The sequence below is a fragment of the Taudactylus pleione genome, unplaced genomic scaffold (assembly GCF_031769625.1).
Source record: "Taudactylus pleione unplaced genomic scaffold, aTauple2 ptg000090l, whole genome shotgun sequence".
Lineage (NCBI taxonomy): Eukaryota > Metazoa > Chordata > Amphibia > Anura > Myobatrachidae > Taudactylus > Taudactylus pleione.
Window position 1 is genome coordinate 2,827,882 of NW_028284492.1, and position 72,089 is coordinate 2,899,970.

The 72,089-nt window shown below is 44.1% G+C and overlaps 1 long non-coding RNA gene across 1 annotated transcript; it reads left to right on the forward strand.

The window, feature by feature from the left end:
- Positions 1–40,383: 40,383 nt before the first annotated feature.
- LOC148527222 (uncharacterized) lies at positions 40,384–47,768 on the forward strand. Its single transcript, XR_015878051.1, has 3 exons — positions 40,384–40,582; positions 45,400–45,521; positions 47,422–47,768. It is a non-coding gene; the product is annotated as an uncharacterized LOC148527222 (long non-coding RNA).
- The last annotated feature ends 24,321 nt before the right edge of the window (positions 47,769–72,089 follow it).

The following is a 72,089-nucleotide window of genomic DNA, read 5'->3' on the forward strand; positions in this document are numbered from 1 at the left end:
ATTGGCTGGCAGCAGGGGCATGTGATGCAGCCTGCCTAGATTAGTGCCTTGTTGAACTTGAACCCAGGTCCCTGACGTTACACTGCTGCTGGAGCCTGGAGGGGCTGGCTGGGGAGTGAGGACTCGGAGGCAGACTGTCAGTCAGTGTGGGTGCAGCACTCTGGCTCTGCAGACAGTTACTTACACACTGTCTGTCAGACTGTCTCTCAGTTCTGATGCGGTCGCCGGGCGGACACCGCCTTGCGGTCTGGCGGGTCACCTACAGTCTCAATCATGTGACTGTGGTTGCTGCCGCCCGACCCGAGTAGTCTGTGGAGTGGAGGGAGGACAACATTAGTGCAGCGGGCGCAGCTGGCAGTGGCTTCACAAGTGCCGCGGGCCGGCCGCCGGACGGACATGTGATGGATGGTGCGGGATGTTCGACCTACAGGGGCAGCCTGTTTGTGACTGGCTGCCGCTTGCTGGCGCAGCCGGATGGACATAGTGCGGTGGCCCGTCCGGGTTTACTAATGCAGGCGCCGCTCTAATATGCTGCTGTCATTCACTGTCACTGACAACTATAGGGCGCCCTCTAGTGGGCGGCGCCCATAGGCAGATACCTAATGTTGCCTTATGGTAGCGCCGGCCCTGTGTTCAAAGACATATCGCGTCAGCTGTGCTGCACAGCCGATAGCAGATATATCTGGACATCATGCTGTGTGTACTTGCTGCAGGGTGTGTACACTTGCTGCAGAGGCCACATGAAAGGGGGGCTTGACGCGACCCCTGGCCAGATGGCAGTGATGGTTGATCAATGTGTATGAACAACCATCATCTGCTGATATATCTTTCTGGTCTGTAGCCAGCTTTAGACTAATACATTAGACCGAAAAAAGGTTCCTTATTGCCATGATATGCGGTGACAAGGATTCTTAATTCTCAGGGACTGGGCACATTTTATTATGTATAATATTTTTATTAGGATTTTTGCAAAGCAAGTATATCAAGACCAGTATACAGTTGCAGCAAATAAGCAATTCACAAGTAACAACTATTTTGGTTGTGAAAGTATACAATAAATAATGTTACTGTTAGCATTAGTAAACGTATATGTTTTGATGGAATGTAGTCAGCATCCCATAGTGCAGGATGCCGACAGTCTAAATACCCGACCGCCGGCATCCCAAAGGTAAGTATCGGGAGTTAGGGGAGGGTTAGGTTTAGGGTTAGGCATTAAGGGTGAGGGTAAGGTTTAGGGTGCAGGGAGGGGGAATGTAAGTTTAGGCATTGGGGAGAGAGGGTTAGGGGTAAGGGTTAGTGTTAGGGAGCTTACCTTCTACTGTCAGGATTCTGACTGTCGAGATGCCGTTGTTGGTATTCTGACCAGTGGCATCCCGACCGCCGGGATCCCATACCCAACCCGTTTTGATAACAGTCCCGGGTCATAACAGTAAATAACAAATAGAGCTGCATATTTGTGTCCATTATTCCACATTCATTGGTCAAAGGGAAAAACCAAAGGGAGGGTTGAGGAAAAGGGCAACATATTAGGTAAGATAAGAAGGAAGAGGGAAAAAAGGTGAGGGGGGGGGTTAAAATTTGAACATCTAGGATCCAAGTCTGTGCCATTGTGAGATGCGAGATAAAACAAATAGGTAAACAACATCTAGCAAGATCCTATACATATATGCAATATCATATTTCATATCATATCATATTCAACTTCAAAAACGAAAGCTATGGGCAATAATACTCAAAGAGAGTATAGTAGTCTCTTATGTAGATACCAGTCTGTAAATTCCAAAATCAAAAAATAATTGGGATTGAACGTTCACATCCAACCTATCAATGTATGGGCCCCATTTATGATAAAACTAAGGGCCTGATTCAGAGCCGGACGCAAATGGCTGCTCGTTCGCTCCGAGCGATGTTTGCCCAACTGCGCATGCGTACGGATCGTAATACGCATGCGCGAACCAGTCAGTGCGGCTGAAATTCATGTGCTCGCAAAATAGCGAATGCCTGCTATTTTGAGTGACAGAATGAGGCGTATGTTGGTGGTAACAGGGGAAGGTGCTTGAAAACGGGGAGTGGAGGTCAGAACGCAGGCGTGCTTAAAGGTCAAAACGGGCGTTTTAAGGGTGTGCATAATTAATACAGCAGCGTCATTGACCACCTCACTGGGTTATTTTATAGCCAGAACTGCTCGCAAAATTGTGGTAGCAAAAACCAACCACAAGAATAGCGAGCAGTTCATACCCTGGTCGATGTACTCGATTAATCTAATAAATAGCGGACATGACGTAGGATGCGAGCGGCCAGGGGGCGTATTTTTTAAAAAAACGACCGCAAGTTTTGCTCGCTCGTTCAGACCTAGAGGCGTGAACAGACTGCAAACAGCGAACAGTTCATTTGAATAGCCACCCCTATTTTCCGGACGAGCGAGTGCTAATTGCGTCCGGCTCTGAATCAGGCCCTAAGTCAGAACACCATGTTCAATGTCAGGTAATGTTGAGTCCTATGAAAATACAATAGTTTAAGTAGCATTTGTGTAACTGCGGTGAGAGTAGGCGAGGATCGAGAGATCCAATGTTTTAGGATACCCTTTTTTGCAACAGTGACCAAATTTTATTTTTAATAAATATGCCCCTAGGTCTTGTATCCAGTGGTGCTCACAGTACTCAGAAATATTCTCTATATTTACAATTAATTTTGTTGTAATTGATGCTCTGTATCAATATTTGAGAAAGGATTGTATAAAGAACAGGAAGTCATAAAACAAAAGATTATTTAAACAATACAATATATTTATATCCATCAAATAATTCCCAGCGCCAGGTATCAGACTCTGCAAGATAACCACAACTAACAGATGGCCCTGGGTGGTTCAGTTACAGCAGTAAGAAAATTGATGCCAAGGGCATCACATGGTACTGCTAGTATAATTACATAAGGGCACCTCAGTCAATATATTTATGCTGGAATACTTTTTATATTTTGGCACAGTCTTAAGTATAGATCACTGTTCATATATCATGTTTTGGGGGGTGATGTATGAACCCTCCTAAATAGGACAAGTGGAAGTGTTGCCCATAGCAACCAATCAGCTAATATCATTGATCAAGAAATGACAGCTAGAAGCTGATTGGTGGGTATGGGGAACTCCTCAGCCCATCCTCTTTAAAAGATTTGATGCATGTCCCCCTTGGTGTTACTCCTCATAAAATCATGTCTTGCATTGCTAGTATAATCACAAGTGGAGACTCCAGCAATATGAACCTTGAATTGGGTCAATGCTGGTACAATTATATGTTGTGGCAACTGCAAGGTTAATCATAGCTGTTGGGGTCCTGCTAGTAACTAATTATTAGTGTGTGTTGTGTATAATGGATGGGCTGATAGCACTGTGATTATAGATCTGGATAGAAAAGTCTACTGACATTGTCTAGGGACCTGAACCCATTTGGTTTTTATCCAGCTCTTATTACAATTGAGTACACAAGTCCTTAAATCATAACTCATGATTTCTGTTGGAGCTAAAACCTCTAGAATCAGGACTCCCAGGGTACAATAAGAAAATGATACGGCATTATGCAGTAAACCATATGGTACAAAAATATACTTTAGATGACACGTGAAAAATGTCACCACTTAGGAGTTGAGTAAACTAATTTGTTTGATTTCATTTCAGAGTCTAAATAAGAGAAAAGTGCACCATGTGTATTTCCCTAGTACCGCGTATTAAAGTCCATCTGTGAAGATCCATAATGCCATATGTTTCACAGGAAGCAGAAGTCTTTGCATCTGTGCTCTACAATTGCTCTTCTTTCTCCCTGTACTGTAGGTTCACATTACTATCTGTCTTTTACATGTTCTCATAAACTTTTTATCATCTGTTTGTAAAGCGCCAAACAGAAGTTTCAATAGTGCTTCCATACATAGACAAAGTGTAGCTGGAATCTGCCTGATTCATGGTTCTGATTGTAAAAATACAAGTTATCAAATATATATTTTAGTATGTATTCCATCTGGCACAAATGATGTGGTGTTGGGTTCTCAATATTTCAGAATTTAGACTCAGATATCTGTTAGGACTTGCATTAGATGTTGAACTTCTGCAGTCAGATTTAGGCTAGCTAGGAAGAACGTTGTATCCATATTAGAGATGTGCTGTTTGGTTCTTCAGAAATCCGAATCCACCTGAATTTCGTGAATCAGAACAGATCCGAGTAGCAGTTCTGATCTCCTGAGGAGATCCGGATAAATACGAGTCGCGGTTCTGGTCTTCCCATGATTTGGAGTTCCGATTTTAAATCAGAATTTCGGGTTTGTATTGCGAAAATTACATGATTTTAGCTGTTAAAAACTTTTATCATTTAAAAAAAAATAAAAGCAGATCCAAGACCAAAACCTTAACACGAAGCTAAATACAGATCAAAAACCAAAACACGGGAGTCAGCGCACATCTCCAGTCCATATATAAAATTTGGCATACAGTAAGTTCTGAGTTAGCACATGGGGCAAATGTTAGGGCTCTAGGGTTATATGAAGGTTAGGACAGAGGTCAAGTACAATAATAGTGGAAATTATTGCCATAAATTCCTAAATAAAGAAAGATTATCTCTGGAGGAAACAAAACATCGTGGGCCTGATTTAGAGCCGGACGCTATTTGCGCTTGCTCGTTCAGAAAAAGGGGCCGGCTATTTAAATTGAGCGCTCGCTCTTTGCGGTCTGTTGACGCCTCTATGTCTGAGCGAGCAAACTAAACATGCGCTCGCTATTTTGTAAAGACGCCCCCTGGCCGCTCGCATCCTACATCATCTCCGCTATTTATTAGATTAATCGAGTACATCGAAAGGCGTCTGAACTGCTCGCAGTGCTTGTGGTTGGATTTTCCTACCGCAATCATGCGAACAGTTCAGGCTAAGAGACAACCAAGTGACGTGGTCGATGATGCTGCTTTGTTAATTATGCACACCCTTAAAACGCCCGTTTTGACCGTTTGGCACGCCTGCGTTCGGATCTCCACTCCCAGTTTTCAAGCACCTTCCCCTGTTACCACCCACAAACGCCTCATCCTGTCAACTCAAATTAGCAGGCACTCGCTATTTTGTGAGCGCTCGATTTCCGACCGCAATGACTGGTTGGCGCATGCGCATTACGACCCATACGCATGCGCAGTTGTGCGAACATCGCTCGGAGCGAACGAGCGGCCCTGAATCAGGCCCAGTATTCCCATGAAAGAACCTCATACCAAACTGAGAAGTATAGTGATAGAAATATCATGCTCTAGGTCTGCGTGTTTTGCCTGCGGAGCCGCAAATGTTCACAGACATTGAAAGAACACTAGATCCTGTCTAGTACAGGAAAATGCTAGGATAGTATTATGCTAATATTAGTAGTATTTGCAGGGTTATTTTTTATTTTTTTTTAGATAGGTTCAGGAACTGTGATCTCGCCCCCTTCCCCCATGCAATAGGCCCCCATATCTGCTGCCAGCGGCACCATCTTTTCAGAGATGTCTTTGGAACAATAGTAGATTTTCCCTGGCACCGTGCCAGACTTTGCTATCACCTGCGGTGGCACCAATTATTTGAAGACAGTACCTGCAAAATGGAGCCGCCACCAGCATGTATAGGAGGAGGGGCCCACTGCAGAGCACAGTGTGTCTATACTGGGTGCAGGGTATGCAGTGTGGAGCCCCCCTTCACACCCTGCTCCCATTATAGATACACCACTAATGACAAGGGCCCTCATTCAGAGCCGTACGCTCTGAGCAGAGCGCACGCTCTGAATGAGGGCCGCCCTCCATAATTATGGAGCGTCCTCCTGGACGCTCGTATAGCTGTGGGTCACCACCAGGGCTGCTATCAGAAATAGTGGGGCCCGGGACTGACTTTAATAGGCAGGGCCCCCGCCCCCTCCCTTCCCACATAATGCAGCCGCACACCTCTCCTTATGGCCCTATATAGCGATATGCAAAGTTGCACGCACTTTGAGATGCACATGCAGCATATGTGCCAATGATATGCCTCCAGATTTTATATATATATATATATATATATATATATATATATATATACATAGTGATATTATGGAACAGCACTAATTTAGCATTATATAGTAATTTCTAGATTAAAAGTGACATTTAATTTTACAGAAAAGCCAGGTTGGTTGCTCCAGTGTCTGCAAATAGCAGGCTATTACATTGGGGCCCATGTATGTTCAGTAGCAAGCTGCTGAAATGTGTTTGGTGCTACAGGTATTTGTTGCTCTGGCAAGATTTGAACAAAAGTTCTGCCAGTATGTAGGAAAGCAGGGACAGACCTGTACACTAAAGTGAAAACTGAAAAGGGGTGCTGGAACTGGAAGGGGTAATAGAGGGATTGCTGCACATGAGGAACATCTGTAAAACAGGCTGTTGTTAGATAGATATTGGTTCTAATAGGTCTATGTGAGTAATAAAGTTATGTTATGTTCTGTCTCTCCATCACTCTGATGTTTCCAGCCCCCTTCTGCCTATGAATCTTCTTACCCATCTTCTTCTGTGCCTGACTGCTGCTCCTCAGTTCATGCCGCGGCTCCTCCTTCAGTGGCGCCCGGTGACGTCATGACGTCACGCGCGCCAACTAAACTTTATTGTACATCGGCAATTCGGCAGAGGGCGAGGGGAGTCGGGGACAGTCAGCAGGGACGGAACCTGTTTGACAGCGTGCTCCTTTCACCACGAGGGTGTAGCAGTAGCGGCTCCGGCAGACGGGAGGATCCTTTAACATTAAAATAGAAGCCCCTTTCACTAGATCCTAAGTAGTGACGGCGGACGGGAGGTAGGAGCGGGCCGGGCCCCCCTTTTCTGTCGAAGTGACTGGGCCCAGGACAGTAGTCCCGACTGTCCCCCCCTGATGGCGGCCCTGGTCACCACCCACAGCCTATACGAGTGTGCAGGTTGATGGTCGCGATGGTCTTGACCATCGCGACCTTCGCCACTGCGAGGCGGAGCCTGCGGTTGAGTTTCTCAACCGCAAGGCCCGGAGTGATTTTGGCTCTATCAGAGCCAAAATCACTCCCACTGACATCACTAGTGATGACAGTGGGCCGGCTTCTGACGGTAGGCGTTCCCTTGGGAACGCCCCCGGCAGGGAGGCACGCCCCCGGCACACCCACCAAAAGGGGCGTGCTGTCAATCAACATCGACAGCACGCCCCCTTTGATCAGACACAACGAGCGAAGGAAAGTCCTTCGCTCGTCACGTCTGACGCATGCGCACGACGGAGCTCCCGCCGTCGTGCGCATGCGCAGTGCACAACATCGACCCACTTGCGAGCGGACAGCCGCTTGCGAGTGGGTCTGAATCAGGCCCAAGATTCTAAACACACAAGGAAATATGAAGAAACAATGATGGATACAAAGATGTACAGTTTGCTAGAGCCAAGTCAACGTTAGAGCTTTAGCCACATGAAATGTTGTGTTACGACTGGAATTGAGCAGTTTAAGCCTGAAATTGCAAAATATGAATGAGGTGAAACAGCTCTACAGTAAGCAATAGTGCCAAATTACTTCCAAAGAAGCGTATCTAACAAAAGGGTATAATATTTGGTTCAAGTTTTTAATGATAGGAGGTGGCAACAATTACTCACTGTGAGGTTTTGTATAGAGGAATGCTAGATTTATGTGTTCTGTGAAGATACAAAGGTAATTGTACACTTTAGCGCAACTCACCGTAGATCCTTCCACATTGTGTGCACAATGTGGAAGTTGTCTTTGTGATTGTGTAAGAGGGGTGCAGTGCGGTGCCTACTGCCGTGCAGGTGTACTCTCAAGGCTTACCTGGCATCGCGCCCTCTCACCTTCAGGGCATATAGTTAACAGGGTCCTGGCATGCCAAACTGGACAAGGACATGATGACCTAGGAGGAAGGAGACGATGTGAGTGCTGCCCTTCCTCAACGTCGACCGATACGCCCTACCGGACCGAGAACCATTTGAAACAGGGATTTGGGTTTTAAGTGAAGATCATCACTGGCATTTTTGGCCACAGATCCCGAGTTTCACCTACACGTACTCACACACAAGGCGAAGACTCGACCTTGCACCGGAGTGCAAGGTCCAATGTCCGCCCAGAAGGAAAGAAAGACAGGAAGAGACAAAGTGATAGTAAGAGACAGTACACTATGAATACCCTTAAATTGCTAGAGAGAAATAATCGCTGTCCAGACAATAATTGTGGTTCCAACACACAAAAAGTTCTTATTGCAATAAAAGAAAGTTACACGCTTTCATCTAGCACAATTAGTGCAAAGATAATTAAATACAGAATATACGATACAGCCCAATACATACGCATGCGCTCTGGTCGCAGTATACAGTCATCAGTCCAGAAGCCTGTGGTCATCCAAAGAGAATGGCTGTATACTAGAACCAGAATGCAAGCTATATACCCTCCCGGAACAAAGGAACTAGTTAACGGATTTCCATTGGGTCTGGCTACTGGACATTCTGGTACGATGCAGGTCATTGGACAGTTCATATAGCATCACTAGGGGTATGTCCCAGTTCCTCAGATGTTGCTTTGTGTGGTTTTCCCGCCGAAGAACTGGTTTAAACTTGCAAAAAAACACTTCATACAATTTCACATTCTAACCACTATTTTCATATAGTTCATATCTTGCGAAGGCATAATGCGATTTCCTTGTGGGTCGAACCGGAAATCTGCAAATAAACAATGGTTTAGAATGGTACCAAACATGATATGTATACTAGCTTATGTACCTTAAATATCGTATACCTTACATTTCACAACATAAGTATTTGCTAATAAAACCTCTAATATTTAGCTTTGAATGTGGAGGAACCTTTTTATAAGTTTTGGTATGTGTAAGTGTGAGAATATTGCGTATAGTCGCTAATATGCATGGTGCGTTTATGTGTAGAGTGCTTTGATAAACAGCGTAACTGTGCGATGCGTGTCTTATACATTTTATGTCTTATTTAATGTGCGTATGGGGTATGGTAGGACTTTTAACAATATGCGGTATCAATGTAGACGCACAACGCTAATAATCTAATAAAGCATCGTACTCAATGGTTTCATGCTGAAGACGCAAGCTGGTGTCGTCAGGGGTGACACAAAATGGTGTCGCCTGATATTAACTTAAGATCTGGTCTCAGCCAATCATCCGGCTTCGACAACACACACAGATGTTTTTCACCATGTCCACTCCTGTTCCTCATCTGCTCACTCGCCTACAGGTCCCTGTAAAGAGATAACCAAACACTATGTGTGTACAGTATACCACCAAGTTCTCCCAGGGTAGACAAAACGCGTTGGTTGTTTATGTAAAGAAGCCAGTACCAGAGAGTGGAAGGAGTATCTGTTTGACAGGCCCATCTGTCTACCTTGGGAGACCTTGGTGGTTTACTGCACAGGCTATTCTGAAGTCTAGGAAACTACACCCCACCCACATGGTACGAGGGTCATAGTCAAATGGCTGGCACTCCACATAAATGTAAAATAAATTACTTGCCTTGGTGCCTTGGTGTTCTTGATAAAAGTCATGTGAGACTGAAACGTTGAACAAGGCAGACACAGTTGTCAAGTTTGATTCTTTCATTTCATCAGACCTGTGAGTGCCGCTTTTCCCTTTCTACATATATATATATATATATATATATATATATATATATAGATATGGTCGATCAAAATATTTGGAATATTAAGCAATAATTAGCACTCACATTACTACATGGGAAGTAAGATACCTGTTTTTTTTACTGCATATCGAATAAAGAAATGGTTTTAAAAGAATTATAAATCTGTATTGGGGATATGAGTACACCCAGTTAAAACTGATTCCTTTTTCTCTTCTATGGATTTCCAAAGCCACTTTAGTCAAGGCTCAGGCCTACGGGCCTGCCTAACTGAGGGGCTCACCTAGTGGCCTGGGCCTAATGCCCAGGGCCACTTTATAAATTTAAGGTGGGCATGGGTGGGCACCTCACCTACTTACACAATTAGTGACCTGGGTCTAATACCCAGGTCACTCACACCTAGTTGGGTGAAATTACCCACTACAGGGCCTAATGCCCTGTACAGAGCCCGGGCCTAGTGCCCACCTAATCACCCACAAGCCTAATGAGTGATTGTGCCCACAGGCCTAGTGCTCGACAGCCCCAAAGCCACCTACCGGTATATTGGGAGAGGCTGCAGTGGGGAGCTTCGTTAGCTCTTTCACTTCCCACCACTGCAGCACTCTCCAATCCTCAACTTCTTTCTTCTGCTGCTGGCCCGTTGTTGCCAGTGGCGCCGCCTCCTCTTCTCTGCCTCCAGCCGCCACTGTTCATCTTCTTTATTGACAGTGGCATCTTCTGGCCTCTTCCATGGCAAACGTCATTGCTGCTGCAAACCAGTGTACAACGGCTGTGCAAAAATATGCAAATGTTGCAGAAGCCATTATTTGTATTGAGACACTCACTTGCAGCATCTCATGTCCACCACTTGGGTACAAGGACGCAAACATCTGATGCACATCGGTCAATTACTGCTAGGAGCACTGCACACTGGTGAGACCACTACTGGGGGACACTGCATAGAGAGGGATTACTACTAGGGGCACTGCTGCGGGGACTACTACTGGGGGCACTGCTGGGTGGGACTGCTGGGGTGGGACTACTACTGGGGGCACTGCTGGGGGGCTATTAATGGGGGCGTTACTGTGGGGGGACTACTACTGGAGGCATTTCTGGGGGGGACTACTACTGGAGGCATTGCTGGGGGGGCTACGACTGGGGGCACAGCACTGGTGGGACCACTACTGGGGGCATTGCACTGGTGGGACCACAACTGAGGGCACTGCATAGGTGGGGATTACTGCTGGAGGCACTGCATAGGTGAGGATTACTGGTGGGGGACTACTACTGGGGCATTGCTGGGGGAGGACTACTACTGGAGGCTCTGCTGGGAGGGACTACTACTGGGGGCACTGCTGGGGGGTTAGGACTGGGGGCACTATATAAGTGGGTCTACTACTGGGGGCATTATGTAAGGGGCACTGCATAGGGGGACCACCACCTGGGGCCCTGCATAGGGGGGGGGGGCGTCAGAAATTTTTTTGGCAGGGGGGAGCAAAATTTATAGTTACGCCACTGGGTCACGGCATGCCTGTGTTGAGCCGCCAATCCCCGTAATCGCTCACAAAGGTCAATCACTTTGCAAATAAATCCTCTCTGTGATCGCCGTCGCAAGATCATTGCGGCACAGAAGAAAAAACATCGGCCACTTGCGAAAACATCGGCTTTGAGCCCATCTCTGAATCAGGGGCCTTATTCAGCCTGAATCGCATGGATGCGTTCACATGCAGCCGGTCCATGTTTCTTCTCTGTGCATGTGTATGGATCACAGTGCGCATGTGCGAAACAGCCTCTGCGATCGGCAAACTTTGCAGTGTGCACGCAGTACAACAACACAATGATTGACATGCAGGGGCGTGCGTAATTAAGCCTCTGCAATTGTATATGTTGGCAGAGGTCTAGATGGCGACAGGAAGTTTAGCAGTTTGTGAGGTAGGGTCAGGTCAACCACAACTGTGCGAATGGTTCCGATGTTACTCGATGTTACCGATGTTTTCATTGGAAGTGGGTGGCTTTATACATTGATGGGCGTCTTGGTTTAGTGCTGCGATTGCATTCATTAGCATATTTTCGCAGCTAGCGGGTGCGTGCGAGCAGGCTGAATAAAGTCTCAGGGCCTCATTCAGAGGCGGTCGGAGGATGCAAGCGGTCGCTCAGAAACTGGGCGGCCACTTGCATCCTGACCGCCCACCTCTGTTGCGGTCGTTAGGCTGTGGGTTAACACCCACAGCTCTAACGACCGCTCCAGTGATGGTCGCGATGGTCAGAGACCATCGCGACCATCGGGGCTTACGACGAGACCCTAGGGTAGGGTCTCCCTTGTCGTAAGCCCCGGAGAGCTTCTGGCTCTGTCTGAGCCGGAAGCTCTCCACGGACATCACTAGTGATGTCAGTGGGGCCTCCCCCAAATGGCAGGCGTTCCCATAGGAACGCCTCCGTTTGGGCTGCCACCCCCCGGCCCGCCTTCCAAACGGGGCGAGCTGTCAATCAACATCGACAGCTCGCCCCCTTTGGATCGAGACCCGCTACGACCGGCGCTGTCGGTCGTAGCGGATCTCACGCATGCGCACGACGGCGCCGGCGCCGTCGTGCGCATGCTCTGTGGGGGGCCATCGACCCGGTCCGAGCACATCAGTGCTAATGACCGGTTCTGAATGACCCCCTCAGGCCCTAAGGAAAGAATCGAAATCAATGAAAAAGGTTGTATGTACCATCCTCTTGCTTACATTTTTTTCCCTTTTATAAATATTATAAATTCTGTACTATTCAGGTTGCCCCATACTTTCTACCAGAACAGGAACATGCTTTTAAATATGTGACTTGACCCTTTTGCATGGAATTGACTAAACAGGTAGAAAAAAATAGCTAAACAATTATTAAACATCCTTGAAAACATTGCAGGAAAAATACAGACCCTTTATTAAAAACTCAAACAGTTTCAAGGTAATATATTGTGCTAACATTTCAATGCTGAAGGAATCTCCAGAACAAAAACATTGCGAAGATTACGTCTTAGAAGCAATGTGTAAAGGCTGTACAAAAGACTAACTATAGTGCTCGATCACTCCTACATACAATATGACACTTGACTACATTAGATGGATACATGCATAGAAAAAACTTAAAAAACATTTTTTTCACATTGAGGGGAAGATTTATCAAATCTTGGAGAAAGGCATAGTGGAGAGAGATACAATACCAACCAATTAGCTTCTAGCTGTCATTTTACAGACTGTGCTAGAAATATGGCAGTTAGAAGCTGATTGGTTGGTACTTTATCTCTCTCCAAGATTTGGTTAATCTCCCCGGGAATCTTTATTTGTTAATTACGTACTGTACATAATTTGTAGGTTAAAAATAGACACACGTATATCAACTTTAACTTTTCATAAATTATAAACATATTGATTCACACTTCCAGTGTGTCAGCTGCCAAATTAGCATCATGGGGAAAAATCAATTCTTCCTGTCACCCAAAATCCTCTGGATCAATCACCACAATTATGTATTTTACTTATAGGAAATTGGCCTTTCACTGAGTTTCTGCTCACGGCCTATGGAGGTGCTGACAGAAATCAGCTACCATAATTGCATTGATGTGTACAGTTGGCACCTCTCACACTTACCTTTCTAATCCATTAGCTGCTTCCAGTTCCTCCTCTGTGTGCTGTTCTGCTCATCATTTCTTGCTCAGCGAGGAAGAAGATTATTGGGAATCTGCGCATGTGCAGAACGTGTCCTGCATGATCGCACGCAGCCCCTGCTATGCCTCTGCCTTACTGACAGAGGGCCTGATTCAGACCCGGTCGCAAGCGCTGTGAGCTCGCACCCGGGTCGATGGTGGGCCAGTGTGCACGCGCGGCATGCGCAAGCCCCAGAGCGAGTGCAAAAAGCGCTCGCTCTGGGACTCACTACAAAAGGGGCGGCTGTCGATGTTGATTGACAGCTCGATCCCTTTTGTAGGCGTGGCCGGGGGTGGCTTCACAAACGGAGGCGTTCCCATGTGAACGCCTGCCATTTGTGGGCGGCCTCAATGACATCACCAGTGAAGTCAGTGAGAGAGCTTCCGGCCGTGTTAGAGCCGAAAGCTCTCTGGGGATTGCGGCCACGAGACCCTACCACAAGGGTCTCGTCGCAAGCCCGATGGTCGCAATGGTCTTGACCATCATCTTGGCCACTCGCATAAGCTGTGGGTCGTAACCCACAGCAATGCGAGCGACCAAGAGGCCGCAACTTAAAAACCAAGCGTCCGCCCTGATTCAGAGCGAGCGCTCGCTTTTTGCGAGCGCCTCTGAATCAGTCCCAGAGAGAGGCATTTAAGGGGTGGTGTGGGGGTGGGAAAGGCCAGGGACTGCATCCATGGATGCAGTTTCAAGGCCTCGCAAACCGGCCAGCCTGCGTAAACTGAGGCTTACTCAGCTAGCAGGTGCCGTCCAACATCACGATAGTGATCCCAACCTGCAACCTCGACCGCAGTGGTGGGATGGCAAATGCAACTAGGGGTGTCATACACCTCCTGCTGCATTTGCATATTAGCTCAGACTGAATTGCTTGCATGCATTTTTGCAATTCCGTCCTAAGCTGTGGGCGAGATTCAGCAAGGAACGCAGTTGCTTATACGCATGCAATCAGTCGATTGTTGCATTCTGCACACGCATATGCATCGCAGTGCGCCTGCGTGAACTAGCCACTGCGATCAGGACTGCGATCGCACAAGATACGTAGACCCATGGCAGAGTGATTGTGGGTGGTGACAGGGGGGAGGTCGGGTGAACACAGGTGTGTTGGGACGGCATTGCATGGGCATGTATAAATTAGCCACTGCGATATCAGATGCCGCCTGAGGTATCATAGCGTGCGCAGAAGTAAGCAATTCCTGAGTGAGATCTGACCTGCCTTAACCGCTGATATTGGCAACTGCGTTGCGTGCGTATAAGCAGAATAGCGATCCGTAGTGAATCAGGCCCTGAATCACCCCCTTAGATCATGCTGCTGAGTTGGATGGAGATCGGACGCAATGGCTCCTGCATTGCATGCACAGAAAAATGTGTCACACGCATTGGTGGACTTTACCTAGAAGCAGCAGCACTGTACTGGCTACATTGGCAGCAGTAACTTCCCATGTGAAGCACTATCTGCTAATCACATACAGGACAGGGAGTCCCAAGGGGTGGTGTTTTCTCCTCCTGTGACTGTCAGTCCAGAACACGAATAATAGTGGGAAGCCACTCCCCTGTCTTGAACATTACAATTGAGCAAGGAAGTCGTCCTACACGCCAACGACACTAACATGACACGCCCACGAAACCGGACAGTTCCATGCCGTCCAGTTACCAGCCAGATAATTGTGGTCTGTCGACAAATGAATCAATCCGTACACACTAGCCATTTCTGTTCCTGTGCGTGTGCCTGATCCGGCACATGGTCAGTTTCTGATCTCTTTCTTTGGAGCATGTACAGTATGCTGACATCCGCAAGCCCCTTCCACTTTTCCACTTGCATCTGATTTACAATCAGTCCCATTTTCTCTACCACCAGCTAAAGTTTGTATTTATGTATTATTTGTTCCTGACAACTCTTAGATTGTAATCTCATTTGGTCAGGACCATCTTTACCTTCTGTTTTATGTCATTGTACGTTATATATTTGTATTTTAATCCATGCAATGTATAGCGCTACATATGTGTTTATTTATTTAAAATTATGGTTCTCATCTGCAAAGCTTTCTACAAAGATATACAGTGTTTTATTGTCTTTATTATATTCTATGTATACTACTCTGCACAAGCTCCCAGGTATGGCAATGACACTGAGATTTGCATCAGTACCTTGCAATGCACTCTCTTGTCCAATTTCACTAACCTTTAAACTTTCAAAGTGTTAAGTTCCTCAGTAAAGTCTATAAAATTCCCTAAGCAACCTTTATTATATTGCTTAGTACAGTAGGTACTTGACTGAAGGGCAACAAGCTCTAATCCTCCTCTGAAAAGTCTTTGTCCTAACAAACTGCATCCTGTCGATAGCCATTATTGATTTCCATTTTATCAACAAGTGCCTCCTTGGGTTCGCTAGAATAGATGTTGTACAGTTTGTTGATAGTAGAGATAAATTGCTCAAGCATGACACAAGCATTAACCATACCAATATGGGCAATTGTTTGTAATAAAATGAATGTAGGTCAGTTTAAATCTCCAATCCTCGCAGAAGTGTCCTCAAAGTCCAGCTGCGGAATCCCATAATTCAAATCACAAATCTACTACTGTACTTCAAATCTACTACCCAATTAAATACCCCAATCTCCTACTCAATCTAATACCCAAATCTACTACCTCAGTCTACTACCCCAATCTACCACCCAATCTACTATCCCAATCTGCTACCTCAGTCTACTAGCCCAATATACTACACAATCTACTATCCCAACCTACTATCTTAATCTACTACCTCAGTCAACTACCCCAATCTACTACCCAATCTAATACCCCATTCTACTACCCCAATCTACTAGTTTAATCTACTACCTCAGTCGACTAGTCCAATCTACCACCCAATTTACTATCCCAATTTGCTAGCCCAATCTACTACCCCAATCTACTACCCAATCTACTATCCCAATCTACTACCCCAGTCTACTACCCCAATCTACTACCCAATCTACTTTCCCTATCTACTACCCCAATCTACTACCCAATCTAATACCCCAATCTACTACCTCAGTCTACTAGCGCAATCTTCTACCCAATCCAATACCCCAATGTACTACCTCAGTCTACTATCCAATCTAATACCCCAATCTACTAGCAAATCTACAACCCAGGTGCAGTTACAGATGCAACGTGAAATTCCAGTGTTGTCATTTGACTTATAAGGACACTATTTGATATTGGTTATATGAGCCATATGAACAACTTTAGGATTTTATGGCCTTCATAATCATTTGTGATACTTGGAGTTAATTAGCTTGGTAGACTGGGGTCAGTGGTGCAGTGAGAAGGTGCAAAATTAGAGTCCACATGTAGCATTCCAGTTAAATAAACATAAGTGCTGCTTTACTTTCAGCATGTGAAATCAGGAAACAGAAAAATAATAAACAAACCTAACCCTTGTTTAGGGCACTAGCTCACTTCTTGAACCCTCTCTACAGAAGCAGCTACTCTGCACAAAAGTCTCTCACAGTCTCTGAGATTGGTGGTCCTTCCTGCCACATGCAGGACTGGACACTGGCCTCCTGGCCTGGTATAGCTTCCTTAGCTTGTTAGCTGCCACTTCTCACAGTCTGGTCTACTTCCTTGCAGGTACCATAGCTCAGTCCCAGAGTTTGATAGCCTTCCCTGTATCTCACAGGTCTAGGCTCAGGCCTCCTCTATACTGTAACACATTAATCATTGTGTGTATGTATGACTGCCTTCCATCGTAGTCAGGCAAAACCTACAGAACTCAGTCTATCTATAATCTGCTACCCTGCAGGACAGACTCTTTGACAAGCAGAGATATTGAAAATAGTCTGTACATTGTAATCAATTCAATCCATTTCCATCCACTCCAGTCTTCATTTACTGTTCAATAACGTGTTACCAAGGGGGTGTAGTTATAATCCCGACACCTGTCAGAATCCCAGTATAACCCATCAAGGGGATGTAGTAATAATCCAGAGACAGAGGATGCCGACACTTAGAATGTCGGCACTGGAATCCCGACACCTGTCAGAATCCTAGTGCTGGCATCCAGACCTAAGTACTGGGATTAGGGTTAGGCTCTAGGGGGAGCTTTAAGGTTAGGCACTGCGGGGGTTAGGTTTAGAATCCGGGGGGGTTAGGTTTAGGTAAATGGGGGGAGGGTTAGGTTTAGGCAGCAGGGAGGGAGGGTTGGGATACTGACCGACAGGTGTCGGTATCCTAACCTTGTCAAGATGCCGACGTCGGGAATCTAACCGCCGGGATCCCGAGCAACGGCATCCCATTACCAACATGTAATATTCACTGATACTTTAAATCCATTGTTAGTCTTACTGTGTCAGATCAGAGCAGATCATATATGGAAAAATGCCATATAGTTATCCATAAAACAAATAACAAATGGAATATATATTTGGGGCATACAGTAATTTCCAGTAAAACTCAGCATGTGTATTATTAGCATTTATTTTATATTTCTTTATATATTTGAAAACATTCTTACATGATGTTTAGTATCTGAATGATGTATTTCCAAGGCACTAAGGGTCAACTCACTGTCTCATTTCCTGGAATGCCAAGTATGAGTTGTCATCTTATCTAACAAGACATAGGTTACTCTGACCTTAGTAACTTATAATGACTAGTTACCCCATTTAACATGTGGCACCTTTCACAATAATAAGAGTGATATTTAGGTTTCAGAACTGCAGTTTTTCTATTTTAATTGCATATTGTTAAGAAGTTTTTATTAGAAATAAAGTTAATTACTTAATGACATTATAATGAGCTAATGGCTTCAATGGATACTTGCAAACAGACTTTTAATCATAGATGCTGCTTTTTTCTCTCTCTCATTTTTTTATACTTAAAAATTGTAGATTATAACTTTCCTCATCATTGTAGGTATCTAGAGAACACCTTGTCTGATTCTGGATCAAAAGCCGCCGTGTCCGTGTCTATTGGGGAATGCCCGTCTGCGTCTTTATGTAAATTCTGCTAACAAAGTCCTTCCCTGGTGTATACCCATGTGTCCGAATGTGCAGGATTGAGATGCCCACTGTCGGGGTCCGGAGATGCAGAAATACAGATTGGTGCGGCTTTAGAAGCATCATTGGTAGCGCAATCGAAAACTTGTACCAGCCCTATGGCAGATGCAGTTTCTATGCCAGAGACCGGCCATCTATGTGTACGGTTGATCGTCTGTGTATGCAGCCACTGTGTACACCCATGACACTCCTATAAAACGTCCATAAGATGGACCAATTGTGTGCATCCGCAAAGCCACCTCCCTGTCACTGCCCAGGAACGCCCAATACATTTTCAGTACAATTCTCTGTGAGGGTGTCTGAAATCTGGTACCTAACCCTAACCGTCAGGGTAGATGCCTAACCCTAACCATCCCTTCTAGTGCCTAACCCTAACCCTCCGGTAAGTGCCTAACCCTAACTCTCCCTCCTGGTTAGGGTTAGGCACCAGTAGGGAGGGTTAGGGTTAGGCACCAAGGGGAGGGTTAGAGTGAAGATTAGTGATAAAAAAACAAATGAAAATCACGTGTCAACCATTTTCATGTCGAACTTTTGACCACGTTAACAATTTCTACCTGTCAACTTTCTTACATGTCGACCTTTAGTGTGTTGACCTTTTTTCCCTGTCGACCTTTTGTCCCAGTCGGCCTACTGACTGTCTAACATCTGGGGCCAAATGTAATAGGGTGTGAGTGTACAGGCAAAAACCAACTCGCACCTTCTCACGATTTTTGAAGGTGCAAGTTGGTGCCGGTACTCGCAAATATAATAGCCTGTGAACATTTGAGCTCGAGGCTACAACTCTATGCAAATCTGTGTGAGTGTTTCCCTATGCAAACTCACACCTTTTAATGCGACTAGCATTAAAAGGTGCGAGTTATACAGAAGCCTTCACAGATCAGTGAGATCCATGAAGGCTTCTGTGTGTAAAAAAATAAGTATCTCTAACATTTCTATTTAAATATGACGTGCCCCCTCCCCCTGGAGCACAACCAGCCCCAGGCACTGTACAACCTGTGCTTGATTTTAAAATACAGGGGACAAAATGTGTAGGGGGCCCCTGTATTTAAAGAACAAGCACTGGGCTTTTCTAATAGCCTGTCCTGGTTCTAAAAATACAGGGGACAAAATGCGTAGGGATCCCCTGTATTTTAAGTACCAGCACAGGGCTTTTCTGATCCGGTCCTGGTTGAGGGAATACAGGGGACAAAATGAGTAAGGGTCCCCTGTAATTTCCATAAAAAGTACCAAACTTTTTCTAGCGGGGGGGGGGGGTAATGCCACAGCCAGGTAAGCCCTTTCACTGGATCCCCTGGCCACAGCATTACCCCTGACCACTAGTCAGCCAAGGCCGGGGATCCCTGGGGAGGTGGGGATAAATAAAGGGGTCCCCCTCTCCAGGGTGCCCCAGGTCTGGGCTGACTAGCGGTCAGTTTTACTATAGTTGCACCCTATTACATGAGTAAAAAACTTGCATTTTTTACAAATTCGCAATATATTACATTTGGCCCCTGGTGTCTATCTATACATTGTCAACCCTTTTACTGTCTATCTATAGTCCAGAACCCGACTCAGACTCAGGCCCAATTACTCTCCCACTTGGAATAATAATAAGAATAAAATACACTGAGAAGTGCCATCTTCAAATAAACTTTTCATGCCAGTCATGGAAATCCCAGGTGGCTTCTAAAACCCTTAATAATGTACAACCGAGGATGCATTATTCCTTATGATACACAAGTTTTCCTAATTAGCACAGCATTACATGATAAGTCATTATCAGCAACAACATCAGAAGTCAGTGTTTACATGTATATTATTTCCATGAGTTTATAAATGTATTAGCATTGCTAGTGTAGTACAGTATAGTGTAGTATATAGCCTGCTTTGCCACTCTCAGGGGAATTTCCGGGACACTCCCGAATTTTGGGGTAGTTCGCTCGGCTCCCTGGAGCATGCACAACCCTTCCACAGAGCCCCACTTCTCTGATGATGCATTTTGCTTTGAATAATGCGGTGCATGCTGACGAGATCCACAGCTCCACACCCCCTACACCCTGACCACCTGGACATAACTCTCCATGGACTTATCAGATTTCATCATTTCACACAAGGCAAATATGGTATATAATGATCACTTTGCAGAATATCATATACTAAAGAAGATGATAAACAGGGCAGAATATGCTGGAAGTGGATTAAACCACAAGGCTAGGGGCTGGCCTTTATGTCAGTCACACAGGATTAGCCAATAGGTGTTAGAGGATTGTACTTTGCTACAGTGGTAGATCCAGACCTGCCTGCTGGATCTTCTCAAGTTAATTACACTGATTGCTCTGCGATTTATTGCATTGTTGTTGGTTGTTTTTGCTTTCTATTTTGTTTTCTTTGCATCTTCTTTTCTTTACCTGTTTTTTCTTTTCTTCTTCAATACATTTTTGCCTGTCATTTCTTTCTCTCTCTTCCTTTTCATTCCTTGCTTAGGAGTCTATTATGTCCTGTCCTAAACGCACTGCACTGCATCTCTTCTCCTTATGGCAGGGGCGTATTTATAATGGGTGCAGGGTGCACACGGGCCCCTGGGTCCAGAGGGGGACCGCACCGCACACCTTGCACCCATGTTATACTTACCTCTCCAGAGTCCCATGTCGGCATCAGCGCTGTAAAAACACCTGGAAAATGGCCACCGTGGCCATTTTCCTGTCTTTTGCGGATGCGCAGTACAAGGAAAATGGCCGCCGCTGCCATTTACCTGGTGACCTGTGCATGCGCTATTGACTCTGGTCACACTCTAATGCCCAGAGTCTATCAGTGCAGCGTTGGCCACGCTGCCCTCTGTGCGCTGCTGGCCGTCGGACTGAGAGGAGGGAGCTCGTGACGTAGACTGCACATGGGCCCCCTCCTCTCAGGAAATGCCCCTGCCTTATGGTGCTGGGTATCAGGCCACAGTCCAGATGCCAGACACTTGGTTGCAGAGTCTGGCACAGCACAGGGTTACGCATGGCTCGGCGCCTTGTGGGGGTCTGGAACCTGGGTGCCGGGGACCCCTCCCTGAGACTGAGGTTGTAATAAGTCTCTAGACATTGGTGCAGGCTCTGCTGGGTTCAGTTTGGGAGGGAGGGTAGCCTGCCTGTGGTGGGTGATGCTCCCTTAGTGTATAGTTTAGATGGTTCCATTGGTGTGGCTCCTAATGGGGACTCCACTAGTTAAGCGGGGCCGCGTGTGTGCACGAGAGGAAAGAGTAAGACACGCATACAGATGTATACGTCACCTGAGGTGTTGTACTCTGCTCTCGATGACCTGACCCTGCTGTCTTGAAAGCCACTGTGGCGGCTATGGCTGGTATATTTTCCCCCTTTTTTTCGCTGTGTTTGACTGTTCCCAGTCTGGCGTCACCTCTTTCCCTGCCATTGTTTCTCCTCCTCTAACAGCTGCACAGCTGGCTTCATTCGTGGCACACATTTTTCAGGCTTTGGCTGTATTAGAGTTGTTCCCTTCATTCTCCTTCATCCCTCTTTTAGCTCCACTGGCAGGCATTTCCATATCCCCTGCTCCTAAAGTGGTTACTGCCACTTCTCCCCCTGCTCATGTCTCTGTGCCTGTCATTCTGCCCTCTTCGGCTACCGTTTCAGATGTTTCTCTGCCTTCTTTTTCAGATTCTGAGGAAGATACATTCTGTCGTGAGGATGGGACCCGGAGGCAGTTCCCTCTTTTCACTTGTCGGTTGGCGATAGGCTGGGTACATCAAGTGGGCGCTATCTAGCCTCAGACTAAGAAGTATGCATGCTTCAAAGCTTCTAGGTACAATAGGGTCTCTTTTAGGGGTGCTCGGGAGTCCGGTGGGGGCCCTAGTACTTCGGCAGGTGAAACAAGCAGTATTCATTGTAATAACACAGTTGGATGTGGAGGTGTGGCTTGAGGTCACTAAACCTTCGAGTTCCTTCAGTTACAGCGCAATTAAGTGGCAGTCTGCTGGCCCTGTGCGGGCTTCCTGGGCGACTTTTCAGAAAGGCAAATGCTTTGCCTTTAGCAATTTCACATGTCCACAGGGACAGCGGTGTCGTTTTTGACACATCTGCTTGCACTGTGGCGGAGCCCTGTTAAATGCGTCAGACTTCGCGACTCAATTTGAGGAATCTTAACTTGGCTAGGGAACTCCCTGATGTTTTGTGAGCGAAAGGATGGTTGGGCCTTTTGTATTGCCGCCAGTAGGTGATCTGGTGCCATCCCCTGTGAGTGTCAGAAAGAAGTCGTCTAGAAAATTTAGCCTGATCCAACATTTACAGTATCTTACCTGGCGGGGTTGTCAGTTAACAACCCCATTTTCTTTCATAGCATTTTGGAGTTAGTGCACTTGGTTGGCATGGGAGAGCAGATGGGCAAGATTGATGTTGAGTCTGCTTTTTATTTACTGCCCTTACACCTTGAGTCTTTCAGGTTTATTGGGTTTTGATTGGATGACAAGTATTTGCTTATGGGATGTTCTGTCTCCTGTTCTGTTTTGAACATATTAGCACTTTTCTCCACTGGTGTGTCAAGCAGGGCACAGGGGGTTATGGAATAGCTCACTAACTTGATGACTTCTTTTGTGTTGGAAATATGGGGTGAGCAGTTGCGTGATCGCAGTAATAGTGCTCCGTTGTGACAACCAAAGAGTTGAGCATTCTATCAACCTTCAGCGGGCCACCTCTCTTCAGGTGTTGTGCTTGCTCATTCTTTGCTATTTGCAATGTAAAATCATGTTGAAAGCAGTGCACGTGTCAGGGATTGCAATTGTTGTTGCTAATGCTCCATCTAGGTTTCATTTAGGGGTGTGCACCGGCCACTTTTCGTGTTTTGTGTTTTGGTTTTGGATCTGGATCTTTCTTCGTGTTTTGGATCTGGATTGGTTTTGCCAAAACCACCCTTCCGTGTTTTGGGTTCTGGGTTTTGTGTTTTGGATCTGTATTTTTTTTTAAAAAAGCATAAAAACAGCTAAAATCACAGAATTTGTTGGTTTCTCTGCTCCTATGCTATTATTAACCTCAATAACCTTAATTTCCACTCATTTCCAGTCTATTCTGAACACCTCACACCTCACAATAGTGTTTTCATGTCCAAAAGGTTGCACCGAGGTAGCTGGATGACTATGCTAAGCGACACGAGTGGGCGGCACAAACACGTGACCCATCTAGGAGTGACACTGCAGTGGCAGACAGGATGGCAGTTAGAAAAACTAGGCCCCAAACTGTACATAATGCAAAGAAAAAAAAGAAGTGCAAGATGGAATTGTCCTTGGGCCCTCCCACCCACCCTTATGTTGTATAAACAGGACATGCACACTTTAACAAATCAATCATTTCAGCGCCAGGGTCTGCCACACAACTGTGGCTGAAATGATTGGTTCGTTTGGGCCCCCACAAAACAAGCTGGCAATTAATGTGTCCCTGCACAAACTGGCTCTACGGAGGCAAGATGTCATCCTCATCCTCCTCATCCACCGATTCCTCACCCTCTTCAGTGTGTACATCCTCATCCTCACAGAGTATTAATTCGTCCCTGCTGGAACCACAGGTCCCTCTGTACGTTCTGGAGGCTGGTCTCCCTGGAAGAGTTGATAATTCATTTTATGAACATCATCTTCTCCACATTTTGTGGAAGCAACCTCCTACGCCTTTCGCTGACAAGGTTCCCGGCTGCACTAAACACTCTTTCGGAGTACACACTGGAGGGGGGGCAACTCAGGTAAAATAGAGCCAGTTTGTACAGGGACCTCCAAATTGCTTCTTTTTCCTGCCTGTACAGGTACGGACTGTCTGACATGCCTACTTGGATGCTGTCACCGATGTAATCCTTTAACAGACAGACGCACGCTTGTCGCTGCTGCTTTGAGGATTCAAGTGCGGCTACAGCCCACACAATTCACAAAGACAGAAAAAAAAAAAGAATATTTTTATTGTTTGTGGAGCACACTTTGAGGGTTACACCACCCTTTAACAGACAGACGCACGCTTGTCGCTGCTGCTTTGAGGATGCAAGTGCGGCTACAGCCCACACAATTCACAAAGACAGAAAAAAGAAGAAGAATATTTTAATTGTTTGTGTAGAACACTTTGAGGTGTCACCACCCTTTAACAGACAGACGCACGCTTGTCGCTGCTGCTTTAAGGATGCAGGTGCGGCTACAGCCCACACATTTCACAAAGACCGAAAAAAAAAAGAACAATATTTTAATTGTTTGTGTAGAACACTTTGAGGTGTCATCACCCTTTAACAGACAGACGCACGCTTGTCGCTGCTGCTTTAAGGATGCAGGTGCGGCTACAGCCCACACAATTCACATAGACAGAAAAAAAAAGAACAATATTTTAATTGTTTCTGTAGCACACTTTGAGGGTGTCACCACCCTTTAACAGACAGACGCACGCTTGTCGCTGCTGCTTTGAGGATGCAAGTGTGGCTACATCGCACACAAGTCACAAACACATTAAAAAAATAGTTTTTTATTTTTTGGAACACTTTGAGAGTTACACCACCCTTTAACAGACAGACGCACGCTTGTCGCTGCTGCTTTAAGGATGCAGGTGCGGCTACAGCCCACACATTTCACAAAGACCAAAAAAAAAAGAACAATATTTTAATTGTTTGTGTAGAACACTTTGAGGGTGTCACCACCCTTTAACAGACAGACGCACGCTTGTCGCTGCTGCTTTAAGGATGCAGGTGCGGCTACAGCCCACACATTTCACAAAGACCAAAAAAAAAAGAACAATATTTTAATTGTTTGTGTAGCACACTTTGAGGGTGTCACCACCCTTTAACAGACAGACGCACGCTTGTCGCTGCTGCTTTAAGGATGCAGGTGCGGCTACAGCCCACACAATTCACAAAGACAGAAAAAAGAACAATATTTTAATTGTTTGTGTAGCACACTTTGAGGGTGTCACCACCCTTTAACAGACAGACGCACGCTTGTCGCTGCTGCTTTAAGGATGCAGGTGCGGCTACAGCCCACACAATTCACAAAGACAGAAAAAAGAACAAAATTTTAATTGTTTGTGTAGCACACTTTGAGGGTGTCACCACCCTTTAACAGACAGACGCACGCTTGTCGCTGCTGCTTTAAGGATGCAGGTGCGGCTACAGCCCACACAATTCACAAAGACAGAAAAAAAAAGAACAATATTTTAATTGTTTGTGTAGCACACTTTGAGGGTGTCACCACCCTTTAACAGACAGACGCACGCTTGTCGCTGCTGCTTTGAGGATGCAGGTGGAATCTAGACGGGATTTGGAACCGAGGACACACTACCTCCATCAATTGTCTAAATCCCACTGCACTAATGTCGGATACCGGACGCACGTCTAACACCAACATAGCAGTCAAGGCCTCAGTTATACGTTTTGCTTCAGGATGACTGCTGTCGTACTTCATCCTCATCGCTAGGGACTGTTGGAGGGTCAATTGTTTAGTAAAAGTAGTGATGTTCCTACTTCCTCTCTGGGATGATGAACAACTCCCAGCAGCAGCAACAGCACTAGGAGGAAGAGGTTCTTGATCTTTCCCTATTTTATTTTTATCGGAGAAAGTTTGGTCCTCCATTTATGTTATATTGATATATATACGTGCGGCTAAAGCGCACACAAACACAGAAAATATTATTTTATTTTTGCTGGAGAGTAGTGCACTTTGTGGGTTACACCACCCTTTAAGAAATGAGCCAGCCGGCTCTTTACTTATGGGACACAGGCGCACGCTTGGCGCTGCTCCTTTGTTGATGCACGTGCAGCCACAGTGCACACAATTCACAAACACAGAAAATAATTTTTTTTTTGGTTTGGACTGGAGTGTACTTTCGGGGGTTACAGCACCCTTAACGGTCAAGCCAGCCGGCCCTTTACTTATGACACAGGCGCACGCTTGGCACTACTTTGTTGATGCACGTGCGGCTACTGCGCACACAATTCACAAACACAGAAAATAATTTTTTTTTGGTTTGGACTGGAGTGTACTTTCGGGGGTTACAGCACCCTTTAACGGTCAAGCCAGCCGGCCCTTTACTTATGACACAGGCGCACGCTTGGCACTACTTTGTTGATGCACGTGCGGCTACTGCGCACACAATTCACAAACACAGAAAATATTTTTTTTTTTGGTTTGGACTGGAGTGTACTTTCGGGGGTTACAGCACCCTTAACGGTCAAGCCAGCCGGCCCTTTACTTATGACACAGGCGCACGCTTGGCACTACTTTGTTGATGCACGTGCGGCTACTGCGCACACAATTCACAAACACAGAAAATAATTTTTTTTTTGGTTTGGACTGGAGTGTACTTTCGGGGGTTACAGCACCCTTAACGGTCAAGCCAGCCGGCCCTTTACTTATGACACAGGCGCACGCTTGGCACTACTTTGTTGATGCACGTGCGGCTACTGCGCACACAATTCACAAACACAGAAAATATTATTTTTTTTGGTTTGGACTGGAGTGTACTTTCGGGGGTTACAGCACCCTTTAACGGTCAAGCCAGCCGGCCCTTTACTTATGACACAGGCGCACGCTTGGCACTACTTTGTTGATGCACGTGCGGCTACTGCGCACACAATTCACAAACACAGAAAATATTTTTTTTTTTGGTTTGGACTGGAGTGTACTTTCGGGGGTTACAGCACCCTTAACGGTCAAGCCAGCCGGCCCTTTACTTATGACACAGGCGCACGCTTGGCACTACTTTGTTGATGCACGTGCGGCTACTGCGCACACAATTCACAAACACAGAAAATAATTTTTTTTTTGGTTTGGACTGGAGTGTACTTTCGGGGGTTACAGCACCCTTAACGGTCAAGCCAGCCGGCCCTTTACTTATGACACAGGCGCACGCTTGGCACTACTTTGTTGATGCACGTGCGGCTACTGCGCACACAATTCACAAACACAGAAAATATTTTTTTTTTTGGTTTGGACTGGAGTGTACTTTCGGGGGTTACAGCACCCTTAACGGTCAAGCCAGCCGGCCCTTTACTTATGACACAGGCGCACGCTTGGCACTACTTTGTTGATGCACGTGCGGCTACTGCGCACACAATTCACAAATACAGAAAATAATTTTTTTTTTGGTTTGGACTGGAGTGTACTTTCGGGGGTTACAGCACCCTTAACGGTCAAGCCAGCCGGCCCTTTACTTATGACACAGGCGCACGCTTGGCACTACTTTGTTGATGCACGTGCGGCTACTGCGCACACAATTCACAAACACAGAAAATAATTTTTTTTTGGTTTGGACTGGAGTGTACTTTCGGGGGTTACAGCACCCTTTAACGGTCAAGCCAGCCGGCCCTTTACTTATGACACAGGCGCACGCTTGGCACTACTTTGTTGATGCACGTGCGGCTATTGCGCACACAATTCACAAACACAGAAAATATATTATTTTTTTAGCACTTGGGGGGAGCACCCCTGATGGACAGAGCACCCCCTGGACAACACTACAGCACTCCTTTAGGACTGGGACACTGCACAGGACTTTGGAGTGGACACAGCCCCTATGGAGAACTGACTGCACAACACAGTCCAGCCAGCCCCTATGGACTTTGAAGTAGTGGACACAGCCCCTATTAACAACAGCAGCACAACACAGCCAGCCCCTATGGACTTTGAAGTAGTGGACAACAGCAGCACTACACTACACTACACTACACAGCCCTAACTCCCACCCTCCCTCTTCACTGTCCACAGCCGAGTGAGAAAATGGCGCCGACGCGGGTACCTTATATAGGATCCAAAACCCGCGAGACTCGGAAGGCGGGATGATGACGTTTTGCCTCGATTTCAGATCCGAGTCAGGCGGGAAAAGTCGAGCCTGACTCGGATCGGACTCGGATCGGGGGGGCTCGGGGGGGTTCGGATTTCAGAAATCCGAACCCGCTCACCCCTAGTTTCATTGTGCACAGTTTAGACTGCTTGCACCTGGTGCTGACATGTTTGGTGAGCTGATCGCTTACTGGTACTTTTCGTGCATAGGAGAATGCATGGCATGAATGAAAACACTTCTCACATAATCTGGGTCGTGCAGGTAATAGTAGACATCTAACGATGTTTCCTTTTATACAGTGACTTCACATCTCTGGTCAGGCGAGGGCAGTGGTGTCTTAATTGCTAGCTGGTATTTCTTTTGTTTCCTTTATGAAAGGTATGCTCAATCTAACAAAGAGTTTTCTCATCATGAAGGCTTTGAATAATTGGGCGAGGGTGGCTACCTATTGACCTTGCAATGCTTCCCAAGCTGTTGGTTGATGTTATGGTGGTGGCATTCTCATCCTACAAGTCAAAGTTGCTTCAACTGGCCTTTGCTATGGCCTTCCATGGGACTTTTAGGGTTTTTGAGTTGGTGGCACCTTCTCTGCATGCTGTAGCATGCTAGTGCATAACAATATCCTCACTGGTGACAGGTTAGTGTTGTTCAAGATCCGGCCTCCAAAATGGACCATTTGGGCTGCATCAGTGGACCCTCGGTTTTGCCCTGTAGCCGTTTCGCGGGTTTATGCGGCCTCTCGTCTCTTGGCTCCTGCATGCTCACTGGTCATCATTATCGAAATTCCAGTTTGCTTGGGTTTTGAGGCACTGTACCTCTTGCATTGATCTCTCATAAAGGTATTTCAGAATGCATTAGTTTCCATTTGAAGCTTTTACTTTGGTGGCTGCAGCTGGGTTTTCTGTGGCAGAAATCCAAGCTTTGGGACTTCGGAAGCTTTTGGGCTACAAACATTATATCAGCCCAGTTTCTAAATTTTTGTTTATTTCATTGTTGTTTTTATTGTGTGTGGTGCCACTGTTTTTGTTGCTGATTGTTCTGAGTTTACAACCGCTGTCCCCCCCCACCACCATATTGTACTGTCTGTCATTGTATGTCTCCGTCTTCTTCTCCTGCCCGGAGGTCACTGTCTGGCTGATTTCTGAAGGGGGAGTGTTGGGAGGTCTCTAACTTTTCCTCACCAGATGGACAAAATTGACTCTTGTGTCCCTCAGAAGGTTTTTTTTTTTTTACTTTGTTTGGGTGGTTGTCCACTCCAATATTTATTGGGCTACACTTTCTGATGCAGTTTTGGGATGTAACCTGTTTCTGGGAAGGATCTTTGGCTTGGCTAAAGAGGCATGTTGTGGGAATATTTGTTAGTGCAGTTGTTTGAAGCATGTAGCTCAGCATGGTGTGCCCCTGTTTCTCGTTGTGCACTTAGGAGGCAGTGACTTGGGAAGGAGGTCAGCTTTGGATCTGAAGATTTCTATGGTGAGGGATTTTGGGCATTTGTTGTTGGCTTGGCCATGGAGTAAGCTGTTGTGGTCTTATGGTACCTAGGCTAGTTTGGCGAGGCATTCTGAATCCTGATAAGAAGTTTTAACTACTAATTGGCTAATATTTTTCCAAAAACTACTAAAAAAATTTTAGTTTTGTTTATGGTTGAATTAGGTAAAGAATATCTATTTCTAAAGGTGCCCACACACATAACGATGTCCTCACGATACGATTTTATGGCCAATTTCCTCATGAACTTTCACGGGAGCTCCCTTGCCGTCGTGATCACGATTTGGAGTTAAAAATTTCCAAACTGACTAAAGATCTATCTTGCAGCCAATGCATTGTATCCCAGATTGGCTAATCTGCCCTGCAGCACGGCAGATCAGAAGATACAATGTACGACGAGCGGGGACGCGCATCGGCAACGTGCTCGTGAGTATAAACTCACGATTTGTACTTTTTTTACCCGATTCGTCGTCACAATTCGTCGAAATCGGCCAGATCGTGTAAAATGTCGCTATATGTGTGGCACCTTAAGTTATCCAGCATGATTTTATTTAAAAAAAATAATAATAATTTTTTTTTAAACACGACATTAATATTCTTCCTTAAAAATCGATCATCGATATATTGGGCCAACTATGATCGGACAATCGTGACTTTGCATTTTCCCAATGGCTGTTGCTTTCTGCAGCCACCAGGTGGTGGGTGCTGCCGGGCTGCCCAATTAGTATCTGCATGGCAGACACTGGGGAGGGTGCAAAGATGTGGAGGGAACAGCGATTGGCGGCTGCTGGAAGATTATCTTCCGGCAGCCATCCAGTGGGCGTTTCTGACTGGTCGTATTGATTGCGACCATGTCATGTAACACACAGTCTGGCGTGTTCGCAAATGGTCAACCACACCAGGCAAGTGATTAATATCATCATCTCTGGAGTTGTTTTGCCAACTTAAAACATTAATATTTTACTTACATAAGTTTTAATAAATTGTTTAATTAACTTATAAAATAAAATAGTACTGCACTTGTCTCTCAGGTGTGAGCTGCTAATTCCTAAGAGGAATTTGTCCTTCTATGTTTAATATATTCTTCCAGGATGTGGTTAATATCCCAACGATCGGGATGCAGACTACCAGAATCCCGGCGCCGGAATCTCGATCACCAAGAGAATACCGGCACCGGAATCCCGACATGACTGGGGATGCAGACGTCGGAATCCCAGAAGCCGGCATCCCGATCGTAAGGAGACCGGGGCAAGGTATTAGCCGCGGGTGGGGGGGTTAGGTTTAGGCGCCCCAGGGGGACTAAGGGTTAGGCTGTGGGAGAGGGGAGGTCAAAGTTAGGCTCCAGACAGAGGGGGTTAGGTTCAGGGACCACCAGTGGGAGGTTAGGCACTAAGGGGGAGGGTTAGGCACTAAGGGGGAGGTTTAGATTTAGGCACTTACCAGGAGGGTTAGGGTGCGGGGTGCAGAGTAGGGATGGTTGGTATGAGGGTACAAAAAAGGAGGTTTAGGGGGTAAATAGGACAGGGGAACAGTACTCACCATTCCCCTGTCGGGATTCCAACCTTTGGGATGCCGCCGTCAGTGTACAGTGGACAGCTGGCATCTCCTCCGTCGGTATTTCATACAGATTCCATTCATACACAGGAAATGAGCCAATGTTGTCACTGTAACCTTAAAGACTGTATTCTCAGCATATTGACGACAATAAGATCCTATATAGGCCCGGAAGATGTGAGAGTAATGGCAGGTGATATTTTAATTTTTAAGGGAGCTCTAGTGGAATGTCATTTTAACAGGTTTAAGTATTTTACCTACATGGTTCTTGCCTGAAACTGTAATATTTGGAGTTTTGTGGTCCTCTGAGGAAACAAGGTGTTCAACTGCTGTACCTTACTCCTGTAATCTTACTGGTCTACGACTAGCATATAACTATTAATGCTGGCATACTATTGTCAACTACGACTGGCATAAAACTAATGATGGTATATTAATAGGCATTACTACTACAGCTGAAATCTTATTTGGCAGACTGCTGGCATATAAATATTATTGAGGAGAGATTGTTGAGGTGTTGACCTGGTACACAGAATTTTTAAGAATCTAGCAGCGTGACGGCACAGAAATCAGTTGGCCGCTCCTGGCCCTAAGACTGAACTTCCTGTCCGTCAATGACAGCTAGCAGGAGACCAGTGATGGCGGGGTGTGTGCTGTGACCTATGATTTCAGTGTCTGAAACAAAACAAAACAATATAGAATAGAACCATACATCAGGCATCTATCAGGGCGATTCCACTTTCTGCCAATGTCTGGGTTACGTGATCGGCAAAATCCTACATGTTGAACAATCTCGAGTCACAGATTCCGACACAAAAATGACCAAAAGTGAGTCGGGGATCACTAAGATGTTGAATTTTGCTGATCTCCTGAGAAATCACTGATCATCCCTTATTTTTCTCAGTTTTTATGGAAGTTTAAGTAATTCAAGATAAGTGGACCACTGAAGACTGGAAGGAGGTCTTACGGACTGATGAATTTTAAAATCTTTGGTTCATCATACAGAGTGTATGTACACTACTGAGTATACAAAAGAATGGTTCCTCAGTGTGTGGGGTTTATTTACTAACCGGCAGCTTGTAATAGCCGTTGCCTTTTTACTAATTTAAGCACCAAATTTAAAAGGGCAATGGTTTTCATGGCAAAACATCCCATGCATTGCCCTTTTAAATGTCTTGTTTAAACATGCAGCGAAGTGCCACTAACACCAACTGTCAAACATGGAGGAGAAAACCTGATGATCTCGGACGCTTTTTTCTGGATCCTGATTTGTAAGTTGCACTGGCACCCTGAACCAAAAGGACTACCACAGTGCCCTGTAATATCCTCTGATATATGCCAACTTGTCAAGGGTTCATCCTGTAGCAAGATAATGACCCAAAACATACCTCCGGTGCTTCAAATAATGGAATGGCCAGCACAGTCTCCAGACTTAAACCCCATTGAACTGGTTTGGGATGAACTGGACAGAAGGGTGAAGAGTGGAAGACAGCAACTTACAAGTGCAACAAATTTGAGGGAATTGTGGCAAAAGTGTAAAGCTGGGTACACACTGAGCGATGTGTATCCAGCCGATATGTCGGCACGACGGCCCAACATATCGGATCCTGGGTAGACATTCGAACGATGTAATGAACGACCAACCGATTAATGTCGCAAGCATCCGCAGGAGTGCGCATATTGGCTGTACGCGCTGAGCGATGCAGCCAATATGTCGTTCCGATATGGCCGGAAATTACATATCATGCCCACATAGTCTCAGTGTGTACCCAGCTTTAGGAAGAACTTCCCAAAGAATATATGATTTCCATTGTAGAAAGAATGCAATGATTGTGAGATAGTCAACCACATTGTCTTTTGCTAGTGTAACCCCTGCTCAGGGTTATCATAGGTAAACATGTGGATAAGGAAACGTAGTATACAGATGTATGCTTATAAAGTATAGTTATATTTGTATATATTAGGCTGTGGCCTGGACTGTATGTATTTGGCGGCATTGTGAGTACTGCACAGTAATTAAATTAGTGACAGAGGACTTCTCTATTTACGATGGGGCCAGTGCAGGAGCCCTCACGCTGGGAAGGTGCTGGAAGCACAGGGCTAATATATAGAACAAAGGGGGCACTCCATAGTGCTTATAAAAGTTTTAATCATAAAAACATAAACAGACAATCCTGTCAGTAAGCATGTACCGTGAATCACACTGAGTGGGCTGATTACCACTTGATTTCAATGTAGGTATACCCAGCAAGCACCGTCAGCCGCTCCTTATCCTCTGGGGGTAAGCCACGCGCCACTCACTCGAGAGCTGCAGCACATCCCTCCACCTCAGGCCGGGAATCGGGCACCAGAACGCCAGGTCACGTGTTCGTTGCATCAGCAAGCCATGCCCTAACGCGTTTCGTAATAACTTCGTCAGCGTACTGGCTTGCATGACGCTAAGGGGATGTATAAAAACAGGCTGCTAGCCAATCAACTGTTTCTCCTATTTGCATATACTGGCAAATGGACTGAGCTTACTGATTCAGTGTCAGAATCAACTGTCACTGACAACGCGGATTTTATTCTTTAGTTTTACTGAATATCTTACAAGCAATTGGTAATATGAGCACCTGCTTATACTATTTATACATACAGGGCTAGTTTAACAATGGAGCAGATGGAGCTATAGCTCCAGGCCTCCACAAAAAAATAGGCCCATCATCATGACAGCATGTTGATGATAGGCCACCGACTGGCCAATCGGTTGCCCATAAATCATATGTATTAAAATTATATTTCTGTTTTCCTCACAAAATGATGCAATTTTTCTACTAGTGTGATAAGAGGCCAGTGTGATAGGAGGCTAGTGTGATAGGAGGCTAGTGTGATAGGAGACTAGTGTGATAGGAGGCTAGATTGATAGGAGGCTAGTGTGACAGGAGGCTAGTGTGATAGGAGGCTAGTGTGATAGGAGACTAGTGTGATAGGAGGCTAGTGTGATAGGAGATTAGTGTGATAGGAGGCTAGTGTGATAGGAGGCTAGTTTGATAGGAGGCTAGTGTGATAGGAGGCTAGTGTGATAAGAGGCTAGTGTGATAGGATAGTGTGATAAGAGGCTAGTGTGATAGGATAGTGTGATAGGAGGCTAGTGTGACAGGAGGCTAGTGTGATAGGAGGCTAGTGTGATAAGAGGCTAGTGTGATAAGAGGCTAGTGTGATAGGATGATAGTGTGATAGGAGGCCAGTGTGATAGGAGGATAGTGTGATAGGAGGCTAATGTGATAAGAGGCTAGTGTGATAGGATAGTGTGACAGGAGGCTAGTGTGACAGGAGGCTAGTGTGATAGGAGGCTAGTGTGATAGGAGGCTAGTGTGATAGGAGACTAGTGTGATAGGAGGCTAGTGTGATAGGAGGCTAGTGTGACAGGAGGCTAGTGTGATAAGAGCCTAGTGTGACAGGAGGCTAGTGTGACAGGAGGCTAGTTTGATAGGAGGCTAGTGTGACAGGAGGCTAGTGTGATAGACTAGTGTGATAGGAGGCTAGTTTGATAGGAGGCTAGTGTGACAGGAGGCTAGTGTGATAAGAGGCTGTGTAATAGGAGGATAGTGTGATAAGAGGCTAGTGTGATAGGAGGCTAGTGTGATAGAAGGATAGTGTGATAGGAGGCTAGTGTGATAGGAGGCTGTATTTTGAACCGATGGTGACATCATCACTGTGCTGCATGCGTCCAGCCCATCTTCAGGAAGATTGCTAGACTCTCAGGGAATCAGGGAGATCATGATTATTTTTTTTATGGCGTTTCCATGATAATCAGGGAGAGTGGGGAAGTATGGTGTGTGGTTGTTTGGTTTAGGTTAAAAATGTAGAGACTGCTTGAGGAATAACTCACTGCTCTTGTTTCCTCATACCTGCCATGCAAGAATGCAATCTATTGCTGGCCTAGATTGTAATTGCTAAAATTATCACATCATTTTGCAATAATATACACAACACTCACTTTATTCTCATCACTTATTACCAGGGAAACTTTTTTTTACAGCACAGGTCAAAGTATTTCCTGGATTTAATAATAAATAAAAGAGTGGCTAACATTTTTATTTTCAGAAGAAGAGTTCTGTTAGCACAAATATAGTGAAGCATGAGATTCCAGCCACTACTGAAAACAAGAGGGACCATGCAGAGAGACCACAGGATTAATATGTTACAAAAACAAAAATGAAAACCATATGTATACTAGTATCATTGTGCATTATAGTTTTCAAAACATTAAAGTTTCCTTGTTGGTTTGATCGCTCGCCGCAGAACTAGAAATACTGCACGTGAATTTTAATATGAGTATGCTAAAAATATGCCGTTCTGGAGAAATAGAGCCGTAATGATATTAATTAATTCATTTAGAATGAAAAAGGCCCTTCTTTTCCGTTCAGTAGCACACTGATTCCCCCTTCTTCCTAACCTCAGACCTGTAATATTATGGTGGTGGGGACTTATACAGAGGACAAAGCAGTGCATTCACAATCCCAGTCACCAATCAGGACCCACTGCACTGCCCCTTTCTGGCCATTATACAGCAGCAGCTAATCGGGGCAAAGAGCAAAATCACTGTTACTAACCAACACTGACAGGATAGATGGATGTATGGATAGATAAATAGACAGACAGACAGACAGATAGATATACTCAGGTATAATGGAAGACTTGACAACAGGATGTAGAGACCTTTTCTAAAGTGTTCTGTTATAATGGACGGGGGGGGGGGGGAGGACAGAGAGGGAGAGAGAGAGAGAGAGATGTGAATATACGTTCCATTATATTCTATAGCAGTATATTGTTTATTTAGCTGATTTAATAGTGCAGTAGGTTAGTGGGGTCTGTAGAGGTGCAAACTAACTGCATTACTAATATGGGGCTGATGTGCTTAGGCCACGTTCACACTGACTTTTTCTTGGAAGTTTTTATAAATCTCACCCTGACCACTTTCATTCAGGAGATGTTTTTCTGATACTGATAATTGAATACACAATTAATTACCAAAAAAACAAGCATTTTACATTAGTTATTTAACTGGGTTCAAGCTATTTCAGTCAGAAAGTCTGTTCTAAAGCTGAGTACACATTGGAGCGATGGGCATTCGTTCCAACATTGGAACAAATGCCCTTGAAGGGGGATTGCCCGCACACACTGAAACAAGTTAATGAACGAAAGAACTATCACTGTTCTGTCCTTCATTAACTTACTACAGGTCACTAGCGATATCGCTAGGTCTGATGTGCAGCACATCAAACCTAGCGAGCGCGGGAGTGCGCAATCGATGGCACACACTGTGCGATGTAGGCGATTTGTTGTTGTGAAATGGCAAATTGGCTCAATGTCGTTCCAGTGCGTACCCAGCTTAAGTTTGGGTTCAAATATATATCTGCTGGATGAAATGGTTCAATTGGATCGACACTTGGGAGTGTTTAGGAGCATGATAAATTATGTTCGCATAATTTTTGGATTAATTCCATGCTATAGTGTGGAGAAATGTTTTGGAAAAAATCACAAGGATATACTATAAGACAGACAAATTTGAGACGAATGTTCCAAATTGCTTTGGTTTTCCACCTAGGAAAATAAAGCACTCTACCAAAGGTCTGATTCAATTTCATGTAGATGGGAACTATATGGTTGAACTGTAACATAAGAGCTCATTACTTCTTAGAAGGCAGCATGAAGTGTTTTCAGGTGTAAAGAGGATAAGGCAGCGCGAGTACTACACTAATTGGCATAGTAAATTCACTTTGCGCATGTAATGGGGGAGATGTAAGAAGAGGTGGTAACTGCCAAATGCACTATACCCAGCGCTATTTGACACAACAAACTTTTTTATCTATAAAACAGATAATGTAGAGAAAAATCACTTTTCTCCTCATTACCTGCAAACATCTAAATATTTTGCTGTCGCTATACTATTGTACTATTGTATGGCAACTGAAAATCATATAGATGTTATTAAAAAACGGTAGTCAAACATGCGATCTGCCAGCTGCTGTAGCACTACACATCCCAGCATGATCTGCCACAGTTTTAGCATGCCCTAATAGCAAAACTTGTGCAAAGCATCCTGGAATGTGTAGTTCAACAGCAGATAGAGGCGCCGCATGTTGAATACCTCTGGTCTAGGAGTGTCAGCTTTGGGCTATAGAACATTTAGTTTACACTGAAAAATGCAGGATAGCGAAACACTCTTCTGACACTACCTGTAGCCACGTACATTTAGGGTTACAAAAATGAAAAACAAAATGGCACATGTAGTTTTATGTCTTTTTTTCCCCTCAAAACCTGATTCTACAGATAAAGGCAAATAGAGGTCAGACAAGCTGATGAAAAAAATGTTGTTTGTTAGTAAAGCAGCTAAATCAGCACATAAATACTTCCCCTGGTATGGAAATCACAGATCACTAAGGTATGTTTATAAATACAACAGTGTTGCCATGTACAGATGATTATACCTAATGCTGGCCATACACGCTGCAATTATCGGGACGATCCGCCCGATATCGGCGGATCGCCGCGATAATTGTAGCGTGGGGGGGGCGACCGAGGGTTAAATATTGCTCGGTCGGGCATGCTGGATTGTCCAGCATGCTCGTCCGATGCGATATTTACCCGGTAACTGTCGGCCGCATCGGGCAGTGTATGCCCAGCGCGGCCGACAGACAGACAGACATTTCCTGTGTTCCTTCCTACGGAAGGAACAGGGAAATGTCTCCTCCCCCGGGGGCGGAGCGCGGATGTCGGGCTATACACTGTGAGATTTCTCTCACAGTGTATGCCGCGGACATCTGCGGCTGGCAGCCGGCCAGATAAAATGTCTGTCGGTCTGACAGACATTTTATCTTGCGTGTATGCCCAGCATAAGAAATATTAACAAATCTACGTATACAATTCATTTATTTTGCAGTGGAACATATCTTTTCCTTTTAAAGCAGTATCGGGCTGATTTCGATATTTACATGCAATTCCACACTTGACTAATATCTTTTACATTTTTTCGTAACCCATCACCTACACGAACTATAAGCAATGATGGCACTAAGAAACCAATTTAATTTGTGTCATTTTATGTACAATTATTGTTGCAAGTGGACAGATAAAACACAGCCATGGAACATGTGTGCATTTCATATCATATATGTAAAGGTGCATACACACGGTCAGATTTTTCTTCAGATCTGAACGATAACTATTTCAAAAATCGTTCAATCGTTCATATCTGAAGGAAAATCTGACATGTCTGAACGATGAACGATGCGCTATCCCAATGGTCAGATAACGATATCTGACATCTGATGTGTTTGCAGTCAGATTTGGACGATTCCATTCATTTTAATGCAGTCAAAAATCGTTCATTGTTCAAATCGTTGGTCAAATCGTTCAGATCATTCAATCGTTCATCAGACAAATCTGACCGTGTGTACGCTTCATAAAGCTGGGTACGTCGTTTCCGGGACATATCGTCCGGATCGTTCAGCGTGTGCGGCCAATCTACGCGCTCCTGCGGTCGTTGGCGATATCTTCTGGTCGGCCGTGCTGCACGGCAAATCGGCTGATATCGCATGCGGCACCGTGCAAGGTAATAAAGGACGGAACGAGGGATCGTTATGTCCTTCATTACAATGTTCTGATGTGTACCGGATACAATATGTCAGCCTGTTGTCTGCCCTTTCGTCCAGGTACACATTGCTCCAGTGTGTACCCAACTTGACTCATTTAAAATGTTTGAACTGGCAATCCTGGTTACATTTTTCCTTTAAGGTGCTGTGTACGACCTGTGCAGCTAAACTAAATTATTATTATTATTACCAGTTATTTATATAGCGCACACATATTCCGCAGCGCTTTACAGAGAATATTTGGCTATTCACATCAGTCCCTGCCCCCAGTGGAGCTTACACTCTATGGGCCTGATTCAGACCCACTCGCGAGCGGCTGTACGCTCGCAAGTGGGTCGATGGTCTGCACTGAGCATGCGCACGACGGAGGGAGCTCCGTCGTGCGCATGCGCCAGACACGACGAGCGAAGGACTTTCCTTCGCTCGTTGTGTCCGATCAAAGGGGGCGTGCTGTCAATGTTGATTGACAGCACGCCCCCTTTGGTGGGCGTGCCGGGGGCGTGCCTCCCTGACGGGGGCGTTCCCACGGGAACGCCTCCCGTCAGAAGCCGGCCCACTGACATCACTAGTGATGTCAGTGGGAGTGATTTTGGCTCTGATAGAGCCAAAATCACTCCGGAGCTTGCGGTTGAAAACCTCAACCGCAGGCTCCGGCTCGCAATTTCGATGGTCGTGATGGTCACGACCATCGCGGCCATCAAAATGCACGCTCGTATAGCCTGTGGGTGGTGACCCACAGCTATACGAGCGTCCAGGAGGACGCTCCATGAAAATGGAGCCCGGCCCTCATGCAGAGCGTGCGCTCTGCTCAGAGCGTACGGCTCTGAATGAGGGCCTATATTCCCTATCACACACACACATACTAGGGGTAATTTTGCTAGGAGCCAATTAACCTACCAGTATATTTTTGGAGTGTGGGAGGAAACCGGAGTACCCAGAGGAAACCCACGCAAGCACAGGGAGAATATACAAACTCCACACAGTTAGGGCCGTAGTGGGTATCGAACCAACGACCTCAGTGCTGTGAGGCAGTAATGCTAACCATTACACCATCTGTGCTGCCCATTATGTATTGTAAAGAGACTTTCTCTGAGTCTTGAAAAACTATTAATAATAATTTTAAAAAAAGGTCACATAAGACTTACAAAAAAAATAAGTTAGCATTGATTCATTTGCTCTGTCACCTGGGATCCCCCCTCCCACTAAATAATAATTGCAAAACTTCATCCACACACACCATGCATTGCATAACATACTCTTTTAGTATAAGCTCGTCCTTTTAGATCTGCGTTTTCCCCAGGTATAATGTGGTGGCATAGAAAAAACATAAATCATAATATCGCCTAAAATATAAGCTGAGACTCTGCATAATGATAATGCAGCGTGGTCTGCGCTCCAGCGCGGTGCTATACACATGATGGGTAGTTAGGCAGTTCATCCTCTATTAACAAGCGGGGAAACAAGTCAGCCTCACTTCACAATGGCTCTTTATTCCCCTCTTCTGCCTCAGTGCATAAACAAGCGGCTGTCTCTTTAAGAAGCTCGTCATCTGAACTGATAAACGAGTCAAGAGCAACAGCAGGGGCAGCCTCAGGGGGGAAAGTGACATCCGGCTACCGGGGAGGTGCTGAGCTCTGCGTCCACTGGATTGGCTTGGAGCCACTAGGTGTCTGTATACTGAGCCTGTCACTCCTAATATACCCATCCGTCCCATTGGCCGTTCCCAGTGTGTCCTTGTCTCTCTCCTGCGCCCTCTGCACACCCCGGCCATGCCCTCTGCACACAGGCGAGCAGGTTGTGAGATGGTAATGATGGGAAAGGGGGGGGGAAGAGATGAGGGAGTATTAACTGCTCCACTGCCGGCCCTCTGTGTGTAGTCAGTGTCACTAATTAAATAAGGGGGCGGATTATAGCCCCTTATCTCTGGCTGCCTGTATCAGCTCCCTTGTAGGTCTTTGTATGACGAGGAGAGCAGTTAAAGCGGATTTACACGAGCGGCTGCAGGAGAAACCCTGGGAACAGTTAACCCCCTAGTGACCGCCACAATAGATACATTGTCTCAGTTGGGGATCAATGAGAGCGGATTTGTGTCACTTTGGAACGTTGAGAATAATAATGCGGCGTTCGAAAGATGAGAGAGACTCGTTAACCCCTTGAGCGTCATTAGGATTAGCCGTGCCATTAAATAACCCCTGGAGCGATAAGCTATCCGATGATTGATTGATAAGATCAAGGGATGCATTCTCACCATCGGCGCAGGAACTGATAAAAAGATGTGGTGTTTATTAAGCAGTGATGCCATTAGAGAGTTATACTGAGACCCACGATTAACCCTTCAATGTCAAAGTAAAGGTCATTCATCTAATTGTGATGGTGATCGAATAGTTATGTTCCGTTACAGGAAAATATATAGATATACAGAAGGATTATTGATATATATATAATTATTAATAATTTTTTAGCTACATAACATTTGTAACCTTAATGAGTATATTCGGCTGAAGTGGCTGCTGTGACGGGACTGTAGCTGACACGTTGGGCCCCGGAAAGGAAGGGGTTAGCAGTAAGATTAGGCAGAGGTTAGTGGGGGAGGCGGATCCGGGGTCTGCACGCCCTCCGCTACCTAAGGGGTCAGCTACGGGAACTGACACTGTACCGCCCCCATCACAATCACATTGTGTGACCAGGAGCCCGGAGCGGACCCTGCATGCGCGCCCCCGCCGGTGTGACTGGGGGATGGGGACGAGCAGGACGCCGCGGGAATTGGATGAAACCTCCGTCCAATCAATGCTCGGACACAGGGACCCCCCGGCCACAATAATAATGCTGCTCCCCCCGGCGTGACGTCATGCAGGCCTCCCCAGGGAGAAGGGACTTCTTGTGTGGTGGCCGGGGAAGGGGAGTCACCCGGCCGCACCGTCCCTGTGCTGCTGCTGGTGGGGATTTCTCCCTCCTCCTCGGGAAGAAACCTTAGCCCTTGTTGTTGGATTCCCCTCCCCCCTTATTAACCACCAGAAGGACCGCAGCGAGATGCTGCTGTGTGATAGTGTGTATCACTTCCCAGCCCTCCCCTTCCCCGTCAGTGTGAAAGTTGCTATTTGTGGCCATGCACGTAACTCGGAAACAAACTCTAGATGTGATTTGTTGTAGTTTTTGGTTTGTCATAAATAGGGATTTCCGAGTGATGATGCATCTGATACATGTCTCACAGTGGGAGCGATCCAACCCCCCTTAGCATCAATATTAGGAAATTATGTGATTTTATTGCACTAGTGATTACTCTCCCATGTATGATCTCAGTGGCAGGGTCCAGTGGCAGCATTTTCATAGTCTGCTGGGGTGGTGATGAAATCAGAACTATCCTCTTACAATATTCACACATATTTACATGTTAGGAATTATGGATGTGCTAGCTTCTGCTGTTAAGGGAGAGAGACAGGGGTTGACCACGTGTAGCGGACACTACATCTCTCAGCATGCCCTGTCAGCAGTTGGAGAATCACTAGTTGCTTAATCTGGTTCAGAGTCTCACTTGTGACACATTTCACAACTATGTGGATGATCCAATAAAAAAAGACAAATGGCTGAAAAATTCAGCTTTGAGTATTTATCCTGTGATTGATTAATTAACAGAATTTTTTTAAAACAAGCCTTAGTTGTGTGGGTTTGATTTTTTTGTTTTTATTAGCAAGATACGTGAAAGATTAAATACGATAACAATATCTTTTGCAATTACCTTCCAACCCACTTCAGTATATTTTTTTGTTCACTATTTCAAAGTGAAGAAACATAATCAGAAGTCTTTTGGCAGTGAGGTTATATGAAAAACACTTATCCAGAATATGTAAAAATGTGACTAGGGGGTCTATGCACTAATAATCGTGAACCAGTCACAATTATTACCTTTCCATATCGCCGGGGATATTTTGATTTTTAATGAAAATATCCTCGCTATGTACAAAGGGGAACTTGCAATCACAGTGGTTTCAGTAACCGCTGTCCCTGCAAAGTTAAATACTTCTCGCATGCGCACAGTGTCAGCTTCCAGAGCAGGTCAGGGGCTGCTGGAGAAAGATCTCCCTCCTGGACCTCCAGCCTCCATAGGCTTACTGTAGTTTATGCCATGTTCAGAGGGCTAAACTCCGAATAGCTAAGATTTTTGGAGTTTAGTACATAGTCCCAATTGATAATAAAGAGGATTGGGATCTGAAGTGTTAATTAGCACTTTGCCGGAGATTTCTGTGAAATCTCCTTCGTTGTGCTTTTAGTACAAGGAACAATACATAAAATTATGCAGAAACTGCAGTTTATGCAGAATTTTATGTAAATAAACAGCTTAATACATAGGCCCCTAGGTAAGTATTGCTATACTATATGTGTACATAAAACATACTGTATTATGAGTGCTGTAGCCTTTATAACAGTGTGCTAGATGTGAAGACAGTGGCCTGTATAATAGTGTGCTCTATAAAGGTAGTGACTTGTATAATAGTGTGCTATATAAAGGTAGTGGCCTGTATGATAGTGTGTTATATAAAGGTAGTGGCCTGTATAATAGTGTGCTCTATAAAGATAGTGGCCTGTATAATAGTGTGCTCTATAAAGGTAGTGACCTGTATAATAGTTTGTTATATAAAGGTAGTGGCCTTTATAATAGTGTGCTATATAAAGGTAGTGGCCTGTATAATGGTGTGCTCTATAAAGGTAGTGACTTGTATAATAGTGTGCTCTATAAAGGTAGTGACTTGTATAATAGTGTGCTATATAAAGGTAGTGGCCTGTATGATAGTGTGTTATATAAAGGTAGTGGCCTGTATAATAGTGTGCTCTATAAAGATAGTGGCCTGTATAATAGTGTGCTCTATAAAGATAGTGGCCTGTATAATAGTGTGCTCTATAAAGGTAGTGACCTGTATAATAGTTTGTTATATAAAGGTAGTGGCCTTTATAATAGTGTGCTATATAAAAGTAGTGGCCTGTATAATAGTGTGCTATATAAAGGTAGTGGCCTGTATGATAGTGTGCTATATAAAGGTAGTGGCCTGTTTGATAGTGTGCTATATAAAGGTAGTGGCCAGTTTGATAGTGTGCTATATAAAGGTAGTTGCCTGTATGATAGTGTGTTATATAAAGGTAGTGGCCTGTATAATAGTGTGCTATATAAAGGTAGTGGCCTGTATGATAGTGTGCTATATAAAGGTAGTGGCCTGTTTGATAGTGTGCTATATAAAGGTAGTGGCCAGTTTGATAGTGTGCTATATAAAGGTAGTTGCCTGTATGATAGTGTGTTATATAAAGGTAGTGGCCTGTATGATAGTGTGCTATATAAAGGTAGTGGCCTGTATGATAGTGTGTTATATAAAGGTAGTGGCCTGTATGATAGTGTGTTATATAAAGGTAGTGGCCTGTATAATAGTGTTATATAAAGGTAGTGGCCTGTATGATAGTGTGCTATATAAAGATAGTGGCCTGTATAATAGTGTGCTATATAAAGGTAGTGGCCTGTATGATAGTGTGCTATATAAAGGTAGTGACCTGTATAATAGTGTGCTCTATAAAGCTAGTGTCCTGTATAATAGTGTGTTAAATAAAGGTAGTGGCCTGTATAATAGTGTTCTATATAAAGGTAGTGGCCTGTATAATAGTGTGTTATATAAAGATAGTGGACTGTATAATAGTGTGTTATATAAAGGTAGTGGCCTATATGATAGTGTGCTATATAAAGGTAGTGGCCTTTATAATAGTTTGCTATATAAAGGTAGTGGCCTTTATAATAGTTTGCTATATAAAGGTAGTGGCCTTTATAATAGTTTGCTGTATAAAGGTAGTGGCCTGTATAATAGTGTGCTATATAAAGGTAGTGGCCTGTATAATAGTGTGTTATATAAAGGTGGTGGCCTGTGTAATAGTGTGTTATATAAAGGTAGTGGCCTGTATAATAGTGTGTTATATAAAGGTAGTGGCCTGTATAATAGTGTGTTATATAAAGGTAGTGGCCTGTATGATAGTGTGCTATATAAAGGTAGTGGCCTGTATGATAGTGTGCTATATAAAGGTAGTGGCCTGTATGATAGTGTGCTATATAAAGGTAGTGGCCTGTATAATAGTGTGTTATTTAAAGGTAGTGGCCTGTATAATAGTGTGTTATATAAAGGTAGTGGTCTGTATACTAAGGTGCTATATATTAAGGTAGTGGACAGAAAAAAATGGAAACACTAATATTGACCTCAAATCAATTAGGAGCGAATTTGCAAAAGCCAACTTGCATTGTAAAACTTATCGGGTGCGAGTGAATGTGAGATTCAATTAGATATGGCAATTTGTGGGGCTTGTGGGAAAGTTGTGTGACTTTTCTACAAAAAACATTTTGGGAGAAGTGCATGAAAAAGTGGGGAAACCATCCTGGACCGCCCAAAAATGGTAACTGAGACAGCAGGGCCATATTGAAGGCTGTTAGTGGCCATAATGAATGTACTGGAGGTTTTTAACCCCTTCACTGCAAGGGGTTTCTCACCTTTGTGCTGAGCCCATTTTCTGAAGTTAGCACTTGTCACATTGCAACATCAATATCACTGATTTTTATTATGAAGTACCCACACAAATTACACCTTTTATTCCCCAGAAGACTTATGCTGGTCATACACCTGCACGATATCGGGCCGATTTTCGACGATGTCACTGCTCCAGGACCAGCCCCCTGACCCTTGGGACTCCCCACCGGTGATTAGTGCCAGTGGAGAGAAGGTAAGTAAGCGGGGACACTTTGCAGCGGCTGACGAGTGAAACTTATCCGCAATGTTATGATATATGCGGATGACGAGCCCCACTGGTCCTACACAGCGAAGGGGTTAAAAGGTGTCAAATGACTGAATTTTGCATTTTTTTACATTAATCGTGGTAAATGATACCTAACAAGTATATTCAGCAAATTTCAATCTTTCCAGGCTAAAAAAAAAAAACACCTTTGGCTCCCATCTATAAGTTGAAACATCCCTCTCCCATCAATACAACACCTCCTCATACCTGTCCCACATCATTTACACCTCCACATACTTGTCCCACATCATTATACACCTCATACTTGTCCCACACCATTATACACCTCCACATACTTGTCCCACACCATTATACACCTCCACATACCTGTCCCACACCATTATACACCTCCACATACTTGTCCCACATCATTATACACCTCCACATACTTGTCCCACATCATTATACACCTCCACATACTTGTCCCACATCATTATACAACTCCACATACCTGTCCCACATCATTTACACCTCCACATACTTGTCCCACATAATTATAAACCTCCACATACCTGTCCCACATAATTTACACCTCCTCATACTTGTCCCACATCATTATACACCTCCACATACTTGTCCCACATCATTTACACCTCCACATACCTGTCCCACATCATTATACACCTCCACATACCTGTCCCACATAATTTACACCTCCACATACCTGTCCCACATCATTATACACCTCCACATACCTGTCCCACATCATTTACACCTCCACATACTTGTCCCACATAATTATAAACCTCCACATACCTGTCCCACATAATTTACACCTCCTCATACTTGTCCCACATAATTATAAACCTCCACATACCTGTCCCACATAATTTACACCTCATAATTGTCCCACATAATTATAAACTTCCACATACCTGTCCCACATAATTTACACCTCCTCATACTTGTCCCACATAATTATAAACCTCCACATACCTGTCTCACATCATTTACACCTCATACTTGTCCCACATGATTATACACCTCCACATACCTGTCCCACATCATTTACACCTTCACATACTTGTCCCACATAATTATACACCTCCACATACCTGTCCCACATCATTTACACCTCCTCATACTTGTCCCACATCATTATACACCTCCACATACCTGTCCCACATCATTTACACCTCCACATACCTGTCCCACATCATTTACACCTCCACATACCTGTCCCACATAATTTACACCTCCACATACTTGTCCCAAATCATTTACACCTCCACATACCTGTCCCACATCATTATACACCTCCACATACCTGTCCCACATCATTATACACCTCCACATACCTGTCCCACATCATTTACACCTCCACATACCTGTCCCACATCATTTACACCTCCACATACCTGTCCCATATAATTTACACCTCCACATACCTGTCCCACATCATTTACACCTCCACATACCTGTCCCACATCATTTACACCTCCACATACCTGTCCCACATAATTTACACCTCCACATACCTGTCCCACATCATTATACACCTCCACATACCTGTCCCACATCATTTACACCTCCACATACTTGTCCCACATCATTTACCCCTCCACATACTTGTCCCACATAATTTACACATCATACTTGTCCCACATCATTATACACCTCCACATACCTGTCCCACATCATTTACACCTCCACATACCTGTCCCACATCATGTAACCTATTATTGAGCTTTTAAGAGAAATTCACCTGAAGACGGACATGTCTTTATTGGCCAAATTATACTATTTAACCACCTCCAAATACCAGCTTATTCATTTAGAGGGGTGTACCAGAGGTCCTGATTTTAGTCTCAATATTTTTATCTTAAAGATTTCCCTACGTCTTCACCTTCTCAGAGGGCTAAACACAGAAATCGTGAACTTCCTGTGAAAATGCAATCGAATTTGGAATTGAATAGCAATCGCAGTGAGAACAGCTCGCAGGTCCCAACTTGCACCTAACTAAATCAACCCAATAAAGTCCTTGCGAGTGCTCGACTCCTGGTACAAAATACAAGCTGATTATTACGAATATCGGCAGCCAATACTTATTGGCTATTTGTGCCTGAATGCCGCTTTTGCTAAAACTATAGTAATGTTTGTGCTGCAATCTATTTGTATTATTAAAGCGGTAATCGCAATCAGTTCATAGTAATAAGGCATATTTTGTTTGATCTTTTAAAGGGGAAGGTTGTGTGTATTAATTTGAATTTAATTACAACTTTAATTTTGTCTTTGCGTCTTGGTCTAATTACATGGTTAATACGACTTTATTAAGTGTTAATAACACTGCCCTATGTACTATAATGTGTATGAATTGTGTACTGACATTTTAACATTTACTACCACCACTATGAATCCACAACTACATACACTATTGTTGTCTCCAGGGGGCATATTTTCTAAAGTGTGGGTTTTTAGAAGTGGACTTGTTGCCCATAGCAACCAATCAGATTCTATCCATTATCCTCTAGAAGGTGCTAGATAAATAATATATAAATAAGTAGAATCTGATTGGTTGCTATGGGCAACAACTTCACTTCTAAAAAACAGTACTTTAGTAAATATACCCCAGGAATAAAATAAGGACATATGCTATTGCTGACGAGTTAGGCACATTTTGCCAGCACTGCAAGCTAAATGCAATAAGCTCTTTTACATGGTGCATTTCATGCTTGCGAATTTGACACAAATTCCGTCAAACTGTGCATGAGCCCCTAAGTCACCACGTGCATCCAGTACGACCTGTAGGTGCCATGGTATTGAGTCTACCAATGCCTCTGCAGGAGTGATTCAGCACCATTTTTAAACAAGAAAGTGATCCAAATAAAACCTGGTTGATGTCCCGTAAATGCTTGATTTGGTTCAGACCTGGTGACTGTAAAGGCGAGAATTACATTTTTGGCAATGGACATAATTTGCCATTCTGGAACCGCAAATCACGTCCATGTACATCGCAAGTTTTGCCTCACACCCCATAGAGGTGCGCAGGAAAATTTGTGATGCTTAGTTGGCTGATATGTGCACAGCTTGCAACATATCACTCTGAATTAAATTTCCCCCCTAAGGGTTATAAGATATGGACTTATCATGTTCATTAAATCATTAGGTGAACACACCCATCCCATCACGATACTAATGCTACAATATGCCATGAAAAGAAATGTTCAGCACCATTAAGTAGTGCACCCAAGTCAGGGAAATGAGGGCCAGTACATTATGGAACCTCAGGAGCCCTTCACTGTTGGGAACAAGCACTCAGAGCTGTAGAGATCTTTAGGTTGGTGCCACACTTGCACTCATCCACTTGTTGAGAACATGGTGAAGAATGACTCATCTGACCCAATCAACGTCCACCACTGCCTGGTAGTTCATTCCCTGTGATGAGTGGCTTATTCACTGCCATCTGACTGTTTTCTGCTGTATGGGGGTATTGTTGAAACTAGCCGCTTGTTACACAGAATGATATTTGCAGTAAATTGCTCTGCAGCTGCCGGGAGTATGTGCTTCCCTCCTCTGTTGCCATTAGTTGATGAGGATTTGCCTTCTGTCTTCTATGCCGACATCACCATATATAACGTTACTTGTGGAACAGTGAGTTAAGCTTGACAAATAAGTTCTTTCTGTCTTTATTCAATTAACATAATCAAATCACGAAACAGTACAACAAAACCTCTAAAAGGCTCCATTAGGCTGTATACATATGGTTTCCGTTGTCCGGTAAGATTGAACTGCATTTATCTGCTTGATGAATACCACAGCTCAGGCGTGATATAGAGCTTATATCTTGCTCTATCAGCATTTAAACCCTGGTAAGGTCTGGTACAGTAAAGCTCAGCATGGAGCATCGGGAAATGCTTTAGACCTAGGGGTAAATTTACTAAAGTGAGAGTTTTTAGAAGTGGAGATGTTGCCCATAGCAATCAATCAGGTTCTAGCTATTATCATTTAGAAGGTGCTGCAAATATATTTTTTTTCTTGGCAAGGGGACGTGGCCACGCCTCCTGCGATTAGGCCACGCCCCCTATTACCGGGGCCCGCCACAGCTCTTGGCGGGCCTGGCCATGCTGCACAGTCAATCAAAAGATATTGGCCCTCATTCAGAGCCGTACGCTCTGAGCAGAGCGCACGCTCTCAATGAGGGCCGGGCTCCATTTTCATGGAGCGTCCTCCTGGACGCTCGTATAGCTGTGGGTCACCACCCACAGGCTATACGAGCGTGCATTGTGATGGTCGCGATGGACGAGACCATCGCGACCATCGAATTTGCGAGCCGGAGCCTGCGGTTGAGGTTTTCAACCGCAAGCTCCGGAGTGATTTTGGCTCTATCAGAGCCAAAATCACTCCCACTGACATCACTAGTGATGTCAGTGGGCCGGCTTCTGACGGGAGGCGTTCCCGTGGGAACGCCCCCGTCAGGGAGGCCCGCCCCCGGCACGCCCACCAAAGGGGGCGTGCTGTCAATCAACATTGACAGCACGCCCCCTTTGATCGGACACAACGAGCGAAGGACTTTCCTTCGCTCGTCGCGTCTGGCGCATGCGCACGACGGAGCTCCCTCCGTCGTGCGCATGCTCAGTCCATAACATCAACCCACTTGCGAGCGGACAGCCGCTCGCGAGTGGGTCTGAATCAGGCCCATTGTGTTTAATGCCATACTGCTAAATGCAGCATGTCATTGTACATCATGTCGTCATACTACTGTATCGTGCAGTGTGTACGCATGGTGCGATATGTCAGACCAGCGGATCTGCCGGGAGCACATTGTTCTGATGTGTACCCGGTCTAAGTGACTAGAGAGTGTGGACCTATAATGGCAGCAGGTTGAACGTTAATGTGACGATTTCACCATGTGCATTTTCCAAAACATCCATTATCCCTCAAAACTAGGAGCAGATTGGAGTTTTCCCGGGCTGTTTCCAGAGTCCGTGAAATGGCCACGTACCTTGGAGAGTGCTTTCCAGACAAGTGGCTGCCCATGCACCACAATTGCAGCTCTGCTGTTCAGATATTACAATATGTGTATTTAAATGTCTTCAACACCACTGATTATGTCAGGTTAATCTATTCTTTCATCGCCTTATGGAACATTTACAGCTATATTTAATATAGTTATGTCTGTCACTGTTTCAGCCGCAGGTTATCTCGCAGATCTTGTGGTTTCCAGTATGAAACTCCTGTTACTGTTACATTTATTTGGGGAGGGACTTTTGGTTGGGAAGTGATTCTATAGGGACATCTTTATAGACACTTGATACATTAGAATATTAGAAATATCTGTATTTCTGTCCACCTCATTTATCATAGTTTAAAGAGAGGTAAAGTAAAGCGATAAAGTGGAGAAAGACAAAGTACTAACCAATCAGCTTCTAACTGTCACTTTACAGGCTGTGTTTGAAAAATGACAGAAGCTGATTGGTTGGTAGTGTATCTCTCTCCACTTTCTCTCTCCAAGCTTTGATAATTTTCTCCCATGTACCACCTCTGCACATTGCACAGTTATTTCCTTTATTCACACAGGTATCTTCTTTCTTTGTAGCTTAGTAGTTTAATGCTTTTTTTCCTTACAGTTATATGCAGCGCTTTTATGCAATGGTGACTTCTCTTTACCCTTTTGAATGACACATATGTTGTTGGATATTATGGAACATATTATGCTGTCAAATACATTCCTAGTTCAGAAAAAAAACTCAAAATGTAATGTTAATATGTATTTATTCTTAGTCTGGGTACACACTTAAATGACCCAGCGGCTGACTGATTATCCTGCCGACAGATCGGCTGATTTGGTAAGCTATACACACTTGCCAATCGGCCACTCAATATGTCTGGCCTGACATCACAATTGGGCAGGCATTTGTTGTGATGCCAGTGTTGGCAGTTCCTGCGGCCAGTGTACGGCTCGGCGGCGGGTCACTCGTACACACCAGCAGATGTACCGATATATCTGCAAGATATATTGGCATCGGCTATGCTGCAGGGCCAATCTACTATGTCTGTGAACAATTTGTTCACAGAGATATCGGGTGTGCACACCCGCAGGTACCCTATGTCATACATTGGCTGTATGAACAACATGCTGCATAGTGCGTATCCAGCATTACAGACAGCTTTCCTAGCAATTCAGTCTCTTACTCTGGGTATATACATATATTTTTCCTATTTTTATATCACTTAAATCTATATTAACAGAATGTTTCCTACATTTAAAAGTGTGACCTAATAAGTTTATTTAAAAATTGTTTACAATATAAGGGCCTGATTCAGAGATATATACGCAAACCCGATGGTTTGTGTACATTTCTGATGGGTACTGATCAGAGAATGCGCAGGATCTATACTGCGCATGTACCGATCAGTGGCTGCGAGATTGCTTGCAGTGCCCCCAAGTCAATCATGCCGCATCCATTTTACAAAACGGGGGCGTGCCTTCCCTGTTTTGTGGGCATGCCGAGGCCAGGATCTGCGTCTTCCAACTCAGATTTTCTGGCCCCAGCTGTACAGTTCCGGCAGACAGTATGAGTAAGCTTAGGCTTTCCTCAGATGACCGATGACTGCGGCCATCACAACCAATAGTCTTAGGACGCAGCACTCGGATCTTTGATGCCTCCAGGAGATATCTTTTGTCTTTAAATGCCTCCTTCAGCATTAGCATATTAGCGTATGGTATCGCACAGCAGCTGTGTACAAAGAAGCTGCGACTGTGGAATACCGTACAACTATGAATCAGGCCCTAAATACGTTTAATTTGTCCTCTATTACGCTGTTCTATCTGTCGTCTAATATTCTGCACCTCGTGATGCAACCATGACAAAAAGTGTTGTGTTTATTTGGAAACTAAACATGTGTCCTTTATTAAAGTTTAACTCATTAATGGACACATTGTTTTACCTTGGGTGGGCTTCAAATTTTTGAACCATGAACAGAGGCCTGGGACACCGGAGAGTCTGATTTTTTCTGCACAGCATTCAATAGTAGTCATTGTCAGCTACATAGGGAGCAAATAGCCCCTGCAAAAATGAAAATATATATTAATATATATATAAAATGGCTCCCAAGGTCTATTCTGACATTGCAATAAAAAAAATAAAGTGAAAAAAAAGGTAAATAGGCATTGAAAACCCATGGTCAATTTCAGAATCTAAGGGCTAAATTTACTATGCTACTCTTTTCACTAGATATTGCGGGCGGCGCCAGTGTACTCTTGTCAGTCCACGACTGCCTCTCCCTCCTCAGGTCCCAGCAGCTCCTTGGATTTTTTTTGTAGTGCGGTGTACATGACGTTGCGCTGCTGCCGCGAAGAGAAGCTGGGGCCATCTGACCAATCACTGTGATGGCCCAAAGATAAGAAGGTAAGATGGGACTGGAGAGACACCCATGAGAGCTGGACAGATGTAGGTGGTGCACAAGAGTGACAGAGGGGGCTGACCTGGAGAGACACAAGGGAAGCTGAATAAATGCAGGGGATGAGCTGGAGAGGCACAGGGGTGTGAGCTAGAAAGACAGGAGGGGAGCTAGAGAGATGTAGTGGTGTGAGCTGGAGACACATGGGTGTGAGCTGGAGAGATGCAGTGGTGTGAACTGAAGAGACACGGGTTCAAACTGGGGAGAAGCAGGGATGTGAACTGGAGAGATGCAGGGGTATGAACTGGAAAGACAGAAGGGGAGCTGGAGAGACTCTGGAGGCTGAGCTGGAGAGACGCAGGAGGACTGCTGGAGAGATACAGGAGGATGGTGATGAAGACAAGGGGGATGGCATAGAGAAGCAGTCAGGTGCATAAATATTGGGACATTGACAGAATTTCATATTTTGGCCTCTATTCACCACCATAATGGCTTTGAAATGAAACAAACAAGATGTGCTTTAACTGCAGACTTTCAAATTTAATTTGAGGGTAATTACATCCAAATCAGGTGAACGGTGTAGGAATTACAACAGTTTCTATATGTGCCTCCCACTTTTTAAGGGGCCAAAAGTAATGGGACAAACTAAACAATCCTAAATCTAACTTTCACTTTTTAATACTTTGTTGCAAATCCTTTGCAGGCAATTACAGCCTGAAGTCTGGAACGTATAGACATCACCAGACGCTGGGTTTCATCCCTGGTGATGCTCTGCCAGGCCTCTACTGCAAATGTCTTCAGTTCCTGCTTGTTCTTGGGGCATTTTCCCTTTAGTTTTGTCTTCATCAAGTGAAATGCATGCTCAATTGGATTTAGGTCAGGGGATTGACTTGGCCATTGCATAACATTCCACTTTTTAGCCTTAAAAAACTCTTTTGTTGCTTTTGCAGTATGCTTCGGGTCATTGTCCATCTGCACTGTGAAGCGCCGTCCAATGAGTTCTGAAGCATTTGACTGAATATGTAATATATATATATATATATATATATATATATATATAATATTGCCTGAAACACTTCAGAATTCATTCTGCTGCTTTTGTCAGCAGTCACATTGTCGAAGATGGATTATTGAGTCAAGATCAGTGTAAAATTGGATCACAGCGACGCCATCTTGCGACTGGCCGCAAGACGCCATCTTGGAAATTAGATCGTAAGACGCCATTTTGTGAATGGCCGTCTAAGCGCCATTTTAGATAAACTCAAACTTTAGTTCAGTGTTGGCTAACCTTGACACTCCAGCTGTTGTGGAACTATATATCCCAGCATGCCCTGCCACAGTTTTAGCATGCCCTAATAGCAAAACTGTAGCGGTGCATGCTGGGTTATTTAGTTCCATAGCAGCTGGAGTGTCAAGGTTAGCCAACACTGCTTTAGTACATGTGACGATATTCCTATTAGCATCATGCGATTGCATCTGTGACCATTGCCATAAGTTACGGCGATTCATCAAAAGCCCATTTCATGACTTTACGTAGTTTGGGTGCTCTGGATAAAGTGTGTGTAAATTATAATTCCCCTAAAGGATATATTTCAGAAATGGTTGTACAGTATGTCAAAATTGGATTGCATTAGCTAAACAGAGCAAATGGCCAGGTGACCACAAGCCTGTGAAGACAAGCTTCATGGCCATAATGTCTGCTCTCACTCCAGGTGGCCCTGCTCGAATACAGCAAGAGGGTCGTTTGTAGCACCTTACATTAGTAGGCTTCCTACAATAAAATACCTTCAAAGGCAAGAGTGTTATCTGAGGTTTGGGTCTTGTAGCTGTGCTAATTTGCATCCACACAGGCCCTGGGAGAACAGAGACCAGTATTTTGGAGCCTGAAAAGGGTGGGGGCTGCTGGGACATGAGCAAGTCATGGAACTATAATGCTCAGCATTCCACACTGCTAGGTGTTCTCATACACACATTAATACGCACAATTGCGCTGTTAACTAGTCGCATATTAGCGAATGCATAAGATCCTGTATGAAAACGCTGAATATTAGCTTCATGCACACGCATCAGCCCCAAGTTAACTAGCGTCTTTACATCAAACCCCACATACTCACACATTATATATTCACATACAAGGTTCCATAAGCTTTAAGGTATAAGATTCAAGTATGCACATTTATTATAATTGTTAGGAAATAAAGATTATTTCGTAACTAAGGTTTTATACGTGATAAGTAAGCCATGTTTGGTATTGTACTGATGTGTACTCTCTCAACAGTATTCCGGTAATATCGATGGAGAGATCGCAACGTGCATTCACAACTTATGGACCGCAGAGACTTCAAGCAACAAAATGTACATTATATGAACAACTGTTAGGATTTGCATGGGGCGGGAAACCAGAGACCACCAGTTGTTAGAGGCTGGATCGTGTCTATTTGAACCAATCTGTTAAATCTTTTGTAACATATGCCCTCTCCTTTAGGACCAATGGTATTAGCAACAAACTTCTCTATTGTGTTGTTTATTTCTGGGGGGTATAAATATGTGTGCTCTGACCCTGGGTTCCTAGTCTTCGTGCTGAATGCTGATTGACGAGGGGTTTCTTGCTGATACCTAACATCTGGACCAGAGAGCGCTGTGTATGTATAATTGTACTTGGGTCTGTATAATCTCTTTGAGCTAAGATTGTATAAGGATCATAGCGTGTAACTGCTGTACTTTTACTTGAATAATACTTTGTGCTTTGGAACCACAGGTTCTAAGTCTGGAGTCTGTATTTACTGTATGACTGCGTACACAAAATAGCGTCATCCTTAGAGGTTTATAGGCAGGATAATAGAAGATATAGGCAGGGGTATATAGAGATTCAAAGGCAGTATCCTTAGTTGGGGGCTCATAGTGAAGGCATCCACTCACACAGCACTTACGGTTATCGATTTCTCACCAAAGGGTGGAGTGGCCACATGCAGGGTTTACCTGCAACCGCTCGGTGCTGAGAAATCGCTACCCGTTTTCGTGTGAGCCAGGGATGCTGAAAGGAATCCAGGGACAAGAGAGGAAAAAGTTTGTTTTCCTTTGTTGATAGAACCTAACATTTAAAGGGGTGCCGCAGTATTGAACACGCGGCTGAGTCGCAGTTTTGCGCACAGTAAAGACGCACTTTTGTGTACGCAGCTAAAGGTTGTCATACGGTTGTGTGTATGCAACTGGTCGCACAATAGCGTATACGTACTTCCGGTCGTGCTGCCACGTGTTTAAACAAAGCCGTTGAGGTTTACATTCTTTTCAATTGTTGTCAATATCTGGGTTAACATGTATTTTTCTGCGCAGGAAAAAAGTGTGTAACAGTGAGTATTTGTTGGTAGGGGTAACTTGTTCCCTAAAGTTAGAGGTACCGTATGACCTTTAAGGGCTAAGTGCTAGCCGCTCGGTAAGCAGCTTACCGTTCTATACACAGTAGCAGGTGTACATGTTGTCTTTGTTGTAGAGAGGTGCATGGAAGAAGCCGACTTAAACTTCCATAGGTGTGGAAGTTGCCTTCTTAAATCTTATCCGGGTGGGTGGAGTAGCCTTCTTCAAATCTTCACAGATGTGTGGACGCTGCCGTTAAATCGTCCACAGGTAAGTGAAAGTATCTTGACTGTCTTTCACCAGTTTAAATCTTTATTGAAAAACGTAGGAGTTGTCTCAGAATGGGGGCCATGCAAACAATAGAGATGTTAGACAATGATGTGCTGCTAATGGAAGCGCCGTTTGGATCGGCCCAGCGTATTATGCATACTAAGTACGGTACTTATGCAATAAGGTATTGTGATGTATGGTTTAAAATGACGATGAAGAGTGTTAGTTTCCCAGAATTGGTAGTTTTGATAAAGATGTATTAGATAATGTCCGGGATCACATCAGTCTGATGCGCTCCAGAAAGAAAAAGGTCAAATATTATGAATGTTTAAAGTTGTGGCAGCATGAAGGGGATGCGTGGCTTAAAAATGCGCAAGCTAGCATTGCGAGCGCGTTGCCAGAGAATACATGCGATGCTGAATTGCATTGTGGGCGAGCTGCAATATGGCGCGCACGTGCAGCAAGGTAGCATTGTGGAAGGTATTGTCAGCAGTTCACGCGCACCACCCCACCTTATGTGGATGGAGGTGCAAGTACAGTTATCAAAAATACCCATAAAAATGTAACAAGCAATTTGTACCCTCTCTTAAGCAACTATAAAGAAAATGTTCATGATGTGGATGATGAGCCTATTGTAATGTCTGCCATTTCCCATGCTGTACAGATGATAGATGCTGCATCACAACAATCACGAGTGGTGCCGTCATCTCCATCAGTAACAGTAAGGGAAGTGCTAATACCCTCTGCACCCGTAGAGGAAGTTGTTAACCCCCAGCCAGGGAACAAGGTCAAAGGTAGCAGCGCTACCAGTCTGCATCCCATTCGGACAATAACTGTTCCGAATGGAAATGCAGATGCGAACAGTGTAGTGCCCACGAGGGAAGTGTTAATGCATTGTCCTTGGACAAGAGCAGAACTAAATTCCATCATAAAAGATTTCCCCGATCCCAAAAAGGAACTAGCCAAATGTCAGAGATTTTGAGGAATTTGGGTAGTTCTCATGAGCCAACTAATTGGCGTGTGGTGTTAACGGCCTGTCTACCACGCAATACCGACGTGACAAAATTTTTGTCACGGATTGTGTATTGGATGGTGACGTTCCCTTAACAGACCAAGTAAACCAAGATAATAAAGACTCGGGTTTAGACCTCACAACCTGGCTGGAGGGGAGTCACAATAGATACACTCATAGAATCTGCCATAGAACATGATAAGAACATCTCAAAGAAGAGAGAGACCCAGATCGAAAAACTAAGGCTGTCAGTATCCAAGCTCTGGAAGGAATGACTGTAACATCACAGCCAGTAGACACACCTGCACTATACACACACTTGCACCTGAACAGTTACACGTCCTCACCAATCCCACACCACAGCAAACACATCCTTACCCCACATATCATACACAACCACAGGTCCCATGCTACCCACAAATTTTATATCTCCCACCATACCCTTATCCTCCATATTCCTACCCATACCCACCATCTTTCCCTCTTGCTCAACTCCCACAACAATCCTTTCATCCACCCCGTCCAAAAAGATGTTTTAACTGTCACCAAGTGGGACACATAAGTAATTACTGCAAAGTGAAGAACACCACACATGAACACGGGTTTCCCATGGGTTCATAGGCAACCCCACTATCTTCTCCCAGGCCTTATATGACTGTTTACAATCTTTTCAACCTGCCAATGGATCTGTTCTAATGTTAAATGTGGGCGATTTATTGTTGTATTTAGGTAATGTTTAAATGATATCTAACTGTTGTGCTTTATCTCTCACACACAGGACACAAGGTTGCTAAGGATAAACGGCAGCCATGCCAGGCTAATGTCAAATACTCGGAATACTATCCAACCCAGGGGCCCAGGCATTATTTAGAGCAGTAGCTATTAATAACAAGACTTAATTGCAGGAACCTGTATGCAGATACTATATCCCTAGAATTATTCAAAGTGATAGGGGGACTCATTTTACAGGTGACGTTTCCCAGAACATGTGTAAGGTGATGGGTAATAAAACCAAGATCGTTCCAGACTGTCATTCCTTTTATCTGTCCCCCCTTTGAGATACGAAGATGAATAAGAATAACAGAAATTGAAAGTGTTATTAACTAACATGTCTAATGCAAACTGTCATGATGTCAAACCTGGGGAATTTGTTATGATCCAAATTTTTTTAGCTCAGGTTGTTTGACTGATTGGTGGAAAGGTCCGTATCTGACGATTGTTGACAAATTACCACATCCTCAAAGGGTGGCCGGGGAAGATACGTGGGTCCATTCCACTCACTATAGGGAGGTTAACCAACCGGTGGAGATACAAGGCGGAGACGAGGCTGATAACATGGACCTGTCAATTGCGAGCTTGTGCCGGAAGACGGTGAGATACCTGAGCTAAAGAAATGTGTAGATCAGTGCTCCCAACACTGGAGTGGTCTGCTGTGGTCATCCTAGTTCTTTCTTCCAGAGTTTTTGTCGTGATGATCTGTTTGGGGATACCCAGTTTCTGTGATGGAGGACCAATAGAGGAGATGGGAACTGATGGCAGTGCTGATGGAGTGGAGTCAGAAGGAATGCAATGCCAATCAGGGGAGTGTCTGACCAATCTTAGTACTGTTATTGTTAAGAGAGCTGTTATTCCGGATACTCGGGGACGGTGTGGAGGTTTATCATCTGAAGATTCCTGTATTTGTGAGCTTTGTGGGTCCCTAGTTGATCAGAATTGTATCCAGCGGTGCCAGCTTAAATATAACCCATACTGGGGTGGTTATCCTTTAGAGGATTATCATAGCATGGTAGGCAAAGTGTTAAATCAAACTGATTGCTGGGTGTGTTCACATGTGCCACAGGAACAGCATAATGTAGGGTTGGTGCCATTTCCGCTGAATATCACGGACATATTAGAATTACAGAAAGGGAAAACCTTGGATGGAAAATTCCTCTCATCCAAACCACCTAATTTCAAACTCTATCAATTCCAAGTAGATAGATCACTTTTGTGTTTAAACATAACCAACCCCAATAAACCCGGGAGTTGGGAAGTGACAGGGAATAATCAGACGATGACCTTCTCACAAAGAGCTGATAATGAGTCCATAAACCATGATCTGTTACGCTCAATTAAATCTAGTGGGAGACATTTTAGGTAGCGGTACGCATTGAGTTCCACCAAAGAAATTATTGGTAAGGTGCCAGATGGTTATTGTGCTAAAATAATACAACCAGAAACTTGCATGTACCAGATGAAAGACCCAGAAATAGGATTGTTTGCAAGGGAAATGTGCTTAATGATAATGATGCATACCATTCCTTATGTTCTCCCTGATAATATATATTTTATATATGGAAGAAAAGCGTATAAGTGGCTCTCCCCGAGTTCCGAAGGTGTGTGTTACCTAGGAAGAGTAGTCCCAGAAGTTATGACCCTCACACACGTTGAAATGCTTGGTAGAAACACACCGTCACCATATCTTCACACAATGTGAACACAGAGGCAAACGAAATATGATACCTGGTGACGTGCACAAAGCCACTCAGTTAATTAGTGAGACAACTGGCTTTCAAGTTCTAGTCACATTGGATCCCACCAGGATTGCTCGGGGTACATTAAACTTTAGATATATTCAGGAACTTGCTAAATTGATAGATAATATCACCGAGATGTACGATGACACATTCAGGTATACAGGGAGAGAATTGCAAGTGTACAAGAAAGAACTGGTGCCACACAGGCTTGTGTTAAATTATTTAACTGCTGTTACTGGAGGGTATTGCGTAACGTTGGCCACCCAATTTGGAGTAAAATGTTGCACCTATATCAACAATGATACCAGCGACCCTAAGGAAGTGATAGACCGGAAGATGGATGAAATTCTGCAGCTAAAATGGGAATTTCGTAAGAACCATAATGCTTCAGTGGCTGAAGTAGGGGAGAAGATAGAAGGATGGGTTTCATGGCTGAACCCAGTGAAATGGTTCTCGGGTATAGGGGAATGGGTCCAGGAAGTGATCGCCAGCATCGCCAAATTCTTAATCCTTATACTGATTGTCATTTTAATAATTGGCATATGTGTCCGGTGTGTTCCTATTGTGTTGAAGTGTGGAAAATTTAAAAATAGGGTAAAACGAAAGAACGAAATTATGATGGTGGTCAGTATGAATACTGAGGTAAATACAGAACTGCATTACAACCCTGAACTAGGAAATACCATCATTTAATGCATTATATTTAGACATGCATAGAATGTATTATTGAAATGTTATTTTAAAATACCTCAGATAATGTAAAGTCTCAAATTTCCCCTTCAAGACTGCCTTTATAGGACTGATGTATCCCCACAGCTTTCACATGATCTTCCAAGATCCGCGGTGTGCGTATAATAGTAGTTTTATGTCCACACTCAGAGACACATTATTGATGGATTAAGAACCACCTTGTGCCATCCCATAATAACACTAAATAGTATATAAATGTAAGCCTAAATTATATTTTAAAATCAGATTGTGATAGCATGTTCGCTATCAAAGGGTGGACTGTCGAAGCTGGATTATGGACTGAGACAAGATCAGTTTAAAATTGGATCGCAGCGACGCCATCTTGCGACTGGCCGCAAGACGCCATCTTGGAAATGAGATCGCAAGACGCCATTTTGCGAATGGCTGCCTAAGCGCCATTTTAGATAAACTCGCACTTTAGTACATGTGGCGATATTACTATTAGCATCATGCGATTGCATCTGTGACCATCGCCATAAGTTACAGCGATTCATCAAAAGCCCATTTCATGACTTTACGTAGTTTGGGTGCTATGGATAAAGTGTGTGTATATTATAATTCCCCTAAAGGATATATTTCAGAAATGGCTGTACAGTATGTCAAAATTGGATTGCATTAGCTAAACAGAGCAAATGGCCAGGTGACAACTAGCCTGTGAAGACAAGCTTCATGAACATAACGTCTGCTCTCACTCCAGGTGGCCCTGCTCGAATACAGCAAGAGGGTCGTTTGTAGCACCTTACATTAGCAGGCTTCCTACAATAAAATACCTTCAAAGCCAAGAGTGTTATCTGAGGTTTGGGTCTTGTAGCTGTGCTAATTTGCATCCACACAGGCTCTGGGAGAACAAAGACCAGTATTTTGGAGCCTGAAAAGGGTGGGGGCAAGTCATGGAACTATAATGCTCAGCATTCCACACTTCTAGGTGTTCTCATACACACATTAATACGCACAATTTCGCTGCTAACTAGTCGCATATTACCGAATGCATAAGATCCTGTATGAAAACGCTGAATATTAGCTTCACGCACATGCATCTGCCCCAAGTTAACTAGCGTCTTTACATCAAACCCCACATACTCACACATTATATATTCACATACAAGTTTCCATACGCTTTAAGGTATAAGATTCAAGTATGCACATTTATTATAATTGTTAGGAAATAAAGATTATTTCGTAACTAAGGTTTTATACGTGATAAGTAAGCCATGTTTGGTATTGTATTGATGCGTACTCTCTCAACAGTATTCCGGTAATATCGATGGAGAGATCGCAACATGCATTCTCAACTTATGGACCGCAGAGACTTCAAGCAACAAAATGTACATTATATGAAGAACTGTTAGGATTTGCATGGGGCGGGAAACCAGAGACCACCAGTTGTTGGAGGCTGGATCGTGTCTATTTGAACCAATCTATTAAATGTTTTGTAACATATGCCCTCTCCTTTAGGACCAATGGTATTAGCAACAAACTTCTCTATTGTGTTGTTTATTTCTGGGGGGTATAAATATGTGTGCTCTGACCCTGGGTTCCTAGTCTTCGTGCTGAATGCTGATTGATGAGGGGTTTCTTGCTGATGCCTAACATCTGGACCAGAGAGCGCAGCGTTTGTATAATTGTACTTGGGTCTGTATAATCTCTTTGCGCTAAGATTATATGAGGATCATAGCGTGTAACTGCTGTACTTTTACTTGAATAATACTTTGTGCTTTGGAACCACAGGTTCTAGTTCTGGAGTCTTTATTTACTGTATGACTGCGTACGCAAATTATAGTCATCCTTAGAGGTTTATAGGCAGGATATTAGTAGGTATAGGCAGGGGTATATAGAGGTTCAAAGGCAGTATCCTTAACATCATCAATAAATACAAGCTAACCAGTTCCATTGGCAGCCATACATGCCCACGCCATGACACTATCACCACCATGCTTCACTGATGAGGTGGTATGTTTTGGATCATGAGCAGTCCCTTTCCTTCTTCATACTCATCTCTTTCCATCATTCTGGTACAAGTTGATCTTTGTCTCATCTGTCCATAGGATGTTGTTCCAGAACTGGAATGGCTTTTTTAGATGTTGTTTGGCAAACTCTAATCTGGTCTTCCTGTTTTTGTGGATTACCAATGGTTTACATCTTGTGGTGAACCCTCTATATTCACTCTTGTGAAGTCTTCTCTTGATTGTTGACTTTGACACATATACACCTACCTCCTGGAGAGTGTTCTTGATTTGGCCAACTGTTGTGAAGGGGTTTTTCTTCACCAGGGAAATAATTCTTCTGTCATCCACCACAGTTGTTTTCCGTGGTCTTCCGGGTCTTTTGGTGTTGCTGAGCTCTCCTGTGTGTTCTTTCTTTTTAACAATGTTCCAAACAGTTGATTTGGCAACACCTAATGCTTTTCCTATCTCTCTGATGGGTTTGTTTTGATTTTTCAGCCTAATGGATGGCTTGCTTCACTGATAGTGACAGCTCTTTGTATCTCATATTGAGAGTCGACAGCAACTGATTCCAAATGCAAATGTCACACCTAGAATCAACTCCAGACCTTTTACCTGCTTAATTGATAATGAAATGACAAGGGAATAGCCCACACCTGTCCATGAAATAGCTTTTGAGTTTATAGTCCCACTACTTTTGGCCCCTTAAAAAGTGGGAGGCACATATAGAAACCATTGTAATTCCTACACCGTTCACCTGATTTGGATGTAATTACCCTCAAATTAAATCTGAAAGTCTGCATTTAAAGCACATCTTGTTTGTTTCATTTCAAAGCCATTGTGATGGTGAATAGAGGCCAAAATATGAAAATTCTGTCAATGTCCCAATATTTATGGACCTGACTGTACATGGGATGTCGTTGCAGAGACACAGATGGACGGCACTATAGAGACATAGGAGAATGATATCTCTCCAGAATGTTTGATATGAAGATTAAATATTATTTCTACACAAATAGGTGGCTTCCGTACCAAAAGATCTACTGTATGTATGATGAATACTGGCTCAAGACACAGGTCCTGATTCAGAGTCACTCGCTATTTGCAAGCGCTCGCTCTGAATCAGGGCTCATTTAAATAAAAAAAATACGCCTCCAGGCCGCTCGCATAGCTGTGGTTGACCTTTGTGGTAGGTCTCGTTCACCGCAAGCCTCAGTAAAGTTTCTGCTCTAATAGAGCAGGAAGTTCACTACTGACATCAGTTGTGATGTCAGTAGGGCTGCCCACAAACGGCAGGCGTTCCTTCGGGAACACCTCCATTTGTGCAGCCACCCCCCGATACACCTACAAAACGGGGCGAGCTGTTGATTAACATCGACAGCCGCCCCGTCTTGTAGCGAGCCCCGGAGCGAGTGATTTCTCACTCGCTCAGGGGCTCGTGCACGCGCAGTGCGCACGCCGCACGTACGCACTACCCGACCATCGACCCACTTGTGATCGCTGTGAGCTCGCGAGCGGGTCTAAATCAGGCACACTGCCTTCCCAGGAGGATCAATTTCTTCAGAAGTTTCTTGTTGCAGGGAAACTGCCATATAAGCAAGAAAAGACTCTCATGCACAAAGGATACACGGGAGGGTTCCCCATTTAAAAAACTCAGGGGTGATAGAAAAATAAGAGTGATGCTGATGGCCTTACCTTTCTTTTTCACTTTTCTCAATTTTCTCCTAGATGTTAGTTTTTTTTTTTTTTTTTAGTCTTGAACCTGCCCTGAGAAAAACTCAGGCGTGTTTGATCCAGTGAATGTGTCTTTGTATGGAATTTAACAGCGTCATAGGCTGGGTATACATTAGGCGATATATTGGACGATATGGGATGTAGTTAACTTACCGGCGTCTGGAATTCCGGCCACCAGACCTGATGCGGAAAGCCTGATTTGGGATTAAAGATAGGTGTCTAAATCTTGACGCGTATCTTTAGCCCCACACCAAAATCCCGACAGCCTGCATCCCGAACGAAGGTAAGTGGGGTATGTTAGGTGTTAGTCGCAGGGGAAAGGGTTAGATTTAAGCACCCTTGGGGGGGACTCAGGATTAGGCACCCCCCGGGGAGGGTTAGGCACCACCGGGGGAAGGTTAGGTTTAGACACCCCCCCCGGGAGGATTAGGTCTAGGGTGCGGGAAGGGGGGGTTAGGTTTAGGCACCAATGGAGGGAGGTTAGGGTTAGGCACCACTAAGGGAGGGTTAGGAGGGGACAGGGGAGGGTTAGGGTACTTACCAGCCCCAGTCGGGATGTAGAGTGCTCTGGCTTCTGGTGTCTGTATTTCTTACCGATTCCGGATGATATGTCATTTTTAATAAAATTGGAACTACATATCTTTCACATCGCATAGTGTGTACGCTCATTCGCGTGTTCATGTGCGTCATTTATCATATCTTCACGTCTGACGTGCTGTACATCAGATGGGAAGATGTCATGAACAATGCGGTGCACATTGTGCAGTGTGTATGCTCAGCCGGAAGACTACAAGACATGTTGATCCGATCTTTCCTCTGAAGACATCAACTGAACTACCGATAATTGCATAGTGTGTACAGGAGAATAGATTAATTGGATACAATGCTCCAACATGATATATCATGCTGCCATTCATAAGATTGCATAGTGTGTATGCTCTATATTGTGTGTTCTGGGGTGAAGAGAAATTGGAATTTCCATCACGTCTTTTGTACATCGTTCTGATGTGTACCAAGCCTTACGTCTGATATGCGACCAATGCTGCGTCTTTGTTTGAAGATGCTGCAACATTTTTCGCCGCCGTCTGGATTTGCAAAGTCGCTGATGGCTTTGACATTTGTATATTAACTGACAGTAACAAGGCGCTTGAAAATTATTTTTAGTATAAGGATGGATTTTTTTTTTAACTGTATTTTATTTAGCTTTTACTGATCCTAAAAAAATAAAAATCTAATCAACAATGCTAGTAAATAAAATCATATCGTTCCAGAAAAACAAAACAAAACAAATATATTCTGATACCTAAAAATAACAAAAATTAACTAGGAGATACAAAAAGTGGTAAAAAAAATAAAACATAAAAAAAAGTATTGTCACTAAACTACAAAGTGCACTGGTTGTTAAGGGGTTAAGCAAAAGGGCTTGTTGCTTGTGTTCTTTAAATAAAACAATGAGTATATCCTCCAATAGGTGTTTTTTTATTACTAAAAATTGATCTATCTAAAGCAAAGATGTTTCTTATTCATTGCTGGAAAATCCAGATATCCCAGATGGAGGAGTACTTTCAGAACTGTTCTCTTGAACGATGAGCATTAAGGATTATTTATCCAGGAACCAGGTAAATTGGATTCTCCATTAGTAGACCCCAAGAATACGATTCCACGCGTGACTTCTGAGCAAGGCCACATATCGTGCTGCTGTGTATGTTCAGAGCATGAGGCTTACTAGCTCTTGCTTCATTTATGAGAATAAGAAATAGGTGTTTGTTATTTAATTATTTGAAATGAAAATCTCTTTATCTTATATACTGGCTTACTTCCAGTGTATAGCTATAAACTCACTGGCATTAAAATTATATGATTAAGATGCGATTTTATAATTGTTATTCATGTGTATGTAAATGTATGTGAATATGCATCTTGCTCTATGCTGCGTTGCATTGTCCTGAATGGTACTTGTTCAACTTTAGTGCGTCAGATGCAGCTGAAAATTTACATTCATCTCAATGGTAGCGCACTGTAAGAAATTCTTGGACCTAATGCTCCACAGAAAAAAACAGCACGCCGTGATACAATCTTTTACTGAAATAAAGTTTCCTCAACAGGCTCTTACCAATTTGTACAGTGGAAATCCTGTTCAGTCTTTAAATCCTTAAGGTAAAAAAATAACACATGGTACATACTCTGCTTACTGCTCCTTACGGAACTCCATCGCTAATGATCAGGTCAGGAGGCCTCTCGCTATTAACCAGTATGTAATTGCACCTGAAATATATATGGGACAATTGCTAAAGATTTTCCACAGAGCTTATCTCGACATGCGTGTGCCTAAAAATACACACGTAAATGCACCTTTATTGCATCACATAGTTTGACGCAATTCTCCAACTCAACCATATTCTGGAAATGTCTCCTGGATGTGTGTAACAGGATTTGGATAGAGATTAGATGTAGGCAACATAGTTCATTACTTAAGATTACTGCACTTCCTGTGCTTTCCCTTGTCTGCTTGCTGGCTTGGAAGCCACGGAAGAAGCAGCAGTACTGAAGAAGGTTGTGGTATATTATGTCAACATTCAGAATGCCGAGAGCATAATTTTGACATGGTCTGAATGTCATCATTCAAGATGTGGAGATTTCAATACTGACATAATGGCTACATTGTGCATGTTGACAGTCAGAATGTCGACAATGGTATTTTAAGCCAACCCTAACTGCAGCCTAAATCTTTTCCAACCTTAATTGCAGCCTAGCCCTAACCCTAATTGTAACCCAGCCCTAACCCTAAAATCATGCACCAACATTCTGACAATGTCATTATGATAGTGTTGTCATTGTGAATGTTGCCCTATTGAAAGTTGACATCCAGACCATGTTGACATTATAGTGTCAACATTCTAAAGGTCGACATAATGACTACTTACCTTGGAGAAACTATTTGAAACGTCTACTATGTTTGATTTTATTTATTCTCTTTTTAAACATTTCTTGTAATGTGTGTTTAAATGTAGTAGGGAATCTGAGAGCAATAAAGACTTTTAAAAAGTTCATATGAGGGATTTAAACAAGAGTCAAAGTATTATTGACAAAGCTGTATTTCTATGTTCGTTGACTGTATTATTACTAAAGGTCTCATTCAAAGATGTACGAAACCCGATGGTTTGCATACATCTCCAATGGTGGGGCGCCTGTGCATGTGCAGAAGAGGTCCTGCGTTGTCGCATGTAGTGCCCTGTTAGTCGCAGCCTGATTGACATGCCGTGGCCATTGGCAATGAGGTAGGGGCAGTGCTGGCCTCAGTTCTGGAAAATGGAGGCGTGTCGTCCCCATTTTCTGGGAGTACCAAAGCCAGGGTCTTTGTATTCCTACGTAGGCTTCCTGGCCTCGGTTACAGAGCTGTACTCAGATTGCCGATGATGTTGCAGATGATCCAATCCTGTGTGTTAGAATACAGCACTCTGGTCTGTCTGCAATGCTGTCAGGTTTCCTCCCAGACACCTCCTGCTGCATTAGCATATTTTCACATCATTGCTGCGTCCAAACACGAAGCATCCATATCTCAATCAGACCCTAAGTACATTGAAAAATAATTAATGAGTCTCCAAAACATTATTTTTAATTCATGTCCCCTATGTTTGAGGAGTTTTCCATTCATATTACATTTCCAACCATAATGAAATTCACAGAATATATATATATACCTGTGAACAAAATAAAAAATAAAGATATGTCAAACACTTGTAGTGGTAAATTTTACATAGCATTCACCACACAACTGGTTTTTGTCTCAATTTGTATATGATCTCCCTATTTTCAGTCCACTATCGCTAGATACTCATATTTTCTCTTTTGGGCTTTATTTTTATTAAATGGTTAGTAAAGAATATTTTCAAGTGTTGGCGTCCCTGTATACTTCAGATCTAAAAACCTTATAATCATCTAACTAACATAATGCTATCTATTATGCCTGAACCATCTGGCCTGCTGTATCATTACCTCATTTGCGGCTTGAGAAAGTTATCATTATGAAACAGACCTTGTAAGGTGTACTTAGTAATACTTAGGCCTCTATTTATTATCATTATTTTGACTAAAATAAAGTGAAAAAGGGTTTTCACACCCTTTTCACATTATTTTAGTATCACCTATAGTTATTACAGGGCAAATGGAGTAGAATTCGTAAAATTCTACTCCAAGCCCTAATTATCACTTATATTTAGTAATCAGATCGCATTTCCCATAATTGTAATGGGAAATGTGATTTGTGTGAAAGTTACTAAAAATAAATTGTGAAAAAAATACCTGGGGAGGCCCTGTGATAATAAAGCCACCTGGAGGTGGCGTTATTTAGGGTCTCCCCCGGTTACCGGACTCCTGCTCCGCTCTAACATGCAGAGCAGAGCCCGGAGCCGGCCCCAGTGATCAGCTGTGTGGTCTGCAAAAAAATAAAAAGTAAAAAAAAAAATTAACTTACCTGAGTCCAGGGACTGGAGCTGGTCTCCCATACTGCACTGCGGCCCAGTCATCAGGTGACCGGGTCCCAGTGCAGTATGGGATGTCAGCTGACCGGAGCAATGGAGGACATCACCGGAGCCCATATCAAGCAGGTAAGTGCAATTAAGGGAGGAGGGGTCGCGGGGGTCCGTGATCATTGGGGGCGGGGCTTAGAGGCAGGGCTTGGTGACGGGGGTGTAGCAGTGGCGGTCGGCGCATGCACGGGTGCTTTTCACGGTATTTTTCGTATTTTACTGTGATAAGGCTGTGGAGGGGATTCGCAGGGACAGAGCTTTATCGCCAGCTCTGTCCCTGCAAGGGCTTTGTAGTAAATCCCTGTGATATTGCCTGAATTCGCAATGTGAATTCAGTCGGTAATATCACACTACAATCTGCATTCCCAATGCGGATTGTAGTAAATAGAGGCCTATAGCTGCATAAATCTAAGTCCTGGGAGAACAAATAGCCATAGTGAAGTACTGTTCAAAATTAATAAAACATCATAATTACACATTAAATAATACAAAATAACAATTCAACTTAAAATAGACGGAGGAGGGCTTATTCACATAGTAGGTGTACTGTAAACCAGTGTCTGATCATAGAGAGTCTAATGCTGGGTACACACTGGCCGACATATTGGCCGGTCAATTGAACGGCCGATATATCGTGTGTGCGTCGGTCAGTGTGTACAGACGATATGTCTGTGAATGATAAATTTGCAGAACATGCTGAGTGTACACTTGCTGCACAGGCCTCCAGGGTGTGAGGCGCGACGCAACCCACGGCCACAGGACCCCCAGCCAGATGGCAGTGATGGTTGGTCAGTGTGTATGAACAACCATCATCTGCAGATATATCTTTCAGGTCTGTACCCAGCTTTAGATCCAATGAGAAAGCGCAAGTGTTAATGGTTAACTCACGTGACTGAAAATCATGCAAAACTCACAAAAACACCAAAAAAAAGGATTTGAAGGACTTGATTTGTTGGCCAAAAAAGTCTTGTGCTTAAAGTACTTTAGTAAAGTAAGTAATATTGTTAATTAGAAAGGTAATTAACTAATATCATATATTGTAGTACATACTTAACTGCATTGTCTTTCCTTTGCCGCAATTTCTGTACAGATCTGTTAACTCCAATGATCTTTCAGAGATTTTCGAAGGTTCTCATTGCACATTTTCATATTTCTGTGAAATACCGTCCCTGGGGTAGATGTATTATAGTCAAGTCACTGGGGTAGATGTATTATAGCGGCACTTAACGTGCCGCTATAACGCTTCCCGCTTCGCCTCTTTACCGAGGCGAAGCAGGAAGCACTACCGATGAGATGTATAAACATCTCATCGGCCGGAGAGGGGGAGCGTTAACTCCCCCCTCTGGCGCTACCCGCTAGAGACAGCAGCGCATCAGCCTAGTGCTGATGCGCTGTGTCTCTGTTCCGGCCGGCTCCACTGAGCATGTCCCTGCTGTGGGGATAGGCTAGCGTCAGACTGTAGCTGTCAATAACGACAGCTATAGCCGGCCAAACGGTCATGCATTATGACCGTTCGTACATGGCTCTGCCGTCGGCGCTGCTATCTTGAAGATAGCACATAGCAGCGCCGATAATGACAGGGGCGCATAGCGCCCCTGTCATTTACTGCCCAGACCCCCGATCATACATCGGGGAGAAGCGGTATCAGTGCACGTATGTGCGCTGATACCGTTTCTGGGCTTCGTACATCTCCCCCACTGATTTATCTGTCCTGGTAATAGAAATGTATGCTCTAGCTATTTCTCTGTTCAACTAGTTTATGTGTCATGATTACACAAATAGATAAATGGACTGTTTCCATTGCTATGTATGTCTTTTTCTCTCAGTATGTTGAATACATTACACCCATTTTTGGGAAAAAAAATCAGCAAGTTCCATATTATAAAGGATGGGCTAGAAGAACTACTATAAGCAGTGGTCAAAATGGGAATTTAGAAGTGGCGATATGGCAGCATGGTAAATGTACCCTGTCCCTGAAGCTTTATTATTATTATTATTATTATTATTATTATTATTATTATTATTACTGAAGCTTTATTATTATTATTATTATTTTATTATTATTATTATTACTGAAGCTTTATTGTTATTATTATTATTATATATTTTTATACAATGTTAGCGTATTCTGTTGTGCTTTGCAATTGACAACACAATAATAAAACAAGACTGGGTGATGATAACAGACAGACTCTCCACTTCTCTACTTACCTTCAAACAGGCTCTCAAGACCCACTTCTTCATCCAAGCCTTCCAGCTCCCATCCTAACCCAATCCTCCATGCACCTTCCTCACTACCTACCGCATCTTTGTCACCCCTGCCTGTCCCCCTGTAGAATGTAAGCTCTCACGAGCAGGGCCCTCTTCCCTCATGTGCTTCTTCTTCTTTTACTTAAACTATCATCTACTCCTATCTCTCCACAACTGTACCCAGGGACGGATTATAGGCTGGGCGACAGGGGCGGTCGTCCCGGGGCCCCCACACCTAGGGGGCCCCCACACCCTGTCCCCTGCCATTACTACTTAGACCTGCCTGCCACCGGCCGGAGCAGCGCCGCGGTCTGAGCCCACGTGCTCAGCGCTGCCCGGCTGACTACCTCTCGAGGAACACCGCAGCGCTGAGCAGGTGGGCTCAGAGCGCGGCGCTGCTCCGGCCGATGGCAAAGTGGAGCCTGTGATGGGCTGTACGGCAGTGCGGGCGTGACATCAGAGGTCACGCCGCGCAGCCCTACTGCAGCCCACCCGGCCTCAACCGCATCTGAACGAACCCTGCCTTAAGCCCACGGAGGTGAGCACGCAGGAGGGTGACAAGTAGGGTGAGTGAAATAATGTTTCTTTTGTTTTTATTTAAGTGTGGTGCTGCTGGGCTGGTTGTGGGGGGCACACGATTAAATCTTATATACAGTATATACTGTATATATATATATATATATACACACATGCACACACAGTATATCTGTATATATATATCTATTTATATATATATATATATATTATGTAATGTATACATATATATATAAATATCTTTGATCACTGATAGGGGCCCC